Below are 71,614 nucleotides of genomic sequence, written 5' to 3' on the forward strand. Positions count from 1 at the left end.
CAAGTTGAGGCTTGAAATTAGATGGTTTCTAACCAGCAGCGGAGTGAAGTTCTGGAACAGCCTTCCCAGGGGAGTAGTGGGGGCAAAAAACCTAACTGGCTTCAAGACTGAGCTTGATAAGTTTACAGAGGGGATGGCATGATGAAACTGCCTACAATGGCACGTAGCCAATCTGCGACTGATAGCAACAAATATCTCCACCAGTCGGTGACGGGACACTAAGTGGGGAGGGCTGCGAGTTACTACAGAGAATTCTTTCCCAGGTGTCTGGCTGGTGGGTCTTGCTGACATACTCAGGGTCCAACTGATTGACTCGGTGAAACATTTCCTTCCCAATCCCAAATATGGCAGATTGGCAGAGACCCTGGGGGGTTTTCACCATCCTCTGTAGCGTGGGGTACAGGTCGCTTGCAAGTTTAAACTAGTGTAAATAGTGGATTCTCTGCAACTTGAAGTCTTTAAATCATGAGATAAAGGTTTCAATAGCTCAGCCAGAGGTTAGGAGGTCTATTACAGGAGTGGGTGGGTGGCCTGTAATGTGCAGATCTGATTGATGATCATGATGGTCCCTTCTGACCTTAAAGTCTATGAGGAAAAAGAAGAAAAGATTAAGAACATGATCCTGGGAGGTGCTGAGTATCAGCAACTCCTAATAATTTCAATAGGAGACGCAAGTGTTCAGCACCTGTCAGTATCAGATTGAAAATAAAGGATGGAAGGAGACATGGATCTAGAAAAATAAGCGACCTACTCCTTAATGCTATTTTTCTTGTTAGGATTTATTAAGATCATTTATGAGAGACCAGTGGAAATGTTTAAGTATACTGGAGTTAGAGGCAACAACTGCTTTTGAACATAAACCCCTGCCTACCTCTGCTGTCTGAAGCAGAATGCATGGGGCATGGAAAGAGTGTTGTGCATCACTAGATGGATGGTAATACCACCTGGAGTAAAGCCAAGAGTCAACGCTAGTACATGAGCACAGAGAAAATAACTTTTAAGTAGCTATTAATGGCGGCTCACAGGCTTCTAAATTTAGCTTCACTCCACCACTAGGCAAAGTTCTGGACGAGACTTCACTGACAGCACAATGCCTGAAGGAATGAAAACTCTTTTATTTGGGCATCTGTCTTACCTTTTAAAGAGCAGTACGTTTAGTCTGTCCCTGACCAAGCCTGCCACTTAGAGTCTGCCCATACAGTTTACAGCGGCCTCTAGAAAACTTCCCAGTTTCAGGAGGAACGAGAGTCTCAACTACTTTAAAGCCTTCTTGCTTTCATTTAAGTGATGCATGGGCACTTCTATTTATCCCCTAACTAAACCAAAACTACTCCTTGACTTGAGCTGCTTCTGCATAGGTGGCAATATCTCTTGTGAAGCACTATAGCTGATGTGTTACATTGTCAAAACACTGTATCCCAATGAACAGCACACTCTCAGACATTCTCTGATAATACCTAGTTCCTGGGAGTTCTGCGGAAGAAACAGCTCTGCACTTAGTCCACCTTGCGAGGAACTAACCTTGGCTGCTGATGCCTCTTGTCTCCTCATGGTTGGCAGCCAGAGAGGACACGGGCTCCATCAGCTAAGCAGAATGTGACCAGTATGGGTAGTTCTCTGAAAACATCTGCTCAATGTACTCAGCAGTCAAAAAAGCTAACAGAATGTTAGGAACGATTAGGAAGGAGCTAGATAAGACAGTAAATATAATGCCATTATATAAATCTATGGTACACCCACACCTTGAATACTGCATGCAGTTCTGGTTGACCCATCTCTAAAAGATATATTAGAAATGGAAAAGGTACAGAGAAGGGCAACAAAAATGATTACAGGTATGGAATAGCTTCTGTATGAGGAGAGATTAAAAATACTGATGACTAAGGGGGGGATATGATAGATGTCTATAAAATCATGAATGGTGCGGAGAAAGGAATAAGGAAGTGTTATTTACCCCTTCACGTAACACAAGAAGCAGGGGTCACCCAATGAAATTAATAGGCAGCAGGTTTAAAAACAAACAAAAGGAAGTACTTCTTCACACAACACACAGACAACCTGTGGAACTCATTGCTAAGGGATGTTGTGAAGGCCAAAACTAACAGGGTTAAAAAAAAATGTAATAAAGTTCATGGAGGCTAGGTCTATCAATGGCTACTGAGTCAGGCCTGCTGAGCAATCATGGTTGGTACTGCAGGCACCCAATCGAAAGAGAGTGTGAGAATTGTAGGAGTCCATCCTGAGGACTCGGGGCGCATTCAGAGAAACTAGTGAGGTCAAAGATGGAGGTTGTCCTGGACCGTGACATTGTCTTTGACCTCCTGGTGCAGTGAAAGGGGAGGTCACATGTAAGTACAGTAACCCCCTTCATGACTCAACCTCTCGCACTCATATAGCAAAAGCTACAATAACAAGTAAGCAAGCAGATGGAACAGAGTATTCATAAAACATTTCAGGCAGCTCCTCTTGTCTCTCACAGTCAAATACTGGGACTAAATTTAAAAAGGGATAATTTTGTAAACACCACATCTGTAGCTACATAGGTTAGGGTAATAAAGTCTTATACTTCAGGGCATAAGCTGATCGCTAGAAAGGTCGGAAAGAAATTTCCCTTCCTTTCTGTGTACAGCATCAGTGGTGATGTCTCATTCTTAATCAGTGTGTGGGATGGGAAGGAGGGTTCACAAATCCTTTTGGCTGGGCATATCTTCTGTTAGCCATGTAGTGGAATTGGGCTCCACCTTCAAAGCAAGAGTCAGCAGTTCTTTTAGCAAAGGATCATCAGGGTCATCAAGGAAGCGTGTGTGGATGCAAGATAAAGAGTTTGGTGAAAACCCGTCCTCTGCGTCTGCAGGGCAGTTCAAAGAAATCAGAAGAGCCACACTTCAGTGCTGCAGTTTTGGAGTCCTCAAGTGGCTGTGCACTACACAGGGACATTAGGGCTGCTCCTGAAATGGATCCATGCTCCACAAGGCCTACGTGGAAATTCACTGTGAATGGCAGAGAACTGTGGTGATTTTTCTGCAGTGGCCTGTGTTGCAGGTGCACCAAAGGCTGAATTGCTACTGGTAACAGCTGAGTAAGTGTACATCTAAGTTCAGGAATGGCCAGGCAAGTGAGAATCAACGTTACAATTCTTATGCTGCATGGGAAAACAATGAGTTATTAAATGTAGCTGTCAATGCAGTAGAGTAACATTCTGTCTGCAAAGACTCGAGAGATGCTCTAGAGACAGTCACACGAAGAGAGAAGGTGGTCTTCTTGGCGCCGAAATAAGACACTTTCATCAGACCCTGACAAGCATAAAAGTAAGAGAGGAATTTTCAGACTGAGAATGGAGTGTGGCAATCACATGCCAGTGCCACTAACTGCTCAGAGGAAGAAGAGGTTGCCAGGATGAGAAAGCGTAGAATGGCAAATGTCTCTGATCCCGTTCATGGATAATGCCTTGATCGTAAGAAGGTTGGCTACTCCTTTCTGGTACTCATAAGTTGTGATTGCAAAAACTTTTGAGTTTGGAACATTTGTATGAAAGGGGAACTGTCTCCTACTTCAGTAATTCTGGGAGAGGCCACATACTAATTGAGGAACTTGGTTCTGTTTCTTTAATTGAAGGGAAGGTGTCTGATTCTCTCACAATGTAATCCCTGAGTCAGTGGAAATAACATGAAACCTGTTCACAAGCTGATTATTATGCAGATCAGCAAATGTTATCCTTTCACTCATTACCTCAAATGCTTTCTGCCATCTGTTGGTAACAAACCTGCATCTGGCAGATTACCCATTGATTAGGACTCCTCTGGTAATTGGGGTAAAGGCTTGTGGGAACAGTCCTGGCAACAGACACCGAGGAAAACTTATGGCATGGAAGAAAGGTTTGCTTGTTCTGTGAGCTCCCAACAGCCAGCACTCATGTACTGTTCTTGACAAGAACTCTCCCTGGGAGAGGCTGGGTCTGGAGTTGCAGTCAATTCCCCCCAGACTGTGATCTCACCTATTCCATTCTCCACAGTGACCCTTGCAGGGAGCACCTGACGCTCTAACACCTATTCGCTTCCCACGGCCTACAACACTATTTCCTAGACATTCCTTGCATCCGATGAAGTGAGCTGTAGCTCACGAAAGCTTATGCTCAAATAAATTTATGGTTAGTCTCTAAGGTGCCACAAGTCCTCCTTTTCTTTTTGCGAATACAGACTAACACGGCTGTTACTCTGAAACATTTCCTAGACTGACTCCTGTTGGGAGAGAATGGGGCTAAGTAGGTCTGAGCTCCCTAAAGTCAGCACTTCTGCATCCATTTTGAGGTCTTTCAAAATGAGGCACAGATGAAAAAATATGCCTCTCCGGAGTGACTAGGAATAGTGCTAGCAGAAATTTTTCATTAGAAAGTTTGGGGGAAGGGGTACTGGATGAAAAGTGGCCTTTATTCAACATTTTTTAAAACATGGAAAATTTATGTCAATCATGGTTTTCTGGCTTCTGATTAAAAACTAAAACCTGAAATATGTTTTAGTTCTCAAAACCCAACTACACTGTTTTCAGTTGTTCCCTGAAAAACCAAAACTAAGAACAAAAAAGAAACTCACCATTTGCCAGCTAGCTGAAGGTGCTCGCTCCAGAGGTGAGGAAAGACTGGTGGTGATTTCAGCCTCTTTGGCTTTGTCTGCACCAATGGGAATTTTTAGGATAATCAACTTGTGTCCTCTCCTATTGCCTCCTGAGCCTTGTCAATGTTAACACACTTTACAAAAATAAATCCCCCCACCCCCGGCTAATAATAATGTCTAGCTCTTAAAACAGTTTTCATCACTAGATTTCTCAAAGCGCTTTACGAAAGGAGTATCACTATCCCCATTTTGTAGATGGGGAAACTAAGGCACGTAGCTGAGACTAAGGCACGTGCCCAAGCTCACCCAGCAGGCAATGGCCAAGTTGGAAATAGAACCCAGGTTGCCTGAGTCGTAGTCAAGTGCTCTAGCCTCTAGAGCGCACTTCCACTGCAGAAACTGTGCATTAGTGCTGCTAGCAGACAAGGCTCCAGTAGTCAGAATTTTCTTTTTTCCTTTTAAAAATCATCATATCAATCAAATTTGCAGCAAATTTAACACAGCGATGAAATCCCCAGAAGCTTTCTACACTAGGGCTCCCTATGGTGCGAACACTCAGGCAGTAGAAAAGGCAGAAATTTGTGTAACCTTCACTAGTTTAGACATAGCCTGGGAATGCCCCATACCTGGTGTATGGAAGAACAGTGAATTTTGGCATAAGCCTGAGAATGGCCCAAAGGAAAGGAGGAAGTGGAAATTCCTATAAATAAGCAAACACTGCCAATGCCCACTCAAGTTGGGCTGGGATCCAAGTGGCTGCTCTTGGATGATAAAAGTCCTTATTAGAGCACCTAGCTTAACGGATAGACACCGTAGAGCCTGAGCTCAGATGCTAACGGAGACACTGTTATCTGAATCATAACCAACAGTGAAATTAAATCTTCCAGAAATCCACGATCTGGACTCAGTTTGGCTAAGCACTGAGACCTTGAATCTTTACCTGACATGACAGGGAAGTAAACGGACTGAACGGTACAGGAGGAGTGGGACTGCAAGCTGTTTTTCAGAGAGTATTGCTGGAAGATAAGGCTCCCATTATACCCTTTTTCTTTAACAGAGGGTGGAACAGCTTTCATTCTCCTGTGTTGCAGCTTGGATTGCAGCAATGGCTACTAAAGCCTTGGAAACATTCCAAGCCGAGCGGCTCAGGACAAGGAGCTGAAGCCAACCTGTCTCTCAGGTTGCCAGAGTCCAGTCTGTAGCAAACCTACAACCTACCGGACTCACCACATTTCTAACTGTAGAGGGGAAAAAGGGAGCAAGCCTTAGCGGGCAGGTGACCGGGGCTGCTACCAAAAACTAGGGGCCATCTTAGGAAATCTACCCAATTACAAACCCTACATTGCTTTTAGATGAGGAGGAGGAGGAGGAGGAGAAGTGGAGCTGAGACCAAGACAGAATTTGCCAGGTTGCTTTTTTGATACTCAGGGTGCTTTGTGACCCCAGGATAGCTCTGTCATCTTGAGCCGACAAAGGAGAACTCAGTCGCTTCTGTACGAGATTGGATTGTGCGGTTTCAGTGCAAGTATTACTCTCTCTGTCAGCCTTTGGCCCGTAAGCCTATGTACTCATTCATGGTACAGCAGAGCCTCAGATTTACGAACACCAGCGTTACGAACTGACCGGTCAACCACACACACCCCATTTGGAAAAGGAAGTACGCAACCAGGCAGCAGCAGAGACCAAAAAACAAAACAAAAAACAGTACCCCTACTGTATTAAATGCAAAACACTAACAAATAAAAACAAAGGGAAAGTTTAAAAAAAGATTTGACAAGGTAAGGAAATTGTTTTTGTGCTTGTTTCATTTAAATTTAGATGGCTAAAAGCAGCATTTTTCTTCTGCATAGTAAAGTTTCAAAGCTGTATTAAGTCAATGTTCAGTTTAAACTTTTGAAAGAACCATAACGTGTTGTTCGGAGTTACAGTCATTTCACAGATATGAACAACCTCCATTCCCAGGGGTCTACTGTATTAGTCAGAAAGAAGGAGTAGCAGTGATTGGCTGAGTCCCCTTCAGACATTTCCTGCTGTGATAAGATAGAAGAAAAAACACACATACATCCATGTTCTCAAGTTGACCAACAAGCTGCTGCCAATTCTGTCTTCATATAGTTTAATCCTAGTCTAGCTAGTACAGCCTCAAAGCTGCTTCACTTCTCAAAAGTGGCTAAACTACCGCACCGGGCAAATAGGATAGAAAGGAAGGAGGAGCCAAAAGGTGGTACACTGATACTTTTCCACTGACACCTCGTGCTGGCCAGAGTGTGCTCTGCTCCCTCCCTGTCATCTCTCCTCATCAGACTGGGGCTTGGGAGTCAGGCTCTTCTACAACTAATGAGAGTTGCAGAAACTGACAGCATCTCTCCCCAACATGCATTTCCAACTGCTTCTCTTCCCCACGCTCCTGTGGGTGCAGGAAACTGTCCTGTCAGTGACCTGCAGAGGAAAATTGAGATGGGAACCACACCCTCAGAGAGTGAGCATAAGTCAGGGAAGGGGAAACTGGGGCAGGAGTGGGCATTTCAAACCGATCACATTAATTATGATGAAATAAATAAAGGGCACTTGCAGGCTGAGAGACACGTCCCATTACATCAGCACAGAATTTTAATTCTCCCCCCCCCGTTAATGCTAAACAACACATCCCTCCCAGGCCAGGCAGCCGGGTAACTAACAGACCTCTGCTGTTACCCCACTCCACATAATCTCTCTCTTTTCTTCTCTGTCTTCCAAGTTCAGATTCAGGGAGTTTCACTCTACACCCCCACCAACCCTTCCCATGTTAAATATTCATGCCAGATGGGAACTCGATATGGCTGGTGTTCTTTACCAGAGCAGCAAGCGGAGAAGGACTGAAGGAGAAAACCAGAGGTGAGAGTCATCGGCTGGTTGGCCTGCTGCTCTGTCCCAGAAACAGAGAGTGAATGGGGATGCAAAACATCTGGCAGGCAGAGGAAGGGTTTGAGAGTAGGGTCATTACTGATGCCCTACCTTGTATTAAGTCAGTCCTTGTGAATGGGCTTTGAGTCTGAATCGCCAGGCCCTTGTGTATACAGACTTGCCAGGCTTTATAGAGAGCGTTCAGCTAGCTAGCTCTGGGTTTGTTTAGTATGAATCTGCTGAGGGGAGGAGAAAGTTACAGTACTAAATACAGTATCTTGCAGAACTGCTTCTCCCCACCCTCACCCCATCATCCGGCCTTGAGAAGCAACAAGCAGTGGGCCAGACTGGCAGCTTCATCTTTCAGAATGGTTTTCTTCTTCAGAGCATAACTAAACACAGGGCCAGGTGACTCCACACAGGTGGATAATCTAAACCATTACCTTTGCTCAGGTGTCACAGCAAACGGCGTGTGAGCAACTGCACTTAATCAGATGCTGCAATGGGCTGCAGCAGCAAACATGCTAACGGAGCACTCAACTACATGAAGTTCCCAGCCTCCTCAACTGCCAGGTACCCCTCAGCATGGATGTAAAGAGCAATCAGTGTTCTCCTGACTGCCTGCAAGCACCACACTCTCACTTCTCCACACTACTTACTAAACCAATGGCCAGCGAGCAAGCTCAGCCACTGCCCAAACTCCACCCTAGATCTAAAAATCTACCCCCTCCCCTTTCTGTACTACTCCGGTTTGCCGTTGGCATTCTTAACCTCCAACACTACAGTATGTTTCAGTGTGTACTCAGTCTCCTGAATCTTGCGCCACAGAGTGTCTACTAACAGCGCTCAATGCCCATGTCAAAGTTAGTTGCTGCTGGTCATGTAAACCCATACACCAAAAAGGCAAGGTTATTTTTAAACCAAACCAAAGAGAAGGGCAGGACAGAGGTGCAGACAGCCCTCTCCAATTTCTCAGAAGGCAGGGTTGAGATCAGGCCTCAGCACTACAGAAGGGAGAATTAAAAACTGAATTTGTTTCAGCACTTTCAGGATCAGTATGTGTCCCCTTTCTGCAAATCATCTAGCAAATGAGGTTACCGGGCAGAAACATACACAATGAGTTTTAAACACTAAAAAATCCCTTTCAAAGCAATGTTGAACTTGCAAACACAAGAATTGGCCCTATGGAAATAGATCTGGGAACAGAAATATCATGTGATGCGTGTGTCCAATCAAATCTAATCAATCCAACCCAACTTTCAAATAAAGAATTGGAACAGACTGCTCATGAACACCCCAAAGACCCAGATACAGAAGTTATTTGGCAAATAATTTCAAACAAATCTGAGCAGCTTCCAGTTTTATTGTGGCCAATATATGAATGAAAAAGTCTGCATTCCCTGAACAATTTGCTATGACTCAACTTATCCGCTTGTTCACTGAGCAGGCCTGTAAACCAAGAGACATCAACCCCTGAGACTTTTATATATCTATATTATCTTAAGATATTTATTTCCCTCACTGTTTCCCCTGAAAATGAGTTAGATTTAATTATCCTATTGGAATGTGGTTTCTGTATGTTTCATTTTCTCTGCATGTTTCTATGCTGAATGATTTTTTTGCCTAGCAAATGGCATTAAATGCTGTAATTATAATTCTTTGCATCATCTACAAAGATTTACCTCAGGCATCCTTTTAGAGGCAAATTACCCATAACAGAACCAACACACTATAAATGTAGTTATTCCATTAGCTGGGCAGGCAGGCGTTTGAAACAAACTGCAGACCGTTCTCCCCTCAAGGCTGCTGAGAACACAAACAAACTTGGGTGTTGCTCAGAGAATTACACTGCATCACACAGGCAAGTATTGAGCGGACAAAGAATTGAGGCACCTTGGAGAGAAAGCTGTAACTTTCACTGCCTTCCTCCTCTGCCCGCTACTGTAGTGAGCTGAGTTCTCAGCCAAATTCTCTCTCAGATAACGTATGTCCTGATGCAAGTTATTTAAGGGCTCTATTATCATGGATGGCATCATATGGCTTAGATATACTTTGAGGATTATTCTACCAGCAACCCAGTAATGCACATTAATGTTGACTTGATAACAATTGGGAGATTAACTGATCAATAGAAGATATTACCTCACCCACCCTGTCTCTCTAATATCCTGGGACCAAAACAACTACACTTCATACACGATCAACAACAGGCCCTTTTGCTGGACTCAGCTAATAAGCCAGAGAGCAAGCTTGAAGATTCTGCCTCTTGATCTAATAAAATCTTCACGGGACTTTTCCATTAACTCTGGCTCTTACGGGAAGAATCGTCTTGTATACAGGGAAGCAACAGCTGGTTATGGCATCTGGAGCAGCTGCTGACACCACTACCAGCAATGTCTGCAAACAGAAGCCCTAATAAACTAACAGGCAACAGTCTTCATGCATCTCCCTGCCCTTAGCATTCCTGCTTCCTCCCCATTCATTAGTCTACCTGTGTACCATCTCTGCCTGTCCCTGAAACACCCTGCCTGTAAATGAGCTGAAAGGAAGCCAGACCTGCTCACTAAAAATCACTGTGTGGCACGTTATGTCAGCACCACAGTAATCAGGAGTCCTAAGCAAATTTCTTGTGCAGCTGTTCCCTAGAGATTGGCTATTTATAGAAAGAACAGGAATACTTGTGGCACCTTAGAGACTAACAAATTTATGAGAGCATAAGCTTTCGTGGGCTACAGCCCACTTCCTCGAATGCACAGAATGGAACATATAGTAAGAAAATATAGATAGATAGATATAGACACACACACACATAAGTTGGAAGTTTCCATACAAACTGTGAGAGGCTAATTAGTAAAAATGAGCTATTATCAGCAGGAGAAAAAAAACTTTTGTAGTGATAATCAAGATGGCCCATTTAGACAGTTGACAAGAAAGTGTGAGGATACCTAACTTAAGGAAATAGATTCAATATGTGTAATGAGAAATCATTTTAGTGTATACCTGTGGGGAAAGGGATAAACCTATTGAATGATGAAACAAACCGGACAACAGCACGGTTTGTTTAACCATCGCTCTCTTCAGTGCAGGCTGGCCCCCCTGTATTCTGCGTAAAGTATACCATCCTAGGTAAATGGCAATTGGACTTTATTCTATGGAATGGAGAATGTCCAAGTTTAGACAGCAAGACCAGTTGGCTCAGGACTTGTTAAAAGGATATGGAGCTTTTCATATAAGTTATCATCACCTGCATACATGAAATGAGTTGGTGCTTCATGTAACGTTGCACTCCATGTGTTTTATGGAAATATGCTAATGAGTGTGAACATGATATAACTGAAATATGCCTTATGCAAAATGTCTCTTGTAAGGTATCATTACAAAGCTTATAATCTACTGAGTGTGTTCATCCAATTTGTATGCATGCATCATTCTTGTATCTGAAACTAGAAATATGAAGTATAACTCTGAGGGCCTACCGTAATTACACAAAGTGTGGGCCATTGATGGTGGTTTAGAATCCTGATGGCTCCCATTGACTAGAACAACTGGTTGTGGATGATTTATTTACCTGCAAGCCTTCCTGTGTACCTGTGGGCCAGCCCGTGGGTAATGAAGAATGAGGTCTTACAGTGACACATGACCATGTCACCTGATAATGAAATCCATCTTAAATCTGGTACTTTTCCATTTAGAAGGAGGGATGGAAAGACAAAAGATTTCCGCCCTGTGCCAAAGCTATAAAAGAGGGTGGAGTAGAACAAAAGAGGTGGCCAGTCATGAGAAAGCCCGTTTTTCACCTAAGATGTCTGCTGGAACTAACAAGCACGGTACCAAGGGAAAGGATTGGGCCCAGACTAGGAAGGAGTCTAGTCTGTGAAAGAAGCTTATTAGAACATCTCTGAGGATGAGATATTATCTGTAACCAGTTTCTTAATGTATTAGGCTTAGTCTTGCGTGTTTTTGCTTTATTTTGCTTGGTGACTTACTTTGCCCTGTCCGTTATTATTTGAAACCATTTAAAACCTACTTTTTATACTTAATAAAATCACGTTTATTAATGAACCAAGAGTAAATAATTAATACCTGGGGGAGCAAACAGTTGTGCATCTCTCTCTATCAGTGTTATAGAGGGCAGACAATTTATGAGTTTACCCTCTATAAGCTTTATAAAAAGTAAAACAGATTTATTTGGGGTTTGGATCCCATTGGGAGCTGGGTGTCTGGGTGCTGGAGGCAGGAAACCTACTAAGCTGTTTTCAGTTAAATCTGCAACTTTGGGGGGCGTGGACCAGACCTGGGTCTGTGTTGCAGCAGGCTAGCGTGTCTAGCTCAACAAGGGAGGGTTCTGGAGTCCCAAGCTGGCAGGAAAAACAGGCTCAGAGGTAACTTCAGCACTTCAGGTGACAGTCCCAAGGGGATCTCTGTGACTGATGCCGTCACACTTCAGTCTGCATTGAGACAGATGTCCTCATCACAAAAATCACAACGGATGCCTTTGTAGCTGCTCAGTAGATTTTGCAAGTATTGAACAAACCATGGGAGACTGAAGCAACTGCCACCTCTACAGATGGCCCTCTCTGGGGTCAAGCTGCTGGCACCAGGGGGCACGGGGCATGAACTGTTGCAAAGAATGAAATGCCAAAATTAAGTCTGCCTGTACAACCTTAAATTTAGGCCCCTTATGTGAGTGCATTCTGATACAATCTTTAATTACATGATCACATACTTTTTCTGCAGGACCCCAACCTCATTCAGTGCATAGAGCGGACAGCATTTTCATTGAAGAAGCAGCTGTTCAATATTTTGTTTTCTCTTCATTGTTCAATGTGTGGCCCCATGCCTTATTTACTGCCCACTATTCAAACACTGCTCCGGATACAAAATAATTTCCTCATGGGCTTTTCTATGACACTCATCAATCGAGTACGAGGGCTTCACAAACATTAATCAATCTTCACAACAACCCTGTGCATTGAGGGGTTGATATTATCCCCACTTTACCGATGAGGCAGACACACATAAGTCAAAAATGTCCACTAATTGTGAGTGCGCGATTTGAGATTCCCAGGGTCTGATTTTTCAGAGCACTTAGCATTATGTGGCACTTTGTGTGTTCACAGCAAAGCTCCCCATGACCTGAGTTGCAGCTGTGAGTGCTCAGCACTTCTGTAAATCAGAACCCAGGGTCTCAAGTTGAGCACCCAGAAATTCAAAATAATTAGTGGGCACCGGTGAAAAGTGACTTAGCATCACATAGGAATCCTCTAGCAGAGGCAGGGACAGAATCCAGTTCTAGAAGGCAGCATTCAACTGCTTTAGCCACAAAACCACCCTTTCTCTGCTTGCAGTCCTCTGCCTCCTTCAGTACACCCCTTCCAATCAGGGCTTGCAGAGAATCCTTTACCTTGAAGGTAGTCTGGCATGGAATGTGCCAGCACATGCCTTCCTCTGCTGCCTCCAAGGGCACTGATACAGCTGGCAGCTCCTATCTCCACCCAAGTTGTCTCCCCCAAGACCTCTCCGAGCTGCAGATCTTCCGCCAGGACCTCCTCAAGACCTGGAAGCTAGTTTCACCAACCAGGGCCAAAGAGGCCGTCAAGGGGGAGAACCTTCTTGCAGAGCCCCTGCTACACAATCCACACCTTAGTGTGCAGGTGGTGGAGTCCACTTTGGTGCGCTTGATGTTGGTCCTGGATGGTACCACCAGAATCAGAGATCTCCTGGACTAGGACTGGGAGGACCCTCAGGTGCTTAGACTGCACATGGGGCTGTCCACTTCATGTACTCCTGTCACATGCTCCAGGATGCAAGGGCAGCCTTGCCTCCTGCTTTTCTTGCTTTCTGTGAGCGAATCCTGTGGGAGGGTGCTCTCTGCCTTCCTCTCACCATGGCTCTCCTGCCCTTGCCATCTCGCTGCTGTCCCGCGATCCTCCCCAGCTGTCCCTGATGTGCAATCTGAGCCAACTGGTCCACCTCTGAAGAGTACCCAAGAAACATCTGTACACGCTCATGCTCCATACTATTCACTTCCTTGCCCTCATGTCCCACCCTGACACCAAGTGACAGGACTTGTTGCCACGTGCAGAGGGTAAGGAACCCCGATTGGCCAGTCGTACTCCACTCTGGTCCCACAGCCCACTGGGGATATCAGCTGGCTGCTCCTTCATGGAGCAGTGAGCACAGGCATGTACCTGGTATGGTTCCTGAACTCCCCCAACACCAGCCCCTTTTGCGGGGAGAGGGAGACCCTGGTGCATAACTACATAGGGTGCATCAGGTTGCAGCCCCTCTTCCAGAATCTCTTCTGAGGTTCTGGCAGCACCTCACCCACACCTCCTGCTCCATGCACACACATCCACAGCCCCACAAAGTGACAGGGCCGTCTCACTGACCTCCTCCTGGCATGATGAATGGCTGTCTTGGCCAGTGCCAGGAGGAGGAGGAGGAAACTGGGGTTGGGGGGGTTTCTGTTGCTCCCAGTATCCACCTATGGCCTGGGTCCACTGGTCCCTCCTCCCTAGCTAAGCTAAGCTCCATTCTATGCAAGGGTCTTTTGGAAAAGAGTATGTGATTGTGTAATTAAAGACAGCAGCTGTAGCACTAGGGACTCTGCTCTTTAGGGCAGGGACTGTCTTTGTTGTGTTTGTACTGCACCTAGCACTGTGGGCTAATGGCCCATGACTGGGATTATTATGCACTACAGTAGTACAGATAAAAAAGAATGCATTCATAACAAGGATACTGAATTAAGGTTGCCCGGGCAATCTTGATTCCAGCATTATTTAACTTTTGAGTGCTCGACTTTGCAAGCTTAATGTTTTTGATGTAGTTTGTGTGTAATCTTAGTTATATTTACCTACACAAGTTCCAATATAGCATAGACATAATTGCTTTACTATCTCTACACCGATGGTACCACACACGCATTGCATGCTGTAGAATACTATAAAAAGACCTTAAATGCTCCAGTAGCAGGCTTGAGCCCAATGCTGGTCTCCTCCCGTTCTACCTGGGAACTAGCTTTTGGTGAACACTCTGCCCCCATCTGATAAAGAATGGACTCTGGAGGATCAGTTATACACTAACTGTAACCTTAGATCTCTCCTACCACTTACTAGTTTCCAGGCAACTGTAACCTTATTCAGACAGGCCTTCTTCTCTGTTGCTCGTGACAAATAAAATAAATGTCCAGTTCTCATTCCCCTCCCCACTCCAAAACTATCCCTGGCCCAACCATTTTCCACATACAAATTAAACAAACATCTTAGCTTCCCCTCCCCCCGAATTCTCAAATAGGCTGATTTAAAACCTGTGTCCGGAGTGCAGACCAGCTTTACTGTCTCTCTCACTCCCAGAACTCACAGGAGGGCCTCAGTGCTAGGGAAGGGCAGACCGAGACCCTCTAGTCCATGTACCTGCATATCTGGAATTGAAATGGAAGTGTAAAGATAAATTTCATAAGAGGGCTGCTAAGAAGCCAGGAACGGTCTAGAACAGGAACAGAAGTCAGGATTTAAGGGAGTGATGTCGACAGCAAATAGTTCATGAGCTGAACCCATAAGTGACTTGCAATAGTTTACTGAACTCCAGTGACAGTTTCCACTAATAAGCTCTAAGCTATTAAAAATTCCATCCTTAAGATCTCAATAGTCCCTCCTAACAGGACTTTCCTGTACTGACCCAGTTTCTCTCTCCCCTCCACACCTTAAAATAAAAAGGACAAATTCATCCACGATACAATACCACTGACTTCAGTGATGTTTCCCCAGCAAAGAATGTGGCCCAAAGCCTTTTCTGAGAGTAAGACTGAGGGATCTTTTATAGAGAGAGTTTTTCATGCTGGAAGATGCCAAGATGTTTCACGCTCTATAGAAACAGAGCCATCAACTAGCGGCCCTCCCCTTTATGATTGCCCCCTCCACACTTAAGAGGAAGGGGCAAAAGGGGATCCTTTTGGCGGGGGCATCTCTGATTATGCTATGGTACTTTTCGATGTCCACACAAAGCAAATGAGTCAACTGAATTGCATGGTGCATAGTTTGTTTATCTACCTTACAAGGGCTTAGTCAATTCTGCTGAGACTTGAGCCTGCATTTCCAAGGAATCTGGGTGTTTCAACCTGAAGCTTAGATCACTAAACAATCCCACTAGTCATGTGGTAGAGATTCCAGTCTCTACCTTCATGCCAGCTAATAGAGGATTGCTCCTTACATTACTTTGTCCAACAAGAGATGGCATTCCCATAAATTCCCTTTGGAAGTTATTCCATAGCATTAAGCAAAAAACAATTGGATGGATGGATGGATCTGTACAACCAGTGCCAGGACTGAAATTCATGGGCTGGTAATACTATGAGCCACACACCAAGATTCTCTCTCCCCACCTTACTAAGAGCAATAGGATCCAGGAACTAGCATGGATATTAAAGCCTACCTACAGTACAGAAACTGGAAGAACAAACTTTATCCTTCTGACTACTAACACCAGACCAAATCCAATTTCAGAAACTCAAGATCCAAAAATGTGTGGCCATCTGAACTCCTTTCTCCTACTTCCTCCACCTTAATAAGTATTGTTGTTATAGGCACAATTCCTTTTCCTATAAAAAAAGTCACCTGAAATCTTGTGCAGCCTCTGCTTCTTACTACTATTCTTCAATATTCCATAGCAAAGAGACAGAAAGCTCTCACAGCTGTGCTTCATCAAAAGTCAGTATATTTAATGGAGAACAATGACATCTAGTGACTGGAATTAAAGTCTGCCTTACTGAGTTTCCAGCTCAGCAGTTAAACACTATGGCAAGGACATAAAGCGATCAGTGTTGGCTTAACTCCACTCACTTTGGTTACTGGTAAGAATCCCAGCAACTTCAATGGGAAGAGAGTTAGGTCAACATTGAGAACTTCTGAAGTGTCTCTCTACATGTTGTGGGGTGGGGCCCCCATGTTGTAGTCTTTACTACACACTTCCATCTGTTCTCTGGCTTTCTTCACTTCTCCAGACCCTTATATATGCAACCTATTGACAAGGCAAGGTGGGGCATGTGAGAACTGTTTTAGGCCTGGTCTGCATGAGAAAGGTTGTACTGAAGAAACTAAGGTGTGAACCTAAATCCATGTAGTTTTGCTAGTATAACCCGTGTAGACACATTTATTCCAGTTTGCGTGGCCTTTTTTCAGTTTAGCTTAAACTCCTTCACAAGTAACAAACTAAACTGGCAAAAGGCCCCTCATATACCAGAATAAGAGTGTCAACACAAGGGGTTAAGCCAGTATAAATGGTACAAATCAGTACAAAACAGTAAAACTTTCCCATGTAGACAAGGCCTAGGAAAAGGGTGGTACAGAACTCTCCATGTAAAATTCATTCCAGAGAATGGTGTGGCTGGTCCATACATACCTTGTGAACAACGAGACCCCATTACAGATAAGTATCTTAGCAAACTTACTCCAATCCAAATGTGTCATCTCCACTGAAATGACAGGAGACAGGAATACTCTACTCTGCTCCAGAATAGCAGAGAACAAGGTCTTGGAGCTGCTCCTTGACACATCAGATACCATATTCTATGTAGAAAACAAATGTTGAACAACCATGTGGGAGAAGGGTTAAAATTTCTTCAATTTTCAAACATATTGAGATAACATCTCAGCTGTTAAGGACACCTGTACTCTAAGACAGCCATGAACACACAAATGTGTGATTATGAAACTCCTTTAGTAGATGCTATGACGTGTGCGGAGGACACATTTCCACAGTGGTTGAAGAGGGCCAGTGTTATGGGACACTGCTAGAGTTCTAGCTGGCATTAGCAGGACACTGCACTGAGGGTGATCATTGTGCTTTGAAATCCATCAAAATGCTAGGTGACATTTCTGTGAAGGCTCAAGGTAACAAACAGAACTTGTTGCCCAAACATACAGCCCCTTGAACAGGCAGGCTTCAAAACAGTTATCCATTTAAATTTTGACTAAGTAGAATAGTCTAGTGCTTGAGGAGAGACGGGATCAAAAGACTCCCATGTTTCTATTCTACCTTTGACAAAGACTTGCTCGGAGAATCCTTAATCTGTAACTCAGTTTCCCCATTTTGCAAATACACAGGAATATTCTCTCTTTAGAAGGGAGTATAGAATGATTAATGCTTGTATTGTGCTCTGAAGTATTTGGTATTGTAAAACAAAACAGTTCAAGAGCTTTGAATGTAAAAGAACTGTCCTGTAATTCTAAAACTCCAGAGGGAGAGAGCTGTGGACATCTGAAAGGAATGAGGAGGAAGACAGCCTCCAAACTGAGCAATTTGAAATCCCCTGGGGTGGATTAAAATTAATTTGGATTATGATCTTTTACAAAGCAATGACAAAGGCAGAAGACGGCCCATCCCCAATTTTTATCAGAACTACTTTCATCATGTATAAAACGCACACAAGCTTCCAGCCAAGAAACAAAAATCCAGCAGTCAATCATATCAGGAAGGTTTAATGTAGAATTTCAAAGACATCACATTCAATAAGTGAGAGACATACCTCATGTGTCTTCATCACAAAAGCCTTCTGGTACAGAGAGCAGCTCTCTCAAGTCAAACAGCAATCCAGAACCAACCAAAGAGAGAACTGATAAGCCATCAACAAGCACTAATATCTGGCACTAATGAAACTAGTTATTCAGCAGCTCTAGTAGTAAAAAGATAATATTTCCAATAGCAACAGTTCTTTCTACTACTGAAATGCAGCTCTGACAGTGTTCATTTAGGGCAGGGGTGGGCAAACCTTTTGGCCCGAGGAACACATTGGGGTTGCAAAATGGTATGGAGGGCCGGGTAAGGAAAGCTGTGCCTCCCCAAACAGCCTGTCCCTAGCCCCCTCCCACTTCCCCCCTCAGAACTCCCGACCCATCCAACCCCTCCCCCGCACTCCTTGTCCCCTGACCGCCCCCTCCTGGGACCCCCGTCCCTAACTGCCCCCCCAGGACCCCACCCCCATTCAACCCCCCTGCTCCCCACCCCCTATCCAACCTCCCCCCACTCCCTGTCTCCTGAGCGCCCCCACCCCATCCAACTGCCCCCTGGGACCTCCTGCCCCTTATCCAACTCTCCCCACCCCCTTACCATGCTGGCGGCAGGACAGGCTTATTGGAAAGTCTGGGAGGTGGGCAGGTGCAAGCCGTGCTAGCACCTTAGCTGCAAGGGAGAGGAGACAGCAGGGGAGGGGCCGGGGGCTAGCCTCCCTGGCCGGGAGCTCAGGGGCCAGGCAGGATGGTCCCGCAGGTCGGATGTGGCCCGCGCGCCATAGTTTGCCCACCTCTGATTTAAGGCCTCTTCCTGCCAGCATTGCACAAGTAAAACATTGCAGGCTAAGCCCTCAGTTAGGAAATGCTCTGATCAGAAGTTGGGGAAGCTCTACTGGAACCCTGTGAGGCTACTAAGACCCGCAGTTAAGAAGACAAAATGTAATTTTGTATTACACCAAGACCCAGTTCCACAGTCACAGCAGCTGTCGTGAGTGGCTAGCAGGTCACAGACAGGTTCTCAAGACAAGAACATAAGTTTTATAGAAGTCAGGAGAGATTTTTTTTTTTTTTTAATTTCCTCTCAACTAAAATGACAAATATCCACCACCGCTTTACAAAACGTGATTCTCACTGCTGCCCCTCACTTGTTGATCTTTGTGATTTAGTCCCAGCCAAAGCTCCATGGGAAGTTTAGTTCCTTCATGAGGAAGTGCTGACAGATCTAAATGTCACATGCCACTACTAACCCCTACTAAGGTCCTAGAGAAAAATCTCATCCTCCACCTCAAGTGTAATGATCTCCCTGTCAAAAACAGGACCAAAAAAAAAAAAAAATCTTCCAATGCTGAGCAGCATCTGGAGGGGTTGGGGAGAAATACACTGACCTACAGGAGCACTCAACTAAGCCATGAAGGGAACAGTTAGATTGCTTGGCAAAGGACGCCAAAGACTCTCAAGTTTCTGCTTCAAGATGAAAGATGAAATGGTGTCACTGACTCATAGAGAAGTGCTGTGGTCAGTCCTTGAGGATACTGATTGCTAGACTTTCATTGGAGTGCCCACTCAGTGGTGCTACCTGTGAAGTATCATTATATGTAATACTCAAATTACCATTAGCAAGTATTGTACTTCAGTGGTGCTGGAACCAAAACAGGTAATTGGGCAAAATGTCCCAGTATGGGTATTCAGAATGGACTACAGTATAATGGCTGGAAACAAAATGAAGAGATCCTACAGAAGATTCAACTGTATGGATCAGACCAAAAAACTTGTTGGAAAACTGGGGAAAGACCACAACCCCGAAATTCCAGACACAGGGATTAAGATGCATCTTTTTAGACACTGCGCTGCTTAAGAATCATATTTTTATGTTATTATACAGAACCATGCATTCGTGTAACAGGACAGATGTTTGTAGACACACATGTAAACGCAAGTCTATTGCCTTCCTTTTACATTTCTGTCAGTAAAGCTGACTAAACAATCTCATTAGGAAGCAAACTAAAAGCAATTCCTAATTTGAAAGTGATGAATGAAAGCCTATGCCACCAAGCACTCCCCACTGCTTCTTCCCATCGCCCCAGTCTTCACCTGAATTAATACTATAAAATGGGGAAGCAATCCAACTGAATGAAATCATTTTTCTGTTCCCAGTTCTCTCTGGGCAATGAGGTATTCTTATCTTCATGCCAAAGGGTCTCATAAGAGCAGCTTCAAGAGGCAAGCTCAAGCTCACCTTCAGAGAGAAGCCAGAAGAAGTTCTGAGGCATTTGTGGAAATTAATCTTCCAGTTCTTAGACAACCGTAACCATTTCTCTCATAGTCCTCCAGGACTAACTCATTGCTTTCCACATAACAGTACCAGCTGCTCTCTCCTTAGAGCTCTATCGAATCCATTTGTTTTCAGATTTCTGGAGGCTAATTCCTAATATGCATATTTCACAGACAGTGGACATGACGTATAACTCAAAGTTTTGTGTTCATGCGCAGCCTCGAACAATAACTGTGTGATCCTACAGCCAACTCTGCCTCTCTTCTTCATACTTTTGTGGGTCAATGAAAGGCTTGTCTATGGACCGGATCATCAGCTCCCCACAGTACACGCATTCAGCTGCTACAATATCATCAATGTCTGCTTTGATCTGTTCCCGACTCTGCTGTCCCTTCCCCAAGCTGGTGGCATCTGTCTCCTTGGGGCGATGATGGGCTTTGGAGGGCTGGCTTGTGGCTCCCAGCTTCTTCTGAAGGTCTTCTAGCTTAGCTTGCTTGTAGGCAGGCAGGTTTGGAAAAACTGCCTGGAACAGACAGTCATAGTGGAACATGTGGCCGCAAAGGAAAAGGTAGAAAGGGCGGTTTAGGAGTGGAAAGTCACAGGCTGCGCACTTCTCCTGAGGCTCCACAGAGCCATATTTGTTTCTCATCTCCTGGATGTCCTCCCGGATTCTCTTGGCACTCTGTGTAGCTTCCTCCATCTCTCTCTTCAGCTCCTCAATGTGCCTGTTGTAGTCCTCCAGAGAGTTGCAGATTGCCTCCTTGAAGTGGTCGATGGTGACAAAGTCAGGGAAGAAGGGAAGGACGTCTTCAATCTTTAGTAGGTTGCAGCTAGAAAGGCAGGCCATAGCCTTCTTGACGTCCTTCTCTTCCTGGACCACGTGGCGAGCAATTTTCAACCAGAGCTTCTTCCGGAGTTCCTCATCCTCTTCAGGGAGGTCTGCACATGACTTTGCTAGATCCACGTCCACCTGAAAATTGAACAGAACAGTAAGGAAACAAAATTATGATTTCCTCTTCACTTCTCTCTCTGTCATGAGAGCCCACTACCAGTAAAGGAAGGACACGAGTAGGAGATCTCTCCATTATGTCAGTCATAACTACAGCTATACAGTGGACATGCCCACTTGGCTGTTTGTCAGCCACATCCTCTCTCCCCCGGAGACAGCCACTCCCAACACAAAAGGTGTGCATAGCAATTCTGGATCACTTTGAAGAGTCATTAGGGTCCAGGAACACAACAGGAAGGTCTAGCTCTCCAAAGCCACTAGTGACCTTCGACCTCCAAGGTTACACCAATGCATTAAGTATCCACCCTCACACAGCAGGCACAGTTACAATTTTTGACCTTTACCAAGCTAGAGCATTTATCTCCTCCACACTATTCTCTATACTCAGAATGTAGGATTCTGCAAATATTGTGATGAACTAAACTCAGTAAATGTCAGCACTTTAAATTGTACACACTGCACTATCATCATTCAGAACCTAAGTTACCTCTACACTAATTTAAACTTTCTACAAGATGACCAAGGGGGGATAAATTCATTTTAAGTTTTTCTTGCCTTTTTTTTTTATATTAAATCAGGAGATTAAGAATAGGGTGGGATCCTCAGATCAGCAGAGCTGGTTATCAACGAGCAGAGTTCCACAGAGCCAGGACTGCATTAACAGAAACCATATCCCCCACCACACAGTCTCTTTCACTCTCCTAAGATTATGGTCTGTGAAAGTCAGATATCCACTGTGGGTATCTTTACACTACAATTAGACACCCAGGGCTGGCCCATGCCATCTGACTCAGGCTAAAGAACTGTTTAATTGTGGTACACACATTTCAAATCGGGCTGCAAGCCTCAGCTCTGGGACCCTCCCACCTCGCAGGGTCCTAGAGTCTGGGATCTAGACCGAGCCCAAACATCTACATCGCAATTAAACAGCCCCTTAGCATGGGCCAGAGTCAGCTGGCACAGGCCAGCCAATTTTTAATTGGAGTGTAAACATACCCTGATAGTTCTGAGCTTCCACTATTGCTCTAAGTTAATATGGCGACAGACATTCCCTCCCTTTCTTGGGGCCTTTATAACCCTTTAAACACACCAGCCAGCCTTCCCACCCCTTCCCTTTAAGAAAGAGACAGCTCTCCACCATTGGACCTTCAAGAACAAATTAACTAAGAGTACTAAACATAGTAGCACACACCTGCAGAGCTAGATCCACTGCTTCCTCATATAACTCCATCACTTTGTAAACATGGACACAGGCTCGGTGGTGTCCATGCTCTGCACACAACCGAAGCGCATACTTCAGGTCATAGTGGATCCTGTTAGGGTTGGCTCCTGCTTGTTTGAGATATGATAGCAGCGAGTCTGGCCGACACAAAGCATAGAGAGACAACAGATAGTTGTGAATGGCTTGCTCAGTTTCCTCCAGCTCACACACACAGAATTCCATGTATCGAATAGCTTCACTGATCTGTTGGGTGCTCCCACTTTGGCTGTAGTTGACGAGGGCAGGTATGAGCTTCCTGGCATCCAGTTTCGTGCCCATGGAGATCCAAGCATCAACCACCTTCTTGGGGATGTGCTGGATCAGGACCGGAGAGAACTTGTAAAAGAGCTTCTCATCCCTGTGTCTGGTAAGGATGTTCAGGGCTTCATCATAGTCATCGTGCTGGCAGTGATGGGCTACCACTCTCTCATAGTCCTGCATAATAACTGAAAAATAGACCATGTGTTCTGTGTCCCCATGGCTTGCTAGCAACTCATAGATGGACGCTCGGTTATTGAACAGGCACTCTTTGTTTCTGGGGCTGCTCAGGAAGCTGCAGAACTTCTCCCGAGTTGCCTCAAAGAGATTCCTTTTCGAGGTGTTCCCCTCCAGAGCACCTAGCCGATTCAAGTAGAGCTCTGTTAACCAGGTGGTCAGCAAAGTTGTCTGGGTCTTTTCAGAGGACTTTAAGCTGGCCAGTTTCTTGAGCAGAAACTCCATCAATGCCTCCTCCTGCTTGGCTTCAATGAACTTAAGGGCAATCTCTTCAAAGTAGTTCTGGGTCAGTGCATAACACTTGGCACTATCTAGGTACCTCTTGTTTTGGAAGGAGTGTTCTGCCTCTCTTGCCAACACAATATCCAGGCACTCAGGACGGTCTTTGCAGTACTCTTTGGCCAGATCAAACTTGTTAATGTTCATGTACATCTTCCAGACATCTCTCGATTCCCGTTGTACGTGGTAGCGGAATACAACTTTCTCCGTGTAGATCCAGATCTGCCCGACTGTGGGATCTTTGATCATGCGCTTCAACGAGCCAAACTTCTCCAAGAACAGGTCTTGGAAGACAACCTGCCCATTCAGAGTGCACACAGCCTTCACTCTGTCAGGCAGTAGCAGCAGGAAGTGAAACTGGGTGAGCACTATGGAGATTGGCTTGTTAGCCGCCACATCTACATCAGAGGGATACTCCCAGACCCGTTCATCACTCAGAATAGAGTCAGGCCGTCCATAGTCCAATGTACCATACAAGACCCCATTTCCCATCATCCAGGCAAAGGAGCGTGGGGAGGAGCGTAGCTTTGGAGTGTAAAATGCTATTTCGCTGTAGCCAAAGCTGGCTGGGAACTCTCGGAAGCTGGGCAAGTGGTCTGCATGCATGCCAAACACGAAGCCAAAGCCCTGTTGCTCCGCCCCCTCAGGCACTTTGCCAACAAACTGGAAGAGTCTCTTACGAGTAGTGGCAATGATAAAACATTTCCCATCGAGCCCTCGCTCTATTTCCAGACAGCAGACTGGAGTCGGTCCTGCCTCCTCCTCTAAGGTATACACCAGTCGGAAATACTGGTCCAGATTAGTGCTGAAGAGACTTCCCTCGCTGACAGAGATCTCAGCCTCATATATTTGGCCCTGGGCTGTCCCCACCAGGATAGGACCAGTGTTAGTCTCTGAACCCAGAAACTTGTTCCAGCCCACACTTTCAATCAAGTGACCTTTCCAGCGGGAGAGCGTCCGCACCTTCTGAGCACTTCTGTTCAAATACAGGCATTCACTGGTGTTCAGTGCAATCACAAGATGAGATCCTGTAAGGCATATAGCAAGAGATAGATGATTAATGGGTGCAGGGTTAAAGGAACTGCAAACACCACAACCCAGGCAGACCACTACTGTAAAGCAAGACTTCTGGTTGTTCTCAGAGTCACGTTAGACAAAACATGGAAGTCAAGTTCCTAGAGTTCCCCCAAGAATTTGAATTCATAAGAACCTGGGGATTGCAATAATGGATGAGATCAGTGGTCCATTTAGCCTAGTATCACAACTGACAGTGCTTCAAAGGAAGGTGCAAGAAACCCTATATGAACAACTCTGGAATAAATGGCCCATAGAAAGTCCAGGCTGCTAATTGTTGTCATTAGGTTTTATATTTTATAAGTGTTTCATCCCAGCTAGAGTTAACTGTGGATATTATAATTATAATCCTATTTAGAAATCTGCTAAGCTCCTGGCCTCCTAAGGCCAAAGGAGGCAATGGGCTCCAAAAGTTAGATGTACATCGTGTAAGGAGAATTTTCTTTTACCAGTTGTAATAAGCTCACTCAAATCAGCCCACATCTGTCAATAAAGAACTTGGACAGTGGTTCATATACACCAAAATGTAAGGAGTGAGGCACAGTACTCTTCCTCTAACCCTTGGGTATTAAATAGGCAGAGTCCCTGGACAATAATTAGGTAGTCTGAGTTCATTCCCCAGGTGGGCCACGTACTCCTTCCACACACAGAACAGAAACCGGAAATCTTCCTTAATTAAATGCTTGTTTAACACAATTATTGCATTTGTTGTAGATATTAAACAGCATTTTGCAATTTCCCCTACACCATCACCTCACCTGTGTGGTCCAAAAACATCTTGTAGACTCTGGCTTCATCCTTGCGTCCCAACTCTACCTGATTAGGTTCATCTGCCTTGCCAAGATCAATCCTGCATGGAGGAATGACAAAGCAAGTTACCAAGATGCAGGAAGAGCCCATGTAACTGTGGAAACAAAATTATACCTTTCTCTTTTACAAAAAGACCATGAAACTGCATCTAGTTTAGGGACAGGGTTTCCACGCGACCCAAAAACAGGCTGTGAAGGCTTCAGGTCTTAAATAGTACAAGTTACCTGAAAAGGGTGTCTCTGCCAAGGCTCATACAGAGTTGGTTACAGGAGACCACAAGGCTGTTAATTTTCTCTGGAGGAGTGAAATCAATCCTTTGCTTGTTAAATATTGGAGTTTCCTTCTCCAGCCGAGCATTCACATACCCTAGGAAACGTGAAAATACAAATGTAGTTCAGAAAAGAGACAATACTAAATGTAACCTAATACAGGGAGCAGAAACAGGGAGGGCTACAGGAAAGTGAAGTGCTCCATGGTGTGGAATCATGGGGAGTAGCATCTAATCTTTTCCCCAGGTGCATGTTTGGAGATACAGTAAAAGTCTATTTTCCCATTCTGCCACAGTGGAGCAATTTGTCACATGGAACTAACCTGAAAAACAAACACAGCGAACCCTGAAAACTCTGGAAGAAACTGCACATTACAGTTGCATGACAACTTCATAAAAAGCTGATTAAGAGGAGGACAAGAAATTAGACTTGAATAAAGACTGGGAGTGAATGTGTTATTACACAAAGAAACTATTTCCCCATGTTTATTCCGTGCCCCCTTCCCCCGTACTGTTCCTCACATGTTCTTGTCAACTGCTGGAAATGGCCCACCTTGATTATCACTACAAAAGTTTTTTTTCTCTCCTGCTGGTAATAGCTCACCTTACCTGATCACTCTTGTTACAGTGTGTATGGTAACACCCATTGTTTCATGTTCTCTGTGTATATAAGATCTCCCCACTGTATTTTCCACTGCATGCATCTGATGAAGTGAGCTGTAGCTCACAAAAGCTTATGCTCAAATAAATTTGTTAGTCTCTAAGGTGCCACAAGTACTCCTTTTCTTTTTAAGAAAACAAATGGTCAACTACTGGAAAATCAGGTTATTTGTTAAAACACTGAAATGGTGCTGTACAAGGTGCTAACGTAGATGGTATCTATGCTCCAGAGAGTTTACAGTCTAATGAAAGACTCAGAAATCAGAGGTGGCATTAGTTTAAAATGTTTCATTTGGGGAGGATAAAATTAATTTCTCTCTTATTCAGTCTAGCACCCATCACACAAAAGAAAAGGCGGAAATTGAGATTATTCAAAAGATTAAAGATAGCTAGATTTTTCCATAAAATTAATCATTTAATTGCCATAAAACAATTTAAGATCAGTGACTGCAAGCAATACAGCTGAAATTCGCAACTAGATCAGTAGAAAAGTTTCATAATACTTGAATAATGTTTTACATCCACCAAGCTCAAAGCACTTGATAAAGATGAATAAGTACCGTTACTCCAGTTTTACATTTGAGAGAAACTGAACCATGGGGTTCAGTGAATTGACTGAAGTCACACAGCTTGCCGAGACTAGCACTCGAGTCTGGTGAGTACCAGAATCAGTGCCCTAACCGTGAGACCACAACGCTGCCCAACAAAAGCCAAAACTAGGTAGAACCGGATTCGAATTTAATTACAAACTGAAAACTTGAGCCAGTGTGATCCAGTTTCTGGATCTTTTGGCAAACCTGGATTGAATTTCAAGCAAGGCTAGGCCAAATTAAGATTTGGGGTTAAACCTGGCAAATGTGGTCATTTTGTCAGAGCTGCACAATGCATTTTAGGTCTGCTGAAGCCTGAAACTCAAAGTGAAACTCAGGTGTGTGTGAACTGAAACTGGGAGTCAGAGTGTGAGTAGAAACTAATGACTTTCATATTGTTCTAGTCACAATGCTGACCTAAACGAGAACCACCACCACTATTCAACAATTTTGCTTTAATGGCTCCACTTACACGCCAGGGGACCTCCAAGCTGGCTAGCTTGGAAGACACCAAATTTAGATGGTAGCAGATTACTAGACAGCGTGGTCTGTATAGCAGGTAGGAGGAGAAAGTTTTATTATACCAGCAGCGTGGCAACATAGTCTGCTACAGAAACTGGTTCAGAACAGGCTTAGAGTTTTGTTTTGTTTCAGTTCATAAAAGCTTTTCAAGTTTTAAAGCAGGTGCAGTAACCTCAAGAGAAGGCCAAGCACTAAGATGGTGAAGGGAAGAGGGTGAAGGACTAGCCAGGGCAGGGGGATGGGAAATGTATACATTAAGATGGTAAGCTTTTAACACCACATAGCAGGGTGGCAGAATGGCATGACTAGTTTCATTTTTCTGAAGCTGGACAGGGCTCAGCTTTCAAAAGCTTGGAACAACCTAGAAGCACACTGTTTCCATGCCTAAATGGGGCAGCTTCTGAAGGCTGCTCTCCTATGGTGGATGGACACTAGCCAAAATCCATAAAGGAATTCAACTCTGCCATGGAACTGTAAAATAATGTGACATTCACATGGAACAAAACATGAATGATACTCATTAGTAGAATCCAGGGGATATTTGTATGTCAACAAAAAGATTGTATCACAAAGCTCTCTCCATATCAGTCCTGTGATGCAAGTTTTTCCTCTGCCTGAATTTCCCATGCCCTCACAGGACACCATGTAGCCCCTTGACCAAGAATATTGCATTCCTCTAACAGAATGACCAGGCCACCTCAGGCTAGACAACAAGAAAGCACTGGTCATTTCTGGTTTCTTTCCTAGGTTAAATTTACACTGGCCTCCCTCCAAGGATGGAAAACCACTGGCTCCACAGGGATTTCTAGGACAGTTATATCTATTTAGTGCAGTTAGCCTGGGAAAATCTTCACTTGCAAAGGATTTACAAGGCACACAAGGTTACTCCTGGGGGAATTCTGCACCACTGCGCATGTGCAGAATTCATGTTCCTTGCAGATTTATTTTTCCTTCACAGAAAATACATTCTGCGGGAGAGATGCTGCAGTTATGCCTTTCACCCACCGGGGATTGCTGTGGTGCCAGAACAGAGGGCAGCTGCTCACCAGCCATAACATCCCATAGAGAGGACAGCCTGCATTCCTCACAGCGTCCTGCCCACAGAGACAGATGAGAATGTACATGGGGGGGGGGGGAGAGGAGACACAGAGAGTGGGGCACATTGGGCTGCTGGAGGGTCACAGACTGGGGTTTAGAAAGGCTAATGGAGGGACAGGGGCTGAATAGGAGTGGGGGTGCAAGGCCACATGGGGACAGGGTGCAGGGACACATGGGAACAGGGGGAAGGAGATGCTGGGACATGTGGACGGGGGTGTATAGGGACGGGGGAAGGAGTGCATGGACACATGGGGACAGGGGCACATGTGCCTGACTGAATGAGAGAGGCTAGGGGTTAACCAAGGTCTGTATGGGGGAGGCTCCCCAACTTTCTAATAATCCCTTCCCCCCCCCAAAAAAAAATCTCTGTTCCATACTTCTCCCACCTACATCCAACAACCCTCCAGATTCCTTCCCAGCTCCCAGGCTCCTTCCCAGCAATTACTTCTCTCTCACTCAGCTCCTCCATTACACCAACTCCCCCAAGCCTTTGCACTGCTTCTGAGAGGTGCAGGAAATATGGTTCTGTATTGTAGTTTGAATGAATGATTAATCAAAGTTCTGTATTAATATGCCTAGCGAGGAATATATTTGTCAAAAAAAATCCTGAATCTTTTTCATTGTCTGTATTGTTACAGACATACTTGCTGACAGGTATTTTTAAATAAGTTACCAAAATAATTGAAGCTGGCATGATTATACTGTGTTATTCTGACAAATAAAATATGCAGAATTTTAAAATATTGTGTGCAGAATTTTTATCTTTTTGGAACAGAATGCCCCCAGGAGTAAAAGATAGAACAAGGCTGCTGGAAACCAAGGCCACCAGCCAAACAGCAGACAAAGTTAAACACACAGTGTAAAAGGAGGGTTAGAAGACCGTTTGATTGGCAGGATAGGATTCTGTGGTCAGCCCAGTACTGTAGAGGCAGCAAATGCTCTGCTGCCATGTGAGAGCTCTGTAGCCTGGCAGGGGCCTGGAACAGCAGAGGGAAAGCACAATCAGCCCCTACAGTCTTGTCCCTATGTCATTTTCAGCAACTCTCCCACCGCTGGTCTAGCACCAGTGTAGCCCAGTTACTGGCTAGAAAAGATTAATACTAGTGTAGATAGGCTGTCAACACTTATCACGGCATCATCTAGACCTGCTGCAAGCACAGTCAAATGACATGGAGACAAAAGTGCTGGCACCTGCTCTACCATCGCTATCCCCCGTTACTGCACTGATCCTAGTTCAATAGTGGCAAATTCAAAAAATAGCAAGCTTACAGGTAGCCGAAGTGTGTGCATTGGAAGAGATGGGAAATAACTTCATGCTAATTATGCAACACCCCTTTTGGCTAGCACTTAATTCAGCCTTTGCCTACACATAGTTTGACAATCCATTTAACTAAGTCAGCAGCACCCCCCTGCTGTGGACACTTATTTCAGGTTGAGTGTCCTATTTTGGCTTTGATTAAGTCAGCGAGGAACTGATATAAGGAAAATTGAAAAAGGACACTGTTATCCCGAAATAAGAGGGTCCATAACTAGTGGTCATATTGATTCAGTTAATCGGTGCTCAAATTGCATGTAGACCACGTAGGGTTGCCAATTTTCAAAAGTGGAGTTTCACTCTGATGGGAAAGTGATACAGACACCCATTACTGAAAACAAAAGAACATGGAATGGAGGATGATCAAAGGCACAAGAATCAAGCCATTAAAATGAGATCTCTAAGTCACATTCACTTAGAGTCAAGGTAACTTTTTTCTGGCTAATTGCCCACTCAGGAAAAAATAAGGTTGTCTCAGTCAGAGGACCAATGAAAATGTAACTCAGTAAAGAAAGGGGCAGTTTAGCTTTTGGATGGAAGGTTTTACTGATTTAAAAGCAGTTTTATTTAAAATTATGTATTTTAGATTCCTTGAGAGACTACCTGTAACAATGCAGTCAGTTGTATGTGCACTTCAGTCATTAATTTGAGATTTTTAATTACTGATCTTCACCAGAAGGGGGGAGAGGTACTTTTTTAGCCTCTGTTCCTCTACACAAAAAGCTTGGGTAGGATTCAATTGGTTTTATTCCATCATATATCGTTTTTCCTGACTTGGAACAGAAGAACTAGCTTTGGTTTGGAGTCTCAGTCCCATACCTCTGCATTCCTCTCAAATGTGCATAAAAACACCTTTTCAAATGTGCTTTATCTATCGTTTAGGATTCTAAACGTTACACCTTCAGATTTCTGGATGAGCCTTCTTTCTTTCTACCTCCCAGAGGCTGAAAGATCTGGAGAAAGACAATGAAATAAGATCACTATTAACTCCAGCCAGGTCTTTTGGGACTTGAGGAACCTGCAGTTTGCATTTCAGCCATCCCCAGTCTTTGCTCTTTTGCGATCTAAATCTTTCTGAAATAGCATCAGTAAAAGCACAGCACTTCGGCACGCACTTCAACCAGCTTAACACCACACAAAATTTCACGTACAATGTTATGGTTTGCTCTTATGTGAATGTGCTCTATGTAAAGCTATTACTTTTATCTATTCCCCAAACTTTAGATCAGTCTGCAACCGCTGCCAACCAATTTACTTTCAAGGTATGTTCAAAGCCACAACTGGAGCCCTGAAGGGACACCCGCAGATTCTAAAATGGTGATGAACATGGCTGCCTCTCAACCCAAATACGGTTCAGCTGTCCCCTTTGCTGACACCCATTTGTCAGCAACAGGTAAAATTTTTAGTGAAGACAGAGTCTATAATAACTGAAAAACTACTTAAGAGATGATAATGCAGGAGTCAAGAGTGAAAGCAGAGCAGAAGGAAAGGAATTGTTAGCCAAACTCTTAAAACCATTCTGCTTCTGTTAACTTCCATTTAGCACCAAAATAATTAACCGGGGGGCGGGGGGGACCTCTGTTTGAGATTCAGAACCCTGACTTCAATTAAACTTAACCAAATAAAGGTAACAAGCCATATTTTAAGAAATATGAACTTCAGTGTATGGACTATATTTAATTTGTTCTCTCTCTGTTTATCCCTTTTATTTTATACCCAGCCTGGTATAATCAAACTTTTCCCACAGATATACACCACACAACCCTGCTTATCTAGCAGTTCCAGACGATACTTAAAACCTTTTGATAGGTTAGGATTCAACTAAAGTGGGGAGCCAGTCATAGATACTTTCAGAAGCGTATGCCTATAGATTTTTAACTCAGCAAAGAGATGCCAACTTTGCTGAGTGGCCAGCACTGAAGTGGCAATGCTAGATAGAACATAGTCCTTTTAAAGCTAACTGGGTCTCATATCTAATTCAACCTTATATGGTGGCAGTAGGAGAAACCACATGTGAAACTCAAGACTCACTAGTTTGATTAATAGGGGAATGTACTACCTAATTGCCCCTCTAGCAAGTTACTCCTCATTCATATTGCATAGCTGGTATAACCCGTCACATAATTATTGTATATTTATATTACATTACACAGGTGGACCTAATGTAGGTGCCAGCATTTCACAAATTGTGGCATAAAGTTTCAGACCAACACAGATTGCTTTCATGCCACACTTCTGTAGTGGTAACCATACTAATATGAAATCAGCCCATGAGAATTACACAGCCATTATACATGTGATGGAACCTATGTTCTCTGCATCCAGTATATTGGTAAGTTTCCCTGGGCTGGGCAACTAACACCATGTCACTAAGCATCACACATACGAAATGTTTAATAGTTTCTATAGTTACTCAAGTTCCTCAAAAAGGAAAGGAGCAAAGAAAGACTAAGAAACTGATTAAAAAACAAAAACAAGTAGTAAGTGGCATAGACAGGAGGCCTCCTGTGAGACATTACTGCCACAAATTTGGGTTGACAAGTGGAGAAGCAGTGGTTAGAGCTCACCGCAAGCTCATAACTTTAAAACCATTTCACATTCTCTCTTTTGCCTTGTATACAAGTGCATTCATATAACAGTGATATTTTAGGATTAAGTCATTTTCCACCCCACATAATAATTTCACTCTAAATAGAGGTTCACTACAGTCAAAATTGCAATGAAGCAATTTGGGACTGGCATCCTTCTTCCTCAAACAGTTTCACTCAATAACCAAGTTCAAGCTACGCTCTAAACATAGAGCCCTACCAAATTATGGCCATGAAAAACGCTTCATGGACAGTGAAATCTGATTTCCTATGTGCTTTTACCCTACATTATACAGATTTCATGGGGGCGACCTGTGTTTGTCAAATTGGGGGTCCTGACCCAAAAGGAGTTGCAGGGGAGTCATGCGGTTATTTTAGGAGGGTCACAGTATCATCACCTTTACTTCTGCACTGCGTTCAGAGCTGGACGGCTGGAGAGCGGTGGCTTTTGGCCAGGCACCCAGCTCTGAAGGGGGTGCCCTACAAGTACCAGCACAGGGTGGCAATACGATACCATGGCATCCTTACTTCTGCACTGCTGCTGGTGGTGGCTGTGCCTTCAGAGCTGGGCTCCCGGCCAGCAGCCATTCCTCTCCGGCCACCCAGCTCTGAAGGCAGCGCCGCCATCAGCAGCAGCGCAGAAGTAAGGGTAGCAGTACCACAACACCCCCCACACACACACACAACTCCTTTTTAGGTCAGGACCTCTACAATTACAACACCGTGAAATTTCAGATTTATTTATCTGAAATCATGACATTCACAATTTTTAAAATCTTATGACTTTGAAATTGATCAAAATGGACTGTGAATTTGGTAGAGCCCTATTTATACACAATGGAGAATCTGAGAAGAACTGATGTACTGTAACATTGTGTTCACAGGTTAAGTGCACAGATTGCATTTGTGATTACAACAATACTGTAAAAAGAAAAGGAGTACTTGTGGCACCTTAGAGACTAACCAATTTATTTGAGCATAAGCTTCCGTGAGCTACAGGATGCGATGAAGTGAGCTGTAGCTCACGAAAGCTTATGCTCAAATAAATTCCTTAGTCTCTAAGGTGCCACAAATACTCCTTTTCTTTTTGCGAATACAGACTAACATGGCTGTTACTCTGAAACCTGTCAAAAATACTGTACACGTTTTCTCATTTTCTGTACTTCAGCTATTAGCAAGGCTTCCATTTGCTAAACCTAATGTAAAATTCATTTCCTTGCAACTGCCTCAACATGAAGTAGTAATGGCAAATATCCAATGTGGACCCAGAGATAAAGCAGAATCACATGACAGAGTGCCCTCTCTATGCTATAGCACCTATCTTTGGTACCTATAGTGATTAATTAAGGCCCTAATTGTCCTCACATAGAGAAAACCAGGAAAGATGGGAACACTGAGAATTCATTCAAAGTACTGCATGATGACATTAATAATTTGCTCTTCTATAGTGTCACCACAGAATCTGAAAACGCATAACAAACTAAACTGCACAACTATCCATGAGATATTATGACACCCATTTAACAAAAGGGAAAGGGAGGCAAGGAGGGGTTATTTGACCTCAGTGATACAGGAAGCCACTGGCAGACTTGGGAACAGAACCGAAGTCTGACTCTGCAACCCTATTTAGCCAGTAAGATCACGGTGCCTCCCAAGGCCAGCCAGACTCGAGTCAACAGGGCAGGATCCTGCAGGCTTGCAGTGTCGCTTGCAGCGCTCCTGCTCAAATCAGACTAGGGGGGAGGGCGGGGCATCGTGGCCCCAGGGCAGTTCTCATGCTGTGACCTGCACAGATGACCGCGTAGCCCCAGCCCCCGCTTACCGGAGTGCGGGATGCCCACGCTGGCGCGGCTCTGCTGCAGGGAGGCGGAGCGGGACAGCGAATCTTCGTACTCGTCCAGGATGGAGGCCATGGCCGCCCCCTCACCAGCCAGTCCCCCGCCACCCACTCAGCTCCCTGCCCTCAACTCATCCCGACGCAGCCCCCTCGCTGCAGCCCCCTGCACCCTCCGACAGCTCCCCTCCCGCAGAACGCCCCGCCCCCCGACAGACCGGGGAGCAACTCCGCTCCTGCAGCACCGACCCCGCCCCTCCTGTCTCGCGCGGCGAGCCCGGCCGCGCCCGACCCCCCTCCGGCCCAGGTCACTCCGGCCCGGCTACTTCCGCAGACGCTCAGCTGAGCGGCCCCACGTGACCTGACGGCTTGCGGGCCGCCGCGCTTCCGGTTTCCGGGCGGTAGCGCGGCTGCGCGGTGTGTCCCTCACGTGCCCTGAGCGGGAGGTCGCGCGCCTGTCGCTGGCCTAGTGCCGCCCCGCCTCCCCTCCCCTTCACCACACGGCTGCCTATTGTGTCACCCAATAGGCGCGGGGCTGTCCTGACGCCGCTCCCCTGGTTCGCTCCAGCCCTTCTCCCAGTGATCGCACTAGTCACAGGCAGCGCCGGCCTAGGGAGCCCCCCACGGGCAGGCTTGCAGGGGCTGCACGTAAGCCCCGATGCTGCGAGCACTACACGCTGCTCAGCCAATCACCGGTACCGCCCTGCTCATCTTGGATGTACACCCGTCCCCACGCCAGCCGGGCCAACTCTGCCTGGGGGGAGCGTCTCATCCCAGTGTTACCTACGGGGGAACAGGCCGGGCGTGTGGCCTAAAGACAGAGCAATCCCACATCAGGAGTTCTCCCGCCGGTGTTTCTCAGTGGGTGGGCGGTGGCCCTGAGGCAGGGGGCTCATATGAGGCAGTCTAGGGTTGTGTGAACTTGAACACTGAATAAAAACCTAAAGCAAAGAAACTCTTCGGCTTTGTCCCCCATTCCCAGTGCGCTTCATGGTCAAGTGTTCTCTGTCAACCCCGAGAAATATACACAGAAATTAATTGTATTGGCTTATAATCAATACATTTTTTACTCTTACTGTATAGTAAAAGTAAAAGGGTCACGAACTTTTCTTTCAAATATGGCGTTGCCAACTTGAAAAGGTTGAAAAACATTGATCTGTCCAATGCCACCTTAGCCAATAAGAAAAGGCTTTTTAATGTAAAGGGCTCTGTTCGGATGAGGCAAGGCAGCTGAGGTAATATCTCTATTGGACCAATTTCTGTTGGTGAAAGAGACATGCTTTCCAGCTTACACAGACCTCTTCTGGTTAACATCAGAACATAAGAATGGCCATACTGGGTCAGACCAAAGGTCTGTCCAGCCCAGTATCCTGTCTACCGACAGTGGCCAATGCCAGGTGCCCCAGAGGGAGTGAACCTAACAGGTAATGATCAAGTGCCATCCATCTCCTGCCATCCATCTCCACCCTCTGACAAACAGAGGCTAGGGACACCATTCCTTACCCATCCTGGCTAATAGCCTTTAGTGGACTTAACCTCCATGACTTTATCCAGTTCTCTTTTAAACCCTGTTTTAGTCCTAGTCTTCACAACCTCCTCAGGCAAGGAGTTCCACAGGTTGACTGTGTGCTGAGTGAAGAAGAACTTCCTTTTGTTTTAAACCTGCTACCCATTAATTTCATTTGGTGACCCCTAGTTCTTATATTATGGGAACAAGTAAATAACTTTTCCTTATTCACTTTCTCCACACCACTCATGATTTTATGTACCTCTATCATATCCCCCCTTAGTCTCCTCTTTTCCAAGCTGAAAAGTCCTAGCCTCTTTAATCTCTCCTCATGTGGGACCCGTTCCAACCCCCTAATGATTTTAGTTGCCCTTTTCTGAACCTTTTCTAATGCCATTCTGTTCTGATAGTAAACTGCAGTCCAACTGGATTAATACAACCCATTATTTTAGATGTTTTCCTCCCTTCTGGACCCTTCACTTAATTTTAGCATTAAAAGCTGAGTTTAAAAATACCAACCATCTTCTACAATATGTTATGATAGTAACTTAGAGATGGGCCCAAACTTGAACCTCATAGCAAACCCATCAGGTTTCATCATTGTGGGGTGTTTGGATTTCAGTGCCTAGATCCAAATCCCTATTTATGGTGTTTTGGTTCTTGATCAGACCCAAACTGGAAGAGGCCTATTTTCTTATTTTGGTTTGGCTGACAACAGCTGAATTTGTGAGATTATGGTCATTTTGGGCTGAAATCTCATGAGATCTGTTTGTCTGATTTCAGTGCTGTTAAATTGGAAGCCAGACTTTAGCATGTATTTGAAATGAAACTTCAGCCTAAACCTAATCCAGATTCTGAACTAAACATCTGTTTACCCATCTGTTATTCCACCTCCAATGCTCATTCAATTTACTTACAAACGTTTTAAATAATTATATTATAGTGCTAAATTCATGAACTCAAGGTTTACAGACAGGAGTTGTTTTTAAGTGGGTAAAAACATGCAATGCATTTTTCAGTTCTTTTAGGTGTCTAGGAGTTCATGGACAATAAGGTGACTCATTTTTGCAGGGCTTTGCCAAAAAACAAAAGAAAAGAAAAGAAAAACAGAAACATAAGCTTTCTCCAGCAGGTGGCAACATGCACCTAAACAATGAGACATCTTCACAGGCAGGTTTCAGAGTGGCAGCCCTGTTAGTCTGTGTCCGCAAAAAGAAAAGGAGGACTTGTGGCACCTTAGAGACTAACAAATGTATTTGAGCATAAGCTTTCATGAGTTACAGCTCACTTCATCGGATGCATTCACAAGACCATACTCATTTCTGGTGCAAGTTTCATAAGGGATAAATTTGACCTACAATCTTTGACTTGAAAAAAAAAAAGAGACTAGGACTAATATCTATGCTTATTTTGGAGGGGCCTTTAAGAAAGCATTTTGGGAGATAACTTTATTTGTATTTCATTCTCATTTATTCTGATTTAATATTAAAATTAATGCAGGATTTTTATTTTATTTATTTATTAATTGCCTCTGTATGAAGCTAGGATGACAGCCAAGCAACATCTGTGCATTTTTCTATGTCATCGCTTTTAATTCCAGGAAAGAATAGAGAGGGTCATTGATCCTGGGACTGGGAGAACTATGTGCTAGTATTCAGAGGAACAGCCGTGTTAGTCTGTATTCGCAAAAAGAAAATTGGTTAGTCTCTAAGGTGCCACAAGTACTCCTTTTCTTTATGTGCTAGTACTTTCTCTGTATGCTCCATGACTGTGTTCTGTGAAAGTCTGTTAAAAATCAGACATCCCCATTAGTCCAAGTACTAAATGTAATACACAGGGGCTTTAAATGTTTTTATTGCTAGTGAGTTCAAAAAATAAGCAATTCCTATTAATTGATCAAGGAAAACATAAGTACAAGCAAATATTAGGTTTGTCTTCCTTCTTAATTTAAGAATATAGAGAACCAGATAATTTATTTGTGGCTTTCTGGCTCTTTGTAGGTTGCCAGTGGGGCCCTATCTGTCACAAAATTTGGGGACCTCAATTTAAATCCACTTGTGGTATACAGTTTGTACACAAAGAGGATCTGATTCACCCTTGATTTGCACCTTATATAATTGTTCATGCCTGTGCAAAGTGGGTATAAAATGCTGGCAAAAAAGAACGGTTGCATTTTACACCCACTTTGCAATCACTATTTGTAGATGTAAGTGACTATACAAGGCACATGGCAATGGAGGATCAAACCCAGGATATTCTCTTCACCTTTTTGTCTATGGAAATGGTAAGACATCTTTCCAGAGTCCAGGGGGATGTGCAATGAGGTGCCTGACATGATGCATGATGAATCAGCATTCGCTGTCTCTCTCGTTAATATAGTGATTATGAAGGTGACTGGTGAGGAAGATGTGTGTGTGTCTCAGCTCCTCTACCAGGTCTCAGTTTCACCAGGTCTCATTTACCCTAACCTCTGTCTCACCACCTCTGCATCTCTCCTAGCCTGCATCTCCAGCTGTTCTGCCCTAGTGTCAGATAGCTTCCTCTTTGCTTTCATCATCTTTATGTTCCTCATTTTCCCTGTACCAGAATATAACACCTGTAGTTGCAACTTTATACTTCCTCAGAGAGTTGCACATATGTGACCACAGTGCACCTCGTGTGTACTTGCAGTTACAACTAATCTGATTGAATGTGACTAGACAAAAGTGAATGTAAAGTTTACTCAGTAGCCAATAACACTTGCTGCCAGTGGTTTTTATGAATTTCTCTCTCACTCCAGAAGGGAGAAACCCAGGTATTTTTAAATCTAGGCTCCACTTCATAGATATATGTGGGCTCTTTCTAGTGCAGTTTGAATAGTTCAATCAATTTACAAAAAGCTAAGATGTGAGAGTGAACAGGAGTATTTGTAGGTATGTCTCCATGTCATTGCAGCTGGGACTGGGAACATGTCTGCCAGCCTGGATAGATAGATGTGCATTAGCCAAGAGTCTCCCGGAATCAGTCTCAATCTCCCGGAGGCTACTGAAAACAATCTGGAAGATTTTAATAGGCCACTAAAAGTCCAGTGGCACAGCAGGACTGAGGCAGACTCTCTACCTGCCCTGGCTCCGCGCAGCTCCCAGAAGTGACTAGCACGTCCCTCTGGCTCCTAGGCAAAGGGGCAGCCAAGAGGTCTCTGCACACAGCCCTTACCCCAAGCGCCTACTCCGCAGCTCCCATTGGCTGGGAGTCACAGCCAATGGGACTTGCGGGGGTGGCGCCTGTAGGCAGGGGCAGGGCACAGAGCTGCCTGGCCACCCCTGAGCCTAGGAGCAGACATGGTGGTCGCTTCTGGGAGTTGCCCAAGGTAAGCACTGCCCGGCCGGAGCCTGCACCCCTCACTTCCTCCTGTACCCCAACCTCCTGCCCCACCCCAGAGCCCCCTCCTGCACTCCAAACCCCTTGGCTCCAGCCCAGAGCCTGCACCCCCTCCTGCACCCTAACTCCCTACCCTAGGCTCAGCCCAGAGCCCCTTCCCACACTCTGAACCCCTTGGCCTCACTCCCCAGCCCAGAGGCCATACCCAGAGGCAGGGCAGGGGCGTAGCCTTGGGGAATGGGGCGGGGCAAGGGTGTTTGGGCAATCAGATACTTGGCAACCCTAATTAGCTCTGCTCAAGACAGTGTTAAAAATTGCAGTGTGCCTGTTGCACCTGTTGCACGTGGCCCGCCAAAGTAAGCCCCCTGGCAGGCTGGGCTAGTTTGTTTACTTGCCGCATCCGCAGGTTCGGCTGATCATGGCTCCCACTGACCGCAGTTCGCCGTTCCAGGCCAATGGGGGCTGTGAGAAGCCACGGCCAGCACATCCCTCAGCCCATGCCGCTTCCTGCAGCCCCCATTGGTCTGGAACGGTGAACTGTGGCCAGTGGGAGCCACGATCGGCCAAACCTGCAGACACAGCAGGTAAACAAACCAGGGGCTTACCCTGGCGGGCCGCGTGCCGAAGGTTGCCAATCCCTGGGCAAGCCACATGAGTGCAAGCCCACCTAATTTCTTGTGTCGGTACACTGCTATTTTCAGCATGCTAGCTGGAGCAGAGCTAGTGCATGTTTGTCTTCCCCAGGCTAGGAAGCACACTTCCAGCTGCCATATAGACATATCCTAAGGGGTCAACACATATAGGACCTTGGCATGACAGATTCCCAATATTGTAAAGATGCCCCTTTGTCCTTAGGCTTAGATTTTGTCCTTAGATAGACTGCTCCACCTGTAAAGCTGGCTACAATAATTAGAATCTGAGGCTAAAACCAGTGTTTTTCTCCTAATTAATCATCTGTTTTTGTTAATAATAAGATTATATGCCTCTATATATCAGTTTGCTTGGCACCCTTCAGAACTATTCACTACTCAAATGTGTAAGTCGAAAGTTCATTGTAAACCTGTACTTAGTTTAATGCAACAATTTTGTGTTAATCTGAAGCTGCAGTTAGTCTTCCAGCCCAGGCTAGTAATGACTGATGCTGTTACTATATGAAGTCTGTGTAGTCTGTATGAAATGTGTTTGGTCATCTCAGTTAAGTTCCTAATGGGCAGGTGTCTGCATCACAAAAAAAAACATTGCAGTTGGTACTAATAAGCATTCTCAGGAGAGAGGCCAGAAATAGCCCTGTGACCAAGTCACTCCCAACCCCTCACCTCCCCCCCCCCCCCAACCCAGAGAGATTATCTTTGCAGGCTAGGAATGAAGCATGTTAAAGAGACAGGTTTCAGAGTAGCAGCCATGTTAGTCTGTATCTGCAAAAAGAACAGGAGTACTTGTGGCACCTTAGAGACTAACAAATTTGTTAGTCTCTAAGGTGCCACAAGTACTCCCGCTCTTTTTGTTAAAGAGACAGCTTGCACTGCAGCTGCCATGGCATACCTGTTGCATTGAAAGAGCACATACGTCTCCATGGCTATCAACCCAGTATCTCTTGTGAACTGGGATGTACTTTCATTACCAAAACAAACTCTTAATTGAGGACAGGTGAGTGCTATTGTATGAATCCTCTCTCCATCCGGGCAGAGCTGTACCTATATGTTCAGAGCCAGATAAGACATGAGGAAGAAACCTGTGGGAGCTGCCCAGTTTCTTTCCCACAAATTAATTGCTTGGTAAAGGTAGTTTAAAAATAATTTAAACAGGAGAATCAGGGCATCTCACCCCATGGAGGTGAGTGCCTCATCAGTCGACTGTTGTCAGAAATCTGTCTACAAAGAAGGGAAGTGTTGACCCACAGAGAAATATAAGATTTTAGGAGAGGGGATTTTCTGTACTCCCAGTGAGACAATTCATCTTATAGGAGACCCACCCATGGATAAACAACAAATGGGAAACAAAGTCTGCCAGGTCCTTTTCATCTCCTCCTTCTGCTGCTGTTGTCACTTTTGCTAACTGTGGGAAATTCACACTCCCTCTGATTTGCATTCAACTTCTTCCTCTTTCTGGGAAGCTTCAGAGTAACAGCCATGTTAGTCTGTATTCGCAAAAAGAAAAGGAGTACTTGTGGTACCTCTAAGGCGCCACAAGTACTCCTTTTCTTTTTTCTGGGAAGCAGCACCAAATCTTTCAGAGCACAACAGCTCCCATAGTGTTATCTCATATTTCAAATGTATGCTAAGAAACCACTGCAGGGACTCTGAGCACATGAAACAATTTGTTGCATTGCCTTTCCTTGCTATGGCTTGGTGCATGTACACAGCAGTACCGTTTCTCAAATCAGCAATAGGAGGAAACACAAACAGCACACCTTACAGTATTGACTGTACCGATGCATTCTGGGGCTCCTGAAGTAGCTGACCCATAGCCTGTGTTTGGACAAACCTTCTCTTAAAATCTCCCATCAGCACAACAAATACAGGGACTATAATGTAGATCAACCACTGCCATTTTAATCACCATATCATCTAACCCGGCTCAGAGCAGGTCTAGGCAACACAGTGATTAAAACACTGGCAGCAACTTAACTATACTAGCTATCATTGCAATGAACAGAGTTGTGCTGGTGAGAATGCAATGGTGGGAGATTTTAAGAAAAATGTGAGGGTAGAGATGGGCACACTGCCCAATGTTGCTCCTGGGAGCAAAGGCTTTTGGGTACTTTCCAAACCTGGCAATGCCTATGGATTTTTCCATCACTGTAGTAAATCCATCCCTTCAAGCAGTGGTAGTTAAGTTGACAGAAGAATTCTTCTGTTCCCCTAGCTGCGTATACAGTGAGAGTTAAGTCAACCTAACTACACTGCATCGGCCTGGGGTGAAATTTTTTGTAGACAAGAATGATGTCACTTGGTTGATTTAAGTTGTAGGTGGGCCAGGTCTTAGCTGGTAGCACTCAGACTTCGAGCCTAGCAGGCTGTGGATTCAACTCCCATATCAGGACTTAACCCCATATCCAAGGTTGATGGTGCAATCTTTGCCCGCATTGGCCTTTTCCCCTCAAAATTTCCCACCATTCTATAATTTGTTCCTCTCTACTGTGTTATAACAGTGGAAGTGCTACTTTTGCCGCTGAGTCTCCTCCCCTCTCTCTGTTTGTTTAGTTGTCTTTTTTTAGATTGGGAGCTCTTCAAAGCAGGGATTGTGTCTTCTTCTCTATTTATAAAGTGCTTAGCACATTGTGAGCACCACTGGAAAGGAATAAAAAATGCACAAATGGGAGACCAGATTGGAAAGCCCCATGCACATCCAGAGAGCTATGAAAATGTTTCCCTGCTTTTTCCAGAACGTAGCAACGGTTTCACCTGTGTTATACAAGCTGGACTCAGTTGGTTCCAAGCACAGAAAGTTACCCAATAAGACATGTGTCATGCTCTCTGTCTTTCATTTGTTTTCTGTTGCCATGCAATATTGTCCAAGGTTGCAGCTCCTGTACATCTGTGGGAATCTTTTTCAACAATCACAGACTCTCCCTGCTGGGGCCACTGCCCACTGGCATTGGGCTTCGAAGTGCATTATCACTGTTTCTTCTGAAGAAAAAAATAGTTTTGAGGGATGAGCAGGGACCTTCTTTTTGTTCTGTTTGTGCAGCACCTAGCTCAATGGGATCCTGGTCCACAACTGGGACTCCTCGGAGCTACAGTAATGCACATAATTAATAATAAGCACCAATAATAATAATAATAATAATGATGATTAGGGAATTGATAATGCATAACAGAGCCTTTCACCTGGAGGATGATGGCTGGAATCCAGCTCAGATTGGTAGTGACTGAAAGTCTGTGCCATTTGATGGCTTTTCAGCGGCCTTTGTCAGGCCAGGTCTATACTATAAACTTATGTCGATAGAACTACGTCACTCAGGGGGATGACGCACTTATACCGACCTAACCCACCTTGTAGACAGCACAATGTCAATGGGAGAGTTTCTCCCGTTGACGTAGTTACCGCCTCTCATGGAGGTGGATTAACTACACCAACGGGAGAAGCTCTCTCGTTGGCATAGGAGCGTCTTCACTAAAGACGCAGTGGTGCAGCTGCGCCTCTGCAGCGCTGTACGTGTAGACAAGCCCTAATATGCATTTGTTGGTCTCCATTTATTTCCCAATGAACAGGTGTCCACATCACAAAGCCCCACTGCATTTTGTACTAATAGGCATCCTTGTTTGAGCAGAAGGAAAGATTCTGGGGCTATAGGCTGAAATCCCCTCTCATTCTCCTTCAGAACAGGGTAAAGGCACCTGGGGAAGGCAATGTGAAAAACTTGCATTGCCACTGCTTTTGCTGTACCTGTTCTGAGCGTAGAGGACTTCACCCTGCAGGGCTGTCGGGCCACCACCTTTCACCAACACTAAAGTCACTGAAACTGTAAGTGAAAGAGAAGAAAATGTAGAGAGCAAGCAGAGAGGCTGGTGGATTCAGACGCCCATGAAGCAGAGTCAGGTTACAAGGACAGGACAGGAGGTTGGACTATGCAAATCAGGCTTTTTTTAAACCACTACAGGTGTAGAACTAAGTTAAGCAATAGTAGCTTAGTGAGAGGGAGAGAAGGTGGGACCCACAGGCCAGTGCACAGAGCTCACTGCAGCCGCTGCCTTGCCAGCTCCAAGACACTCCAAGGGATGTAGTTCCAGAGGCAAAGAAGCTTCCACCTAGGCTATAGTGGCTGAGCCACACTCATTTCCTGTCTTGCTTTACCCACTGACAGTTTCCTGAGGCTGCCGGGGGCTTTTTTAGGTTTTTGCTGGCTTTGCTTTTGTTTTAAACAGAGTTTTGCAGCTTGCCCCTCACATTCACCAAACATTTTTAGAAGGGGGAGCAGAGCTGCTCCCCTTTTTCCTGTTCAAGACATGCCCCCCCAGGAGCTGCTGGATTATTCACCTGCCCTGCGAAGAAACAGCACCCCAAGGGGCAGTGGCCCACAGCTGGGCATCAAATGTGTCCTAGTAGGTGACGGGGCTGTGGGCAAGACCAGCCTGATCATTAGCTACACAACAAATGGATACCCTGATGAGTACCAACCCACTGCCCTGGACACATTCTCAGGTAAGGGGGAATGGAATTTAAGTGCCTGTTGGGGAATCCTGCCTGACACCAGCATGCTATTGCCTTCTGGGGTTGACTTTCTTCCTTTTTTTCACTGTTACAATGGCCTTGTCAACACTAGGGTTTTTCAGACACATCTTTCCAAAGGGTGCAGTTCTACCACTCCAGTGGTAGCAACGGTGAGAGTCCTAGTATAGAGGGGCTACCAGCTACCATCAACATTTTAAGCACCACGTCATCTATCCCTGTTGGAAACCAATAAAGTCAAAGGGGGGAGGGATAGCTCAGTGGTTTGAGCATTGGCCTGCTAAATCCAGGGTTGTGAGTTCAATCCTTGAGGGGGCCATTTAGGGATCTAGGGCAAAAACTGGGGATTGGTCCTGCTTTGAGCAGGGGGTTAGGCTAGATGACCTTCTGAGGTCCCTTCCAACCCTGATAGTCTATGATTCTATGAACGTAGTGCTTAAAACCTCAGCAGCAGCCATCAGTTCCCACAGTTAACCATTGCAGGAGCTGAACCCAAACAGACTTTTTTTTTTAAAGCTTCCCTGGTGTAGACAAGGCTTGAGCATAAGCTTTGCACAGGAGGCTGTAAAGGGAAACCAGTTTTGCCTCTCACACGCAATGAGGGAGGCAACTCTCGTTCTTGGCTTGAGCCTGTGCAAAACTGTAGAAAGGAAGTTTATTCTGCTTGAGTCTGTTCCTTCAGGCCTGAAACATTGCCAAGAGACTTATCTAGGGGTTCATTGCCTTGCCTGCATCTCTCCTTATGAACAAGAGGTGGGAGGTAGAGCTGTATGGAACTCTCAGAGGGGTTATTATTGATGAATGTATTACATATTACCCATAACTGTGCTCAACTCTGGGTGAAATCCTGACCCCTCTGAAGTCAGTGGCAAAACTCCCATTGACTTCAGTAGGGTCAGGATTTCATCCTTGATCTTTCTATCGTAAGGTTTTATACTGACTCTCATCACTGTAGTATCTGAGGGCTTCATGGACATATAATTAGACAAGACTGTGCCCCAAAGATTGTAACCCTGGTCAGGATAGAGATCCAGGGAAAGGGACAGCTGTGTGGTGCTCACAGGGTATGACTACACAGCCCACAGCAGAGAGTCTCAGTGTGTTAAAATCAGCTGCCCCAGCTGGGTAGATGTCGCAACAGGGCTCTGAAGCCTACAGAGTGGGGGTGGGATTCAGAATCTTTCTAGGACGAATGTCTACACAGCTGTTTTTAGCATGGTAGCATGAAACCTGCAAACCTGAGTCTGTACACTTGATCTCTGAGACTTGCTGTGTAGATCAGTGGCTCTCAACCTTTCTAGACTACAGTACCCCTTTCAGGAGTCTCATTTGTCTGGCATACCCCAAGTTTCACCTGACTTAAAAACTACTTGCTTACAAAATCAGACATAAAAATACAAAAGTGTCACAGCATACTATTACTGAAAAATTGCTCACTTTCTACCATATAATTATAAATCAACTGGAATATAAATATTGTACTTACATTTCAGTGTATAGTATATAGAGTAGTATAAACAAATCATCTATGTGAAATTTTAGTTTGTACTGACTTCGCTAGTGCTTTTTATGTAGCTTGTTGTAAAACTAGGCAAATATCTAGATGAGCTAATGTACCGCCCTGGAAGACCTCTGTGTATCCCCACTGTGTACACCACTGGTGTAGATATACTTTCACTGGTGTTCTTATGTCACTGGTTAGGATTGGGATGCAGGGAGACAGGTGACCGTATGGGTTCCTAAGGGGTTTACTGCTCTGGTTATGTACCTATTTAAGATTAAAATACTGGGGGAAAGACAGCTGTGTGAAAACGCTTGGAAATTCATGGCCCGGTTCTGTTCCTGTTGTGATGACAGAGATAGGGAGAGGGAGACATCTGTGTGTAAAGCTTTGGAATTTTATTGCTCTGGTTGTATAGCCGGTTAGGGCAGAGATACAGGGCAAGAGACAGCTGTGTGGAAGTCAGTCTCCTCTGATTTCTTGCCCTTGCTCTGGGGAAAGGGAGACTGGAACCTGGGGTTTACCCCCAATGAAAAAACGGCATAATTAAAGAGCACATAAGTAAACACTGTCTGCTAAAAGTTTGCTTTGCATATTAAAAGATATGGGTGTTTGCTGTCTGGAGATAGCTCTGCTGATCCCTTCATGGCTCCTGAAGGGACAGGAGAGTAAATAACATTCTGGTGATACGTTAACACCCCACTAACTCTTGCCTTCTCCTGGACTTTGAGCAGTCACTTTAACTAATGGTAAAAGAAAAGGAGTACTAGTGGCACCTTAGAGACTAACCAATTTATTTGAGCATAAGCTTTCGTGAGCTACAGCTCACTTCATCGGATGCATTCGATGAAGCGAGCTGTAGCTCACGAAAGCTTATGCTCAAATAAATTGGTTAGTCTCTAAGGTGCCACTAGTATTCCTTTTCTTTTTGTGAATACAGACTAACACAGCTGCTACTCTGAAACCTTTAACTTATGCTGTAGCTTCACACATTCAGCTCTCCAGCTACAAGCCCAGCCTGTGTCTGTGTTATGGGGTTAAGAAAGTTTCCTTCCTTTTCTAATAGGTCTTGGGTAACATTTTCAAAAGTGCCTAAATCCCATTTTCAAACGGGACTATGGCATTAAGGAGCCTAACTCCCAGTGACTCTGAATAAGGCTTAGGCTCCTGAGTAACTAGTTCGCTTTTGATATTGGGGCTCCTAAGTCACTTTGGCCTGGGGTACATTCAAAGGTAGGTCAACATAGCTACATTGGTGAGAGTGTGCAAAAATCCACACCTCGGACTGATGTAGCTATGCCAACCCAACCCCCACTGTAGACGGAAGAACGCTTCCTTGGATAAAGCTGCCATTGTTTGGGGAGGTGGTGTTGCTACACCAGTGTAAAACCCTCTTCCACTGTAGGCTGTGTCTATACTATGGGGCTACGCCAGTATAGTCTCCCTCATGTAGACATACCCTTAGGCACTTTGGAAAATCTTACCCCTTTGTCTATATTGCTTGCTTTTACATCAGTGGTGCAAGCCTTAGTGGAGACAGGGCTCAGACATGTTTAATGGTAACCTGCAAAAGATTTCTTTTTTAAAATTGGGCTTGTGCCTTTTTTGGTACTTTATAATGACTAAATATGGGTTGAAAGGGTTTAAAAAAAAAAAAAAAAGAATAATTCTGCTTCTTTTTGCCTTTAGAAATACCAGAAATGTGTACTGTTAGTTCTCCAGACCCTTAACTGATGGGGGAAGGGATGTTCGCTTCTTTAGTATGACGTCCTCTCTCCAAAATGCTCGTTAGCATTGGCAGTGAATAATGAAAAAATGAAGAGTTTAAAGAGTCTGACTAAAAATCCATTCCCCTCTCAATGGCTGAGCTTCAAAAACTATTAACTTCTAACGTAGAAAACAAGCAGAAACAAAACCTTTAAAAAACATTTCAGGTCTCCTTTATCCATTGTAAAGAAACACAAAAGGGCACCAGGCCAATTGCGATTCCTTTGCAGGTCAGCTCAAAACTAAAGGCTCAGCTGGGATCCAGATCTGGGTTTCACATACCTCCAAGGCTGAGGGCTGCTCAGCCCTGAGTTGTTGCTTTTTTGTTCAGATGCCCCTCTAGTTCAGTCACAGTTGTGAAGAGGTATGGGAGACCTGCTGGTCTGCACTGGGCCCTACTGGCTTCCCCCAGAGAACTACTGGAAAGAACCAACCAACATTCTGCTGTTCCAGGGTGCAGGGGAATTTTAGAAAATGGTCTGAGGTGCCATCATTCCCTTGGGTCTCTGAAGAAATGCCACCCGGGTAATTGTCCGTTCTCATTCTGCTCCCTCAACGCTACCATGTTCAGCGTTGGGGAGAGGGACAGGGGGTTGCCATCATTCACAACAATTATGTGTTATAGTTTTTCTGTATCAGCATCTTCTGAAGGGGCCCATCGCTAAGGAATGATCCAGAAAGGAGGAGGCAGCACTAGCTCAAGGGATCTTGCTGCTCTCTGCAATACGGACATGGCTGTTCTCAGCCCACAGTCAGTCCCACGCTGAACAGTCACTGGTGGCCTGAGCATCCACAGCTCTTATTGAACTCAAAGGGAACGGCAGGTGCTCATCACCTTTGAAAACCAGGCCTTCACCATATTGCTGCTAACTTCAGTAGTCACCTGTTCTGCCTACCTGGAAGAGCCCGCCAGCTATAGGATATAGGAAAATGGAAGAATTCCCACCCTTCCCATTTATGAATACAGATTTGGCTTGAACCAGAATCCATCCTCAGAACACCCCTGAACTTTAAGGAAGTTCCTTTCTGGATCCCAACTGCACAGTTTAGGCCCATCTTTATAATGGGCCTGAAAGGGAAACCCAAATTCCACCAGGCTTTGGGCAAGTGTGGGTTTGGAACTGGATCTGGATCCAAACTGGATCTAATTTGGATCCAGTCCCGGAGCACCCATGGAGTTGGCACCTACGTAGCTAGGTTGATCTACCTTTTAAGCATAGACCGGGGCTCAGATTCCCAGCCGTTCTTTAGATCTGGAACAGGTTACTCTTCCTCCTCTGGGACTAAGATATGGTAATACCACTCAACTGTTTTCCAGCCACAAGGAAGCAATGGCTTTCACATATGCTGGCAGGAGAGGCAGTGCACCCTTGTGTGCCTCCCTCCCTCGTTCTTTGTGTGTGGGTGTCTTAATTTCAGTTCATCTTCTCTCTCTCTCTCTTTCTCTTTCACAGTTTTCTGTCAGTAAGCAGAATCATTCTTCTCCCCAAGGGCTTTTATGACCCCACTGACAATGAGGTCAGTTGTTTCTGCCACTTCACTCACCAGCTAAGAACTTGAAGAATAATACAAGATTCAGTTTGCTTCTTTAAAATAACAAAACCCGCTCCCCTCCCCATCCCACCAGAGCCAATGACACATCAGAAATACTGCTAGGTGGTGTCAAGTGCTCACCATTGTCACCTTAGCACAGGATGTCTCCCTTCCTTCAGCAGACAAGTGCTATTTTGACATGCTGTCAAGACTTTAATGCAATTCCCAGCCCCTACCCTTTCCTCCAGCCATTCTCTGTGGAGTCTGAAATGCTCAGAAGTCTAACAACTTTGCTTTGAATTTCCATGGGCGGGAAACAGGACCTGACTGTGAGACGGCTAAGGTTGATGACACCATGTTAAAGCTTCCTGCACTTTTGGAATAATGTGGGTGCAAAAATTGCATACATAATTCACCACTGGTGGTAGAAATGGTGACAACTGTAGTGTAGTGTAGGCAACACAGTGGTAAAAACATCTGAGGCCGCTGGAGTTTTCTAGTGGCGGCAAGGCCTCAGAGTGCAGATAGGCCATGAAAGGGCCTTCCAGAAGAACTACATCACATTCCTTTTCCTTTAAGCACCTTTGCTTTAAAACAGCGTTTTATGTTCTTGGCTTTCTACAGCTGGGGCAATATTAAAAGAGAGCATCTCTGAGAAGGTTTTTCTTGAAATGCCAAATCTTTGCCCTGGATGAGAAGGTGGGGTCCTGGCCAGCCCCAGGGAGGGTGATCTAAGGATATGTCTATACAACCCAACTCAGGCTCATGGGACTCATGAGGGCTGCAGAGCTGTTTAATTGCAGTGTAGATGTTCGGGCTCGGGCTGGAGCCCAGACTCTAGGACTCTGTGGGGTGGGAGAGTCTGAGAGCTCAGACTGAAGCCCAAGCCTGAAAGTCTACACCACAATTAAACAGGCCTCCAGCCCAAGCTCTGAGTCAGCTGGCACCGGCCATCCATGGGTATCTAATTGCACTATAGACATACCCAAGTAGTCACAGAGTGCAAAAAACTAGGAATCAGTCCCTAAAGTGCAAGATTCCATGTATCCCTAACTGATCTTTTGGGGATGTGGGAGAAGACTGTCAAATTATTGCTAGGACACTGTTTGACTAAAAGGCCAGTCCTACCGAAGGTCTTTGTGTAGTAATGCCCTGGAAGGACTCCCTCAAGGTGTCAAAGCAACCAAAGAGACTGTCCCCAGAAAAGCTGGTGCAGGTTTCCCAAAGTGCTTGCTAGGACAGGGTTTGGGTGTTTTAGTGAGGACTGGGTAGATAGCCAGACAGGGTGGACACATGCAATAAAACTGAGAGTCACTTTACCACTGAGTCAGGGCATTCATTCCAAGAGCTCCCCAGGGACACAAAACAGAGTTGGAGAGAGGAACGTGCGTGTGTGTGTGTGTCTGTCTCAAAGGCAGCAAGTCTGTACTCATCCTCTCTGTCTCTCTGTGTTGCAGTGCAGGTTCTGGTGGATGGAGCCCCGGTTCGGATCCAGCTCTGGGACACAGCTGGACAGGTGAGACCAGTCAAAAGGGAATCAGCAGTTTTGGTTCTGACTAGTCTGTGGGACAGGTGCTATTAGCAGGGTTTGTGGGGAGGGCAGTGTACAGCTGGGAAAGAGGGACACATTCAGTAAAGACACTAATTAAACAGAATGTGACAAGGACTCTTGTCCCTGAAACTCAGCCTTCCAGAATGACGTGGAAGTGGCATGAAGGGGACATTGTGCCCTGTCTCTGAGATGCTGCTAGCATATTCATCGTGTGAAGGAGTCACTCCAGTATCACACTGTTGGAGTTCAGTCCAATGATCTTCTCTCTCATTTTTCTCCTGCAGGAGGACTTTGATTGCCTCCGATCACTTTGTTACCCTGACACTGATGTCTTCCTTGTCTGCTTCAGTGTGGTGAACCCCAACTCCTTCCAAAACATTACTGAGAAATGGATCCCTGAGATACGGACTCACAACCCCCAGGCGCCAGTGCTCCTGGTGGGGACACAGGCTGACCTGCGGGATGATGTCAATGTCCTCATCAACCTGGACCGCTACCGTGGGAGGCCTGTGCCCAAGCTTCAGGCTGAAGGCCTGGCAGAGAAAATCCGGGCACAGACCTACGTGGAGTGCTCAGCACTGACCCAAAAGAACCTGAAAGAAGTATTTGACACAGCCATTGTCAGTGCAGTGGAGCACAAAGCCCAGCAGGAAAAGAAGATGACAGCCAAAGGGATCAAAACCCTCTCCAAGTGTCGTTGGAAGAAGTTCTTCTGCTTTGTCTGAAGCTGGTTTGGCAAAAACACCTCATGCCAGTGCTGATCCCACACCTTCTTGGAGAGCCATGTGACTGCACCTATGGCTCCTGCGAGGAGAGTGCTGTGAGCTGTTGAGGCTTGGAGTCCTGGCACTTGCTGGGTTGTGGTCACAGGCCTGGGAGACATGAAATGGACTTCCATTGCACCAGGTTACCAAATGGTCCTTCTAGCTTTAAGCATCTGGTGGACATGCCTGTGGTGTCCCAGATCAATGGGAGCCTTTGAATATATTCAGACTTGGTCCTAAAGAAAAAGCAGGTTCACTATGCCCAGTATGACCAGTTTCATTTCTGAAACCCAACTAAAACTTCCAAAATCCTGTTCCAGCATAATCTAACTCTGGTGTAAACCTTTTGATGGATTCTGGAGAGCTGGCTCTATTCTGGCCGTTCTAAAGTCTTGGTTGGGAAGAGGGAGGGGGTAATTAATGGAGACTACTGTGTGGTCTGATAGGGACTGCTCAGTTTTTAAAAGTAGGACTTAAATGCTTCCCCTCTAGTTCTGATCACTAAAAGGGGGTGGGGGAAGAGTGTCATCAAGATGTGATAGAGCAGTGCTCGTGGGTTTGTAAAGATACCTTACCATGTGGGAAAGGGCTTACCTATGAGGCATATCCTGGGAAGAGACCAGTGGCTGTCTGAGGGAAAGCACACTGCAAGCTGCAGTCATCCTTGAAGCAAAACATCGCCTAAAGAGGGCTCCATGGTACAGAGGGTGACTGTGCTACAGCCACATGCTCAGAAGTGATCACTCCTTTTGGGTGCCCACTTTGAGACACCTTTGTGCCTGATGTTGAGAGGTGCTGAGGCGTGGGACTGCTGGGCCTTAGCACCTCTGGACATCAGGCAAAAAGGTAACGCTGTGACCGTGAGGGGTTGATAATGCAACAGGGAAGTGCAGTGGTGTTGAGGGAGAGAAGGAAAAGCATGTGATAGAAGGAAGAGAGAGATGTGGAGTGAAGCCGAGAAGGAAGGAGAGGGGGGAAGGTGAGGAATGAAGGAAAGGGTAAAGAGAAGGGAAGGGAGGAAAGAGGGGAAGGGGAAAGGGAAGGAAGAAAAGTTATTCCACTATCATACTTGTAGGATTTGGCTCACGATGAAAACTCTAGTGAGCTTGCTTTTTAAAATATTTTTGTCCCTCAGTTTCAAAATTCAGGAGAAAGTAGTGGGGGGACAGGATGGACAGTTCCTCTTGTTCAAATAAAACCATCAGTTTAGGTGCTGTACGGCAGAACAGGAGAGAATCGAGTTCCCCTTGTATTGTTCAAACCTTGAGGCTGCAGGCTGAGAATTGAGGGCCCAGGGCTCTCCTCTCTGTTCTCAGGAGTTACAGCTTGATCCACTGAGGTCAGAAACAAAAGAAACCCTTAAAGATCCTGCCATAGGAAGACACCCACTCTGTCTGCTCCATGCCCTTGCAGCGAAGGAGCCCACTTTGTCTGTGAGTCTGTTCCCTATGATCCTGAGAGCAGGGTCAGTTTCCCAATGCGATTACGTACCCTTCCTATTACTGAGCTTATCTCCAGTTCTAAAAAAATTTCCACAGAGACATTTCAATCTAGTTTACAAGGTAGAGAACATCATAGGCCTGTCATGCAATGCTTTGGAGAGTCAGGGGGTGCTCTGCACCTGACAGTCAACCATGCCTTTGGACACTCTCTCTGAGATAACATGAGGCCAGGGGATACATTTGGGGGTTGTTTATACACACACCCCTTGTCTAGGCTGACTATAAAAACCACAGCATTCAACATGGGTGGCCAGAATGTGACCCATAGTTTAAATACCACTCAGATGACAGTTACCTTCATCTTTAACACAGAGGTGCAGTCCACTAAGAGTAGAGCCCCAAGTATGCAGTGCAGCCAGGTAAGATGGAGCATTGCATGTAGAGACTTGTAGTCTCCACTGGCTGTATCCCTGTATTAAAGCTGACCATAGCTGCAATTGTTCCCTTTTGTGCAAACTGGGTGTGGCCCTTCTGAAATGTTACTGAGTTCAGCTGGATCCAGTCATACAGGGCCAAACTATGGAGAACACAGATCAGTAATTAGAACTGAAGAGAGGTGTCCTGGGTTATTTTGCCATTATACAACCATGGGCAGGGTACTGTCAGTTGAATATCACTTTCAGCCATAGATATATTACTGCATTTCTTTCCTAGCTGTGTAGGACAGCGCTTCTGTGTAACTAGTTCAGCTTCCAGGTTGGGTCTTTGTGCATTTCCATAATGTAAGAACAAACCCGGAGACGGGGCCGATAAGGAGAACACCCCCTGAGCCTGAGGAGGGGTGAAAGCACCTACAGGAGCTCATTGGGAGTGCTGGACTTCCCTGGTTCCCCAGTGCAGAGTGAGTGCTGTGGAGAGCTGGTATTGCCCTTCAGTAGCTCTGTACGGACAATGGGGTTGCTTTGTCCCAGGAAAGAAGCTGCACTCAGAGCTGCTTTTGTCCACTGTTCACCATGTCTAATGTTTGTTCAAATAAAATGGTCTTATTTGAGAGTGACTGAAGTTTGTGTTCATAATTTCACTGGTGGCAAGAAGCCTGAGGCCTTCTGCGGGTAATGGGAATGTTCTACTGGATAGCCGCCCTCAGAACAGAGCTATGTCCCCTTGTGAGGGGGTGTCCATCCCACATAGAAAGGGGGTGAAGGTGGCCACATAGGCCTATTAACTCCATAGGCTGCACCTGGAGGAAGAAGAGCCAGGGAGCAGGGAATTGATTGCAAGCAGGTTCAGCTGGGCAGGAATAGATGGGGCCTATAAAGCAAGGAAGCTGGCACTAGACAGGGGCTGCTAGTGGGAAGGACAATCACTTCCTGGGAAAAGAGAGGCAGGTTTGGTGTTCGTATTCCTAGGGAAGCTAAGAGTGGTAGGAAGCATCCCAGGAAAGGAGTAGTAAGGGCTGAAAAAGTGAAGCCCAGAACTGCTGGATTGAGGGTCCCTGGAGTGGAACCTAGAGTAGAGGGTAGGCCTGGGTTCTCCTACCAGCCACTGGAGTGGCACCTGAGGCAGTGAATGGGAACGCTGCCTAGGACAGTGGAAGGAAAGACTTTGATTTCCCCTTTCAGGGTATAACACATAAGGTGACCTAACAGCAGGGCTGAGTCACAAAGAGGCTGCAGCAGCTCATGGAGTAAGAGAGACTGCAGACCCAGAGAGACAGGTGGAGGACAGCATGCAACCATGGGAATGGATGTTGACCTGATGAGCTAATCTCCAGAGTGGCCAGGAGGAGGTGCCAAACTATTGGTGAGTGGAGCACCCCATCCCACCCTTTTTCTGCCCTCTGTTCCCCAGCCCAATTTTTGTTAGCATTGCTCATTATCCCTTCCTCAGTCCCAGTCCAATTCACTTCTTTAACTTAACTGCCAGTAGATTAGTTTGGGGTGGGGAATCTCCCAAGAGCTCCTAGTCACCTGAGATTCTTCCTTCCACCCTCAAAGGCCAGTCCTGGTGAATACTCCTCTGGGTAAGAAGGGCTGGTAGTGACACAAGAAGCAAGCTAGTCTCATCAGCCATGACTCAGCAGCAGCTCCTTAAGAATGCTGCCTTTGCAGCACTCTCAACACAGGGCGAGACGCTTAGATCCTCTCAGGGTAACAATGTTTCAGTGTAACAGCCGTGTTAGTCTGTATTCGCAAAAAGAAAAGGAGTACTTGTGGCACCTTAGAGACTAACCAATTTATTTGAGCATAAGCTTTCGTGAGCTACAGCTCACTTCATCGGATGCATACTATGGACGGTGTAGAAGATCTTTTTATATACACACAAAGCATGAAAAAAAATACCTCCTCCCACCCCACTCTCCTGCTGGTAATAGCTTATCTAAAGTGATCACTCTCCTGTGTGATCACTTTAGATAAGCTATTACCAGCAGGAGAGTGGGGTGGGAGGAGGTATTTTTTTTCATGCTTTGTGTGTATATAAAAAGATCTTCTACACCGTCCATAGTATGCATCCAATGAAGTGAGCTGTAGCTCACGAAAGCTTATGCTCAAATAAATTGGTTAGTCTCTAAGGTGCCACAAGTACCCCTTTTCTTTTAGGGTAACAATGTGTTGCTCTGGCATCAAGCTAGCCTCATTCCTACTAGCTCAGTTAGTATTTAAATGCTGACTGAGTGGTCTGTGCTGGCCAAGGCACAAAGGAAGATGTAGTCCCTGTCCCAAAGATCTTAGTTTATTAGAACCACAGTTGTTTAAACCATTCCAATCAAAATCTTGGGGCCTCCCAACCACTCTGAGGGTGGGGGAGAGACAGAATCCAGCAGAAGGGTTGGGGACTAAGCGGGAAGAAACAAGCTGGAGGACGGAGGCTGCTGAAAAGATGAATCTGAGGGAGGAAGAGGGTTCCTGCTGAAAGGCTCTCTGATTATGACCTTTCTTCCAAGCATGGGAGGCAGGCTCATTCACTGACTGCAATCTGCCACTTGCTGGATCTGCTTGAGTTAGAATATGTGAGGGTTGCAGGGGGGGTGTTAAACGCTCTCAGCTCAATGCAACAACCTATGGGGTCAGCGCTTGGCTCTGCTATTTCCCACAAGACTGCCTCATCTTCTTAATAAGACCTACAGAGATCGTGGAGGGATCTTTGACTGGAAGTAACAGTGAAGTGTGAATGAGCTCATGGAGTGATTCATTACAAAGCACCTCCTCTGTCATGTGCACAGCAAGTGTGCTAAAACTCAAGGAAATGTCAACAATGAACAATCCTGAACTAACAGGGGGAAGGCTGTTTTTTATTGCATGCAGTGTTGTGTCAATGATTTGCAATAGACCAGTGCCATCTACCCCTTAACTACAGGGAGCAAGCTCATCCTCAGTGCCTTGAAGCCTCACCCACATGGACCCTGTCTATGCTTCATATTTAGGGCCCTACCAAATTCACAGCCATGAAAAACAAGTCACAGACCGGATTTCATGGTGTCTGTGCTTTTACCTTATTGTACAGATTTCACAAGGGAGACCAGCATTCCTGAAATGGGCGGGTCCTGACCAAAAGGGAGTTGCAGGGGGTCACAAGGCTATTTTAGGGTGTTGCCGTATCGCCACCCTTATTTCTGCACTGCCTTCAGAGCTGGGTGGCCAGAGAGCAATGGCTGTTGGCTGGGTACCCAGCTCTGAATACACCAGCAGCGGTGCAGAAGTGAGTGGCAATAACATACCTTGGCATGCTTATGTCTGCGCTGCTGCCTTCAGAGCTGGACAGGCAGGGAGTGGCAGCTGCTGACTGAGGGCCCGGCTTGGCAGGTAGCAGCACAGAAGTAAGGATGGCATGGAATGTTATTGCCACTCTTTATTTCTGTGCCGCTTCTGATGGCGACTCTGCCTTCTGAGCTGGGCTCCCTGCCAGCAGCCGCCGCTCTCCAGCTGCCCAGCTCCGGAGGCAGCTCAGCCCCAGCAGCAGCACAGAAGTAACAGTAGCGGTACTGCAACCATCCCCTACAATAACCTTGCAAACCCCCCCCACCCCCCCAACTCCTTTTTGGGTCAGGACCCCTACAATTACAACACTGACATTTCAGATTGAAATAGGTGACATTTACAGTTTTTAAAAATCCTATGACTCTGAAATTGACCAAAATGGACTGTGAATTTGGTAGGGCCCTATTCATAGCGACAGACTCAGTTCAACCTGCCAGCCCTTTGGCTCTGGCACAGTTAAAGCTCCTGCAGGGCAGCTCTACCCAGAGTTTAACTGTGTCTCTAGATCACTCTAACAACTTGGCTGCAGTTACAACACCCTTGGACTATAGGTGGAATGATGAGAGAAGTTACTGTTGCTCAGGTTTGAATACAAATCGCCCTCTTCAGGTTGGGTTTTATTGCAGGAGATCTAGCCTGACCCCAGATTGATACTAGCTGGGCATAGTCCTCCAGCTGCATTCTTTCCATGTGATTTTAATGCAGTTTAAGGCCAGAAGGGATCAGCATGATCCTCCAGTGTGACCTCCTGCATAACCTCTTTTTTTTTTCTTTATAAGAAGAAAACTCAAAAGAAAAAGGGTACAAGCTATATCCTGTAGCTCCTGTTTCCCCACAGTGGACTCTACTCAGCACAGCCCATGTGGCCCTGCTTATACTCTGCATATTTTTCAAGATCTTTTTTCCCCCACCTCCAATGCTAACATCTCATCAACTCTGGTGGTATGAGCAACGTTGGGAGCATTAGAGGCTGCCAGCTGCAGATGGTACCAAATAGTGTAACCTGGCTCAGAGCAGGTGTTTAAGTCCCTGGTGGCAGCCACCAGCTTGTGTACACTAGAGCTAGCTCTGGTGGAGCTGAACTCTACTTTCTCAATGGTGGGAAATTTTCCCTAGTTTAGAGAGGGCCCTTTTGTCTCTCTCCTTTCAAACTAACACACCCTAATAGGCTTAGCTGTGCCTAATTAGCTCCCAGCTGGCAGGGCCTCTGTAAGCTGCCTCTGAACCCTGGCTGGAAATTACCACCCAAATTACAAAACATTGTCTGTTTCAGCACAGCCACCTCCTATAGCCTGGTGTGGCAAGGCCTTGGGGGTCCCTTCCAACAAAATTGTACACCCTGTTAGTGTAAACAGGACCTAATCGCATGTAAGACAATTGTTTGAACCCTATCTGACAGAGCCAGTGCTAGGCATAAGCAGACTAAGCAATTGCTTGGGGGCCCTCTATTAATTATTAGTATGGGTTGGGGGGAGGGCAAAAATATTCCTGCTTACTGCCCCAAGGGGTTAGCACTGGCACTGCTAGCAGGGAACTACGAAGTTGTGATAGGTCCAGTAACACAGCAGAATTTATAATGCATCTGAGACAACTAGGGACAAAACTGTATTAATCGTTACAACCTTGCTTAAATGAAGTTGTTACCAACAGGGTTCATAGTGGTTTCCCTGACCAGTGACTAGTTATTCCCCAGACCCTCTTTACAATGATATAAGTCTGTTAAAACACTATGGCTATGTCTACACTACAGACTTGACGGCAGCACAGCTGTACCGCTGCAGCTGCCCCGCTGTAAGTTCTCCTGTGTGGCTGCTCTATGCCAAGGGTAGAGAGCTCTCCCACCAGCATAATTAAACTACCCCTCCCCTGCAACAAGCAGCAGTAGCTATATCTGTGGGAAAGCGTCTCCCGCCAATATAGTGCTATTCACACAGGCACTTTTGTCCGCAAAACTTATCTGTCAGGCTGTGGGGTTTTTTTTCCACATTCTGACCAATAAAAGTGCTAGTGTAGACAAAGCCTATGCTATAGACTATGGGTCTATGTATTACAGAGTGGCTAGTATAGTTTTATAACAGTTACAAGAATGAAATCCCTGGTCAGACAAACTGCACTAGAATGCTGTTTGCAATATCTTATTTAAGATACAGTCTGTAGCATGGCTCTGATCCTGTAGCAAGAAGCAAAGAGCTGCCCCATCCTGTACCTGGGCCTACTGAAACCTGCTGACTCATCTACACTAGAGGCAAGCCCTGAGCCCTCTGTGTTCAACAAGAGTTCCCATGATATAAATATGATATTGTACTTGTGAAGACCTATTGCACAAGAAAGGGGGAGATGATTCAACCTCTCCCTTAGACAGGTTCCTTCTGCTACCAGATCATGTGATGTCAGTTCCCAGGGTGACGTGATGCCCTTTCCTTTCGGAGGGCTGCCCTGCTTAGTGTCCAAACAGGCCTAACTTGTTCTGGAAGGGCAGGGTGAGATACGGACCCTCTCCTCCTTTACCCCACCGCTGCCCCAGGGCTGTGTTGTGCTCTGAAATACATGGGTTTCTTCTCACACAGAGATGCATCAGGTGCAGGAAATTTGGCTCAGAAACAAGTTTCACCACAAGTCACTGAGCCAGGGTTTTCTTTCCCATGAGATAATCCTGGGCAGGGCAGACAATCTATTAAAATTAAAATACAATGAAAATAAATGGCTTCCCACGGGTTAGCGTAAATCTCCCTTTCTTGTTTTCTCAGGTAGCCAGCCAGGGTTTTGTGAAACAGGCTCAAGGTTAGTGCCACAGAAGGTAACCCTGTGGTCTCAGGAACTACTTAAACACTATTAGCACTCTGTGCTATAACCGATTTATAGCCCATTGGTTCCGACATGCTCTGAATTCAGTGGCTCTGATTTTGCTCTTGCTTTCACTAAGTGGCGTCATTGGAATGACACCCTTTCAAATCTAGAATAAATGAGAGCAGAGACAGGTCTAGTAGAAAGAATTATAAATATTACCTCACCCACCTAGGCTTTGTCTTTTATTAGACCAACTTCTGTTGGTGAAAGACAAATTTGAGCTCCACAGAGCTCTTCTTCAGAGCTCTGGGGGAAGAAGAGCCAAACTGGTCCAATAAAAGATATTACCTCACCCACCTTGTCACGCTCCTCACCCAGGACCAACATGGCTACAACAACACTGCAAACAGTAATAAATGCAGGTTTATTTTCTGTCCCATGTTACAACTCCCCTGAACATAGTGCTATTATATTATTACTTGGGCCTGCTTTGAGTGCAGGGACCTAGACTAGATGACCTACCCTTCTATGATTCTGTGCTACTGAGGGCAGAATTTGGCCCACATTGTCTAACTGCTCTCTTTTGCCCTATGCATGCTTTTGTCATCTTACATCAAGTATGGCTATAGAGGAGCCTGATATAGATATGATTCTTTTTGCCAAAGATTTCACGGCATTGCTGCCAATGGTCCACTCACCTGTGGTGGCAGAGCACTAGTGTAGACAAGGCTCCAGGCAGCCACTGTTATTTTAATCAGTGTGTTGTCTAATCTTGCTCAAAGCAGGTCTACACAACGCAGGGGCCACTGGCACCTTAATCTAAATGGAAGCCTCCATGTTTTCTAGTACCCCAGCAATGAACTGCTGGTGGCAATGGTGTTAAATCTTACAGACATAAGAATAGTACAGACAGGTCACTGAGTGGAAAAGGCCAAGATTTTATTCCCCTAGGATAGGGTGGGACTTCCAGGGCTGGATTCCACTGGCCCAACTGCCTGAGAATGCCAAACAGCATGAACCTGGAGACTGAATTCCCTTCTCACCCCAGGAGAAAAGTCAGTCCTGAAGTGCTGTGCTGGGCCCCTGTGTGGAAGCCAGGCTTTCATGAATAGTGAGACTGGGCTCCTCTCTGGAGAGGGTGATCCCTGCAAGGCCTGGTGGGAACTCTTCTCTATACCTTTGGAAGAAGTCTTTGAATGAAGACAATATTGCAGAGCACACGATAGTCCCCTGCCAAGAGCAGTTAACAAAGTGGCAGGGAAGTTGTCACCCTCTGTGTCTCTGCACACCGGAAGCTGCAGCTGGCTGTAAAAATGTGGGTCTGTGGACCTTTGCAGGAACTGCATGAGATGGTGAAGATCTGAAGTTTTGAGAGGCTGTAGATATAAAAGTTTACACAGGATTCCTAAAATTGCACATTCATCTTCCCCTCAAGTCAGCCAGTAATGCCTTGGGCAGTACTATGACACGCTGCATGCCTAAATCATCATTTTCATGGGAACAGATTCATGAGACAGAGAGAGAAAGAATAAGGGAGGCTCTCCCAGCACTTCAGTCATTGTCAGCACTCAGAATGTGGATTTCACAAGATAACCAAAAGCCTTTAATAACCACAGTGATCTAGACTTTGAAACCCTGCCAAATCCTTCTCAAGAAATGAGAGCAAACAAGAGCGAGAATCCCAGGCCCGTGCCAGACCCACAGGTTAGTTACTCAGCTGCTTTCAGTGAAGAAGTTTGAGTGCGGGAGGGAGTCTAAAGATTCGGATATTAATTGACTGTAACTCTTCATGGTGAGTTTTCAGCTGATGACTGTTGTACAACACCCCTCGGGGGCTGACAATTTAAATAAAAGAAATGAAACAAGTCATACCTTGGACTTTTATCTGGGGACTCCTGTATAATCTCAAAGCAGAGCACATGTGAGGGTATTTTATTCTAGGATCTCTTCCATCAGATGGAGATAGGGTGTCCTTGTGGGATTTTTTTGTTTGTTTGTTTTTTTTTTGCAAAGTGTCCAGACACACAATAATATAATAATAAACCATTACATTTAAGTGTCTTATTTCAGAAGGATCCCAAACTGAACATATACAGATCACCTGCTAACCTATGAAAAGCAACTACCTCTGGTATGGAACGTGGCAGCCCAGAACACCAGCTCTCTACCAAGAGGTTGCGCTCTCGGAACTTGGGGTGGCAAATTTTTTGTTTGGGGCAGCAAAAATCCTAGAGCTGGCACTGCTCTTCCCCCAACCCCCTCACTCCCACTTTCCTCATTTTCCCCCATCGCCCCCTTACCCAGCCATCCTGCAGCACTCACTGTTGCACAGAAAACAGGAAGGCTCTCAGCACACAGAAGGGGAGCATGACTGGCACTAGGACCCAGGGAGCGGCACTGAGAGGCAGCCTCCTTCAGCTGGGCAGCTCCATGCTTGCAGAAATGAGGAGGGGGGCAGTGGCATGTAACCTCATGCCCCCACCCATGCCTCACCTCTGTGGGGAGCAATCTCCCCCCAAAAACTGCACCCATGGTTTCCCCGAGCCTGCATGTGGCAGGGGAGTTTGGGGGTGTGGATGGGGGTTGGGGGGAGGGGTCAGAGGGCAGGGAACAGGGCGTTTGGATGGGGCAGGGGTCCTGGGGGGGCAGTCAGGAATGGAGGGGTGGATGGGGCAGCAGGGGGCAGTCAGAGATGGTCAGGGGCCAGGGAGTGGGAGGGGCCAACAGGAAACGGGGGGGGGGGGGAGTTGGATGGGGCAGGAGTCCTGGGGGAGCTGTCGGGGGCAAGAAGCGGGGGGTTGGATAGGAGGCGGGGGTCAGGCCACACCTGGCTGTTTGGGGAGACACAGCCTCCCCTAACCAGCCCTCCATACAATTTTGGAAACCTAATGTGGCCGCCCCTGCTCTAGATGAGCTCCTTCTCCGCAAACGGCTAAGGGTTGTTGCAGGGCAATGCATGAACTATTAACTTTGAAGATTTTGCTCTTTCCACAACCACTTGCACAACTAACTTTGTCCAGAAGGGTCAAAGCCCAGGAATGCGAAAGAATGCTGGCCATTTAAAAAGGGTTCCTCCCAAGTGGGTAGTGTAAGGAAAGCAGGCTGAGACCCAGGCACCTGGAGAAGGTAGGCCTGCCTAGGTTACCCTCAGGGCAGGGGTGACAGAACAGGGGTGCCAAGGGGTCATGGCCCTCCCACTTTTCGCCACAGGCCTGGCCCCTTGCCCGTCCTCTTCCCCCGCAAGACCCTGGCCTGGGTAAGAGTGGCACAGGGAGCCTAGGCAGCTGTGGGGAGCCTGGGCCCCTCCACCTGCCTGAGGTGGGGGGCCCAAGAGCAGCCCCTGGCCCATGTCCTCGCCTCCCACACCCAGGGCAGATGGAGGGTCTGTGGCTCCCCACATCTGCCTGGGCCACGCTTACCATGGCCCGACTGCGGCCTTTTGGCCCCCAAAGGCCCCACCCCTAGGCCAGACTGGAAGTTGGATCGGGGTAAGAGCCATGCGGGCAACTGTGAGGAGCCATGAACCCTCCACCTGCCCTAGGTGGGGACACGGGCCAGGGGCTGCTCTCGGCGCCCTCACCCTGAGCAGGTGGAGCGCCCCTGCCCAGCTCCGGCTTCCAGCGTGGCTGGGGTGGGCAGGGCCTTGTGGGGGAAGAGGCGGGGTGGGGGCGGGCCACGAAGGGGTGGAGACTCATGGCCCTCCCCACTTTTAGGAAGAATCCTTCGCCCCTGCCTCAGGGGAGTCTTTAGGTAAGAAACACGCTTGTAGACTGTTGTTTGAAAACCCTTTTCCCTTCAGTGTTTTGTTCCTATTGCAAAGTAAACTCTGTTGTTGTTTTAATAATGCTGTCTGATCACTGAGTACCACTGGTCACAGACTCCCAAACAGAAAAGCCACAGGTGTCCAAACTCAGTCAGACCTGCTGGGTAAGCACAGTTGATGCACATGGTTCTATGGGCCAAGCTAAGAGTGGGAGAACTGAAGAATTCCACCCAAGGAGAGGTAAAGGTGGGATGCCTGAGACCTGTGGGTTGCTCTCAGAGAGACCAGAAAGGGGACACGGGTGCAGCTAACTCTGTAGCCGTGACAACTACCAAAGTCTCTTTGAACATAATGAATCTGGAAGCTATGCCAGGAATGATGGGATATGTAATGTACCCAGAAAGTACTGGGCCTCACATGGATCAGCAGAGCAGTAGGGTAATGCAAAGCAAAAAAGCAGCTGTCTTAGCGCAATGTATTATTATATTAATTAATTATATTTATTATAGCAAGGACATGCTCAAGTTTTTGTGCTTCAGTCTGTGCAAAACAATTGACCCTGCACCCCAACCTGCTCCTTCACCCCCAGCCCTGGTCTCAGTGCACTCCCACCTGCATCTCAGTGCAGAGAGAGGAAGAGAATGGGCCAGAACCAGGGAGAAGGTAGGTACCTACTCTATGTGGACAGGGCCGGGACCCCAGACCGGCAGCGGACTGAGCAGGGCCGGTAGCTGGAACCCTGGCTGGCAGGAGCTGGCGGACGGAATCCCAGACCGGCAGCGGGCTGAGCTGCTCAGCCCACTGCTGGTCTGGTGTCCCGGCCGTCAGCCCACTGCCGGTCTGGAGTTCTGGCTGCCTGCCCCTTGCCAGCCAGGGTCCTGGCCGCAGGCCCCGCTCAGCCCACTGCCAGCCTAGGTGAATGGAACCCCAGGCCGGCAACGGGCTGAGTGGGCCGGCACTGTAAGATCAGCATTTTAATTTAATTTTAAATGAAGCTTCTTAAATGTTTTGAAAACCTTGTTTACATACAACAATAGTTTAGTTACAAATATATAGACTTATAGAGCGAGACCTTCTAAAAAATGTTAAAATGTATTATTGGCACGCAAAACCTTAAATTAAAGTGAATAAATGAAGACTCGGCACACCACTTCTAAAAGGTTGCTGACCCCTGGGTTAGAGGATACGGTGCCATATTTGTCTTATGCTGTTAAGCTCTTTGGGGCTTTTTGTTCTATATTCATATAGCGCCTAGCATAGTGGGGTCCTGGTCCATGCCTGTGGTTCCTACACACTATTGCAAACTAATAATAACGGTGTCAGCAACCAGTGGGCTATCTACACTAGAGATCCTAATACTGGTTGTGTAACTTGCAGTGAACCTGACAAGATGTTTCACAGGCCAGTGATTCCGAGAGCTGATGGAACTTTGCCTGGGGGCAGAGCTTCCTGCCATTGTCAGGAGGTTTCAGCAAAACTCTTTTCAAACTACATGACCAAACAGGTCCAGCCAGGCTAAGAAAACATCTTGTTGCTGGAGTTCGAAGGTTTGTCTTTCCTTCATCCTCTTTGTACTATGGCTTGAGCAGCGCTAGCAATTGACCAGCAATTCAAAAAAGGCTATCAAGCATGCTAGAACCGTGCTCAATACCTGCCTCTGCTGTAGGAGGAAGCTGTGGTTTCTTTGAACTTTGTCGTTTTGTTTTTGATGACTGCACTAGTCCAAACCTTATGCACACAGAGGATTTACTCAAATTTCCCAGCCTGTGCTACAGACTGTGGGAGTGCTTGACTGCTGTCTTTTTACCACTGCGTCATTTAACCCTGCAGAGTTAGAGGACTTGGAGGCAAAACACTAGGGGCCTGTCTACACTAGTCAGCAGCAGAGAAGAAACTGAACTGGTGGGGAGAATTTGAGAAAGCCTATGACTATTTGCAGTAGTTATGGTCAGAAGCCATACTATCAAGACCACACTGTTAGAGGCGGGACATAGTATACTTGGACATAGTGTACTTAGGTTTCCACAAAGCCTTTGACAAGATCCCTCACCAAAGGCTCTTACGTAAATTAAGTTGTCATGGGATAAGAGGGAAGATCCTTTCATGGATGGAGAACTGGTTAAAAGACTGGGAACAAAGGGTAGGAATAAATGGTAAATTTTCAGAATGGAGAGGGGTAACTAGTGGTGTTCTCCAAGGGTCAGTCCTAGGACCAGTCCTATTCAACTTATTCATAAATGATCTGGAGAAAGGGGTAAAGAATGAGGTGATAAAGTTTGCAGATGATACTAAACTGCTCAAGATGGTTAAGACCAAAGCAGACTGAAGAACTTCAAAAAGATCTCACAAAACTGGGTGACTGTGCAACAAAATGGCAAATTAAATTTCATGTGGATAAATGTAAAGTAATGTGCATTGGAAAAAATAACCCCAACTATATATACAATATGATGGGGGGCTAATTTAACTACAACTAATCAGGAGAAAGATCTTGGAGTCATCACGGATAGTTCTCTGAAGATGGCTACGCAGTGGCAGTCAAAAAAGCAAACTGGATGTTAGGAATCATTAAAAAAGGGTTAGAGAATAAGATGGAGAATATTTTATTGCCCTTATGTAAATCCATGGTACACCCACATCTTGAATACTGCGTACAGATGTGGTCCCCTCATCTCAAAAAAGATATACTGGCATTAAAAAAGGTTCAGAAAAGGGCAACTAAAATGATTAGGGGGTTGGAACAGGTCCCATATGAGGAGAGATTAAAGAGGCTAGGACTTTTCAGCTTGGAAAAGAGGAGACTAAGAGGGGATATGATAGAGGTATATAAAATCATGAGTGGTGTGGAGAAAGTGAATAAGGAAAAGTTATTTATTTGTTCCCATAATATAAGAACTAGGGGCCACCAAATGAAATTAATGGGTAGTAGGTTCAAAACAAATAAAAGGAAGTTCTTCACTCAGCGCATCGTCAACCTGTGGAACTCCTTGCCTGAGGAGGTTGTGAAGTCTAGGACTATAACAGGTTTTAAAAGAGAACTGGATAAATTCATGGAGGTTAAGTCCATTAATAGCTATTAGCCAGGATGGGTAAAGAATGGTATCCCTAGCTTCTGTTTGTTAGTGGGTGGAGATGGATGGCAGGAGAGAGACCACTTGATCATTACCTGTTAGGTTCACTCCCTCTGGGGCACCTGGAATTGGCACTGTCGGTAGACAGGATACTGGGCTGGACGGACCTTTGGTCTGACCCAGTATGGCCATTCTTATGTTCTTATGACACAAACTCTGTCTACATATTTGAAAATGGTTTCAAAGGCCTAGTCTACCTTACAATTATAAGTGAGTAGGGGACACACCCAATGTCTTAGCCCACTTATGCAACACTTAAGGTCCTACTACATTACAAATTTGAACCATGTTGTAAGTGACATCCATGCCTTCATTGTAATTGTAGCATAGACAAGTATAAACTTGATTACAAACCCTAATATGGATTAGTTCACTGCTAACCTCTGCTCTCCGACTTTCAGGGGCTGGTTGTATAAAGCTCCCACATGAAAGCTCTTGATTCCTAACTGAGACCTTAATCAGGAGCCTAATGTCATTATCCTAACTGTTTTCACCTGGGTGGGTATGGGAAGCAGGCAAGCTGAACAGTGAGTTAATTCCCGGGCTGCTGGGCCTAGGGCAAGGGCTCTGCTGCCATCAGTCACTCAGGGACCTTTAGGCACCTAAAAATTAAACTTAATCTTTAATACAGTCTGACCAGTCAGTCCAGCAAGTAAGGATTTAGGGGAGGTGGGAGTGGCATCTGAGCAAATGTGTCTCATCTGATAGCCCTAGAGTTGGGGGCTACAGGCTGGTGTTTTCAACTCCCTTGGAACATGCATGGGAACATTTGGAACGTGCTAGGATTCTGTTCAGAGTCACTTTACTCTCCATTCCAGACAGCAGGTGTCTTCTATCCCTCTGAGAGCTTGTCTACACTGGCACTTTACAACGCTGCAACTTTCTCGCTCACGGGTATGAAAAATCACCCCCCGGAGCACAGCAAGTTTCAGCACTGTCAAGCACCAGTATAGACACTGCACCAGTGTGGTGAGCCGTGCACCTCGTGCAGGTGGGTTTTTTTAGAGCACTAGGAAAGCTCTCTCCCAGTGCCGTGCCACGACCACACAAGCCACATTAAAGCACTGCCACGGCAGCACTTTAACGTTGCCAGTGTAGACGAGCCCTGAGTCAGCCTTGAACCAGAGCGCTAGCATGGGGCTAAGAAGCCATGCTGCTGAAGGTGCAGTCTGTCACATGAGACCTAAAAACAGGCCCCTCACTAGAGCCGGACAAAAGGTGTTGGTTGCTTTCCAAGTTTGATTTTTAGTTTCTGGCTCAAACAATCCCCCATACTCAAAGTGAAACTCAACTGAAGTCACCAAAGAGTTTCATCCTGAGCCATAACTTGGGCCTGGCTCATCCAAAAGGTGTCTGAATGAATGTAGGCTGAGTTGCAGATTGATAGTAATGCAACAGGGTTTGGTTCTGAAAGGTTCATGCACAGTTAGACTTTGTCTTCACTGCAGACGAAAGTGTGTTTTTACATCCAGTTAGCTCTTGATGTCAAATCCTAACAGAGACAAAGCACTGTAGTTTTTACCTCAGTGTAGGCAAGATCACTATACCTCCCACTTGGGATCAACCCCAACTGCTTACACTGAGGGAGAAATTATAGTGCCTTGTCTCCCGCTGGATTTTACACTCCAGTTAGCTCTCCTGATGTAAAGCAGTGAAGACACAGCTTCAGTCTTGTGGCTATTAATGCTCCCAAGGCCTTTTTGCAAGGAGCACTTACCCAAGTGCCCAGGCAAACTCCAGTTTGGGCTAATTGCACTATGACAAAAATTCCCTTACCAGTTCAAACTGGAGAAATTAGTTTTCACTTCCCCTCCTGAAACCCCTGCATTACGGGTGCAGAAAGTCTGCTGGGTCCCAGCCCAGTGATGGCTGCACTTCAGTGGTGTGTGAATTGAAGAGGCTACACCCTCTAATGTTGGTGGGATCCTTCAGAATGAAAGGTACTACGCAGCTAGATGGTGTTATTTATTACATGTTTGATTGGATTGCACGCTATCTGAACACTTTCAGACTTCTTCCTGGCATATCAAAGCTCCCTCTGCCCCTGGGAAAAAACCCAGACACATAGGAAGGGAGTGTGCAAGTCAAACAAAGGAAGAGTACATGGGAAAGTGAAGGGGAGAGGGGCAAACAAGAGAGATAGAAAGCAATACTTTGAACAAGCCCAGTCATGCCCAGGTACCTGTTTTACCTGCCCTAAGTGTGACCACAGCTCAGTCTGCCCAGCAGCTGCCATAAGAACTGGGACAAACCAAGATCAGGAGAACAAGAAGAATTTGCTGGGTGATATCACTGCGGAGCTGAGCTGGTCAACCCCCTGTGTGATGAATGCATTAGTCATCTAGCAGCCCTCACCAAAAATCCCTGGGTTGGCATTACAGGGAGGAAGCGATTGTTTACATATGACGTCTACAGGAGCTAAGTCTTTGGAAATGACTGGTTGTGGGAAAGTGAAAAGATAGGAGTCACTACTCTGCATCCAATCTACTGGTGCATCTGTCTGCACAACCCTACAGGCATAGCAAAGGGGCTTGTGCAATGGGGCTGGCCAGCACTGTTTCAAGACCTGGGTGACCCATTAGATCATTATCTCTATCCCCACTAAACCTCACCCTGAGGAAATACAAGAAGATAAAAACCTCTGCACAGAAAATCTCCCCAAGCCTCTCCTCTGCCAGGCAGCCTGTAAGAAATTGGCCAGTTAATCATGGCTAGGATGAGGGACAGGTGGGACTATATAGCACTATCTATTTATCATATTGTTTTAAAATAAGTGTATATAAAATGGTGTGTATTTGATTATATCTCTCTCCCGCCACTCTTCATCTGTTACCTCTCTTCATAGATCATACTGTTATGCTGAAAGATCTGGTTACTGCGTGGATCAACAGACCTCTTTAGGACTGGGTGTGAGCACACTCTTCGGTTAGCATAACTGTCAGGATAAATGAATCACAAGCCTCTCACCTAAGACAAAAGGGAGTTGTGAACCTGCCCAGGAGTTTTTGGAGTGAGTGGTCTCACTGAATATTGGGAGGGGACAGAAAACACAGAGGAGAGACAGACAGACGCCCTGACAAAGCAACTGAAAGCATAGTGTCTGACCCTGAAAGAAATGTGGAGAGAGATTTTTGGGTCAGGAGTGCAGGCTGAAAAGAGCGTTCTTGGTTATGTGAACAAATGAAGCAGTTTCCTGCTATTTGATTCCTTCTGTGTTCAGAATAAGAGATGCAGGACTTCATACATTCTTTGTAGTGACAGAACTGTGTCAAAGAAATAGCAGACTACTACGTCCAATTTCTACTCCCAGCTGAGACACCCACAGGGCCCTAACAGGAAGTTATTTGAGGAGAGGACTGTGTCTTTGTATGCGTGTATTCAGCTCCTAGCAAGGAAAAGTTAGGGAGAAGGAGGCTGAAGACCCTACATTCCAAGGGTGTGTAGCGGCAGGATACTTGTATTTCTAGCTCTCAGGAATAAGAAGTCTGTGCAGAGACATTACTGTAGTCTAGTGATTAGCACAAGGTACTGGGGGCCTGATTCTCCACTGCCCTGAACCTTATGTAGTCATTTATAGCTGTATAAACTGCGACTACCAGTATAAATAAGGGTGAATTCTAACTTGGTAGCACTTCACACACACTTTATACAGGTGCAAGTGACTCTACGTGGTACAAATCAGAAGGGAGTCAGGCCACTGGCGCATCAGGACACCTGGGTTCTGTTCCCAGCTCCGCAACTGACTCAATGTGTGGCTTAAGTTTAGGCAAATATGTTCAAAGGTGGTCTTTGATCTTGGTGTCTCAAAGTTGTGCACTGCAAAATTGTGACACCCAGAACCAGAGGCCACATCTGAAAATGTTTGCTTTAAACCTCACTGCGCTTCACTTTTCCCCTCTGTAAAATTGAGATACTTTAATATATAAACCGTTATTACAAGAACACCCAGAAATGCTGAGTACAAAGTCTGATTTTATCTATCTGCTGTAAGGATTTCAGTAATAGCTCCATCTCAAAGTCATTTAGATCCATTCTTTGGGCTGGGATTTCTTTTGCCCTTCTGGGAGCAAGGGAGACTGTGTGGCTGGTCTATGCCCCAGCTCCGAGAAGCAGATTCAGTCTGCTGTGTCTCCTTTTTAAAGCTCTTTTCCTCATTCTTAACTTCATGTCTGTGTGTCCTTCACACCCAGCTGTCCTTTGCTGTGGAAATCCAGGCTGCCAATGAAAAGCTGCCCATGTGTTCCTAAATCAGCAGGTCTTTACCTCCCTCTCCACCATCATTTCCCAGCTATTTCCTCACACCTCTTTTGGAACTGGCTTTAATAATAGGTCCAGCCCATGGCCAGTTAATCACTGAACAAATGAACATAAGCCAACTGCACTAAGGAAAGTGAAGGCTGGGGAAACCCACACACACCCTTTCCTCACAGCTGGATCAGGCAATTTACAGAAAGCCCAGGGGGTTGGGGCGCGAGTAAATCCTTCCTGAGGTTGTTGCTGGACTCCATAAGGAGGGAGCGGACCTACAGCAATTTCAGAAAAGTTTCCTACTGTTGCTAAGGCAGTTTCAGCTCCACTGCCATTGGCAAAATCAGGAGTCTCCTAGGGCACACATCCTGCCAGCTCTCACCACTTTGTATTTGAAAGCCTCCCTAGTGTTTAAATGTCAGTCATAATAAATACCTAGCTATTGCATAGTGCTTTTCATTCCCTAGATCTCAAAGCACTTTTATCCCTATTTTACAGATGGGGAAACTGAGGCACAGAGCAGGGAGGTGACTTGCCCAAGTTCACCCAACAGGCCACTGGCAGAGCCAGCATTAGCCCACCACTGTCCTGAATCCCAGTCCACTGCTCTATCTGCTAGGCCACACTGCCTCTCTGAATTAGGCACCTAACTCCCACCGATAGTCAACAAGAGTTAGGTGCCTTTGAAACTCATCCGTGTCTCACTCAGACCTGTCTGAGCAGGGTTACTTGATGTGGTGATAAAAAATGCTGTTGATAACGGATAGCCACTCTGTCCTGGGGGCAGGGGTGCAATGTTGCTAACACTACAGGAGCCAAACCACTGTTAGCAAGGGTGGAATGTTTTAGAAAGTTTCCCTCCCTTGTGTAGACAAGGCCAGTGTCTCAGTGGTTGAATGGGAGATGCCAATATCCCTCTCATTGTGTATTTGGTTGGCGTTTTCTTCTCTGGGTCAGAGATACTAAATGTCCCTGACATCTGATTGGCTAGCTGGGTGTCCAAGTTTCTACTGCACTTGTGGGGGCTGGGGACATAGGCATAGTTTGACTTCTATATTTGGGGGGACAGCTCCAGTCAGGCCAATGGGGCCATGCGTGGCGGGGGCAGGGGAGGGGCAAATTCCACACCTGCCTGAGGCTTGCTGTTTGGGGAGTCAAACTATGCCCATGGCTGTGGGTTCAACAGAAAGTGAGAGGGTGGGGGGTGATTTGATGGCTGAGTGGGTGTGTATGAGAAGTGTCAATCTGGGTGC

The 71,614-nt window shown here is 45.8% G+C and overlaps 2 protein-coding genes across 2 annotated transcripts; one reads left to right on the forward strand and one right to left on the reverse strand.

Annotated features, from left to right (window-relative positions):
• Nucleotides 1-19,849: 19,849 nt before the first annotated feature.
• VPS18 (VPS18 core subunit of CORVET and HOPS complexes) lies at nucleotides 19,850-34,219 on the reverse strand. The gene is made up of 5 exons (XM_048853283.2): nucleotides 34,065-34,219; nucleotides 25,426-25,567; nucleotides 25,150-25,241; nucleotides 22,475-24,345; nucleotides 19,850-21,243 (listed from the first exon to the last, which is right to left on the reverse strand). Exons 1-5 carry the CDS (start codon nucleotides 34,153-34,155, stop codon nucleotides 20,515-20,517), a joined length of 2,925 nt encoding a protein of 974 aa, XP_048709240.1. The 5' UTR covers nucleotides 34,156-34,219; the 3' UTR covers nucleotides 19,850-20,514.
• A 9,372-nt stretch (nucleotides 34,220-43,591) lies between these two features.
• Nucleotides 43,592-52,191, forward strand: RHOV (ras homolog family member V). The gene is made up of 3 exons (XM_048853879.2): nucleotides 43,592-44,088; nucleotides 50,374-50,432; nucleotides 50,753-52,191. Exons 1-3 carry the CDS (start codon nucleotides 43,893-43,895, stop codon nucleotides 51,191-51,193), a joined length of 696 nt encoding a protein of 231 aa, XP_048709836.1. The 5' UTR covers nucleotides 43,592-43,892; the 3' UTR covers nucleotides 51,194-52,191.
• Nucleotides 52,192-71,614: the final 19,423 nt, after the last annotated feature.

Source organism: Caretta caretta, chromosome 6 (assembly GCF_965140235.1).
Source record: "Caretta caretta isolate rCarCar2 chromosome 6, rCarCar1.hap1, whole genome shotgun sequence".
In the NCBI taxonomy this organism is placed as follows: Eukaryota; Metazoa; Chordata; order Testudines; family Cheloniidae; genus Caretta; species Caretta caretta.

Bases quoted from the DNA above. Each gene is read 5' to 3' on its own strand.
- VPS18 (XM_048853283.2), bottom strand. From the start codon at position 34,155: ATGGCCTCCATCCTGGACGAGTACGAAGATTCGCTGTCCCGCTCCGCC. The intron at 25,242-25,425 runs GTAACTTGTACT...TCCTCCATGCAG, and splicing joins GGCAGAGACACCCTTTTCAG to GATTGATCTTGGCAAGGCAG. The intron at 24,346-25,149 runs GTGAGGTGATGG...TATGCCTTACAG, and splicing joins GATGTTTTTGGACCACACAG to GATCTCATCTTGTGATTGCA.
- RHOV (XM_048853879.2), top strand. From the start codon at position 43,893: ATGCCCCCCCAGGAGCTGCTGGATTATTCACCTGCCCTGCGAAGAAAC. The intron at 44,089-50,373 runs GTAAGGGGGAAT...TCTGTGTTGCAG, and splicing joins TGCCCTGGACACATTCTCAG to TGCAGGTTCTGGTGGATGGA. The intron at 50,433-50,752 runs GTGAGACCAGTC...TTTCTCCTGCAG, and splicing joins TCTGGGACACAGCTGGACAG to GAGGACTTTGATTGCCTCCG.